The sequence below is a fragment of the Coregonus lavaretus genome, assembly GCF_964263955.1.
Source record: "Coregonus lavaretus genome assembly, chromosome: 11".
NCBI lineage: Eukaryota > Metazoa > Chordata > Actinopteri > Salmoniformes > Salmonidae > Coregonus > Coregonus lavaretus.
Window position 1 is genome coordinate 2,710,249 of NC_139998.1, and position 71,721 is coordinate 2,781,969.

The following is a 71,721-nucleotide window of genomic DNA, read 5'->3' on the forward strand; positions in this document are numbered from 1 at the left end:
AAGGATGGTGAAACAATGATCTTTACTGGTTGTCCAAAAGCCAGGATACAAAACAACGGACTATACACGAAAACAAATGAGGAGCACATACAGTGGGGAGAACAAGTATTTGATACACTGCTGATTTTGCAGGTTTTCCTACTTACAAAGCATGTAGAGGTCTGTAATTTTTATCATAGGTACACTTCAACTGTGAGAGACGGAATCTAAAACAAAAATCCAGAAAATCACATTGTATGATTTTTAAGTAATTCATTTTGCATTTTTTTGCATGACATAAGTATTTGATCACCTACCAACCAGTAAGAATTCTGGCTCTCACAGACCTGTTCGTTTTTCTTTAAAAAGCCCTCCTGTTCTCCACTCATTAACTGTATTAACTGCACCTGTTTGAACTCGTTACTTGTATAAAAGACACCTGTCCACACACTCAATCAAACAGACTCCAACCTCTCCACAATGGCCAAGAACAGAGAGCTGTGTAAGGACATCAGGGATACAATTGTAGACCTGCACAAGGCTGGGATGGGCTACAGGACAATAGGCAAGCAGCTTGGTGAGAAGGCAACAACTGTTGGCGCAATTATTAGAAAATGTAAGAAGTTCAAGATGACGGTCAATCACCCTCGGTCTGGGGCTCCATGCAAGATCTCACCTCATGGGGCATCAATGATCATGAGGAAGGTGAGGGATCAGCCCAGAACTACACGGCAGGACCTGGTCCATGACCTGAAGAGAGCTGGAACCACAGTCTCAAAGAAAACCATTTGTAACACACTACGCCGTCATGGATTAAAATCCTGCAGCACACACAAGGTCCCCCTGCTTAAGCCAGCGCATGTCCAGGCCTGTCTGAAGTTTGCCAATGACCATCTGGATGATCCAGAGGAGGAATGGGAGAAGGTCATGTGGTCTGATGAGACAAAAATAGAGCTTTTTGGTCTAAACTCCACTCGCCGTGTTTGGAGGAAGAAGAAGGATGAGTACAACCCCAAGAACATCATCCCAACCGTGAAGTATGGAGGTGGAAACATCATTCTTTGGGGATGCTTTTCTGCAAAGGGGACAGGACGACTGCACCGTATTGAGGGGAGGATGGATGGGGGCCATGTATCGCGATATCTTGGCCAACAACCTCCTTCCCTCAGTAAGAGCATTGAAGATGGGTCGTGGCTGGGTCTTCCAGCATGACAACGACCCAAAACACACAGCCAGGGCAACTAAGGAGTGGCTCCTGCAAAATCGGCAGTGTATCAAATACTTGTTCTCCCCACCGTAGGTCTCCAAAAAACAAGCTGACAGCAAACAATACGAAATACTAACTCTGACTGGAAAAAACACAATGACACAGGGAGAACACTTCTCGAGTACCTGTAACTCCGTCACGTGACACTGATACGTACTGCTTGACATCAAGGAACTTGCAGCGAAAACTGAGCAAGGGAACACAGGGCAGTGAGGGCATAAATACACAGGTGAATCAGATAGCCACAGGTGACACCAATAGGCAGATGATTAGTCCCGACTGTGAGTGAGGAGGTGCCTAAGGTTGTCGGAGGATGTCACCTAGTGGGTCGCTCCGGAACTGCGACCCACTCCTGTAACACCTGCCAAACACAAGTAAGTACAGAGGGACAACGCTACTTATTAAGATTAATCAGCAGTATTCCCAACTTGTACTAAACATTTAAAAACATGTATATTGGGAGTCTGGAGTATGATTTGTTTGACAAAGCATTAGTGTCTAAATGCAGTGCCATGTATCAAATTAGTTTATACTACCACTATGTTGAATGCACTTTAATTTCTTCCATTCCACAGAACTCAAACCACTGTTATTTGCATATATGAGATGTAGAATACCAATTATATTTCACCTTAAGAATAGGATTTGTTCCCTGTGGGTAAAGCATACAATAACCGTATAGATGACATTCGGTTACTCAAAGGCCCAGTGCAGTCAGAATTCTGTTTTTCCTGTGTTTTGTATCATATAGTAAAACTAACACTGTAAAAGTGTAAAAAAAAGATTAGTGTTATTTCTTGATAGTTGCTGGTTGAAAATACAATCTACACAGGACCTTCTAATGAGCAGGTTTGCATGGGCAGGAGTTTCGGCTTTCCATGGTGACATCACCATGCGGTAAATTGGTTAAAGGTGCAATATGCAGAAATCGTTCCGCCATTTCCTGGTTGCAAAAAATCTAATAGTTTGCCTAATATCAGTTTATGTGAAAAAACAAGCAATGCATAGTGTAGAGAATAATTATACCACCTAAACCACTGTGAATATATATTTTCAATAACTGTTTGAAGCTGGTGTACAAAACCGAAAGTAAAAGACGCAGAAACTAACAGGAAGCATAAAAATAGTGCACATAGAACAGATCTACTGCTTCGTAGACTTGCTTTCAATGAGAATGACAGATCTATAACTCACATTTCTATTGCAGCTTTAATATACCAATTACGCTAGTCTCCCGAGTGGCGCAGTGGTCTAAGGCACTGCATCGCAGTGCTAGCTGTGTCACTAGAGATCCTGGTTCGTATCCAGGCTCTGTCGTAGCCGGCCGCGACCGGGAGACCTGTGGGGTGGCGCACAATTGGCCCAGGGTAGGGGAGGGAATGGCCGGCAGGGATGTAGCTCAGTTGGTAGAGCATGGCGTTTGCAACGCCAGGGTTGTGGGTTTGATTCCCACGGGGGGTATAAAAAATAATGTATGCACTAACTGTAAGTCGCTCTGGATAAGAGCGTCTGCTAAATGACTAAAATGTAAATGTACAAAAAGAGTTTCAAACCTCTCTGCCAATAACAGCAGGTTTTCAGTTTTCCCCTCCCACCATTCCCAGACAGTCCTAGGAAAATTCTTGCTTGAGAAATAGTTTTTTTGCTATAAAGATATTTTTGCCCATTTTTATGGAAATCTATTACAGTAAGGTACTTAATTGTTACACAGAAATGGGTATAAAAGCAGCTGCATTGGGCCTTTAAGGTGTTCAAAACCGCAGGTCATATCTATACAACTTACTGTAGCTTTCCATTAAGAACCGATAAGATTGCCATCTCTTCACAGAACATTGTTACATTTTTTATCTTTATGTCAACAAATCTCTTTTTAATTACATCACAGAAAAGTAAAAGCCAATGAAGTGAACAAACTTGATAGTTTGATATAGGGGTTTTGTAATATCAGGTGAGACAGTTTGTATACCATTGATTTGCATTGTTAAAAGTGTAGTTGTGGACTTACAGTATGCGTATCATTCAGGATGAGGGACATATGGGAGGCAGCGCTTTTTCACACAAAACAGACAGACACATGAACAGCCGACAAACATTTAAAAAAATCTTAATTAATCAAGTAAAGCCAGGAGGAGCATTCAGATAGTTTGCTTCTTTCTCACCTGCCAGGCAATTTGACTTTCTACTAATCAGAAAGACAGTTGTAGCAGTTTTCATACATGCAGCAAACAGCTTGCTTGGAGTCGCACACAGGACTCGCTGCACAGCTCAAAAAACAACCAATCGGGGCACTTGCTCCATTCGAGCTCTCGCTCTACTCATAGGTCCTGTACTCTCAATGTCGCAATGTCAGTTAATTTTTCTTAACCCCCCCCCCCCCCCCCTCCGGAAAACAAAACACACAAATCCCACCTAACTTAAACTCTAACAATATAATAACCCTACAAAGCGATTAAAATGTGAATAGCTAAGCAATATGGGTTTAAAAAATAAAAGTTATACTGTGCAGGGCATTTATTTTTCTTGACTGTAAGCACCCGACGTGGTCAGGGGGCTTTAGTGAAATGATATGCTAAGGACACTCTGCCTGTCACAATAGGCCAGGCACACCCCTGAAGACATTACAGTACAAAAACTCTATCTAAATGGTGATCGAGAATTCACGTAAAAAAAAAAAAAAAAAATAATAATCCTGGTTCAGCACGGGGACAGATTGAGTTTATAATCGAAAGCTCTCTCGCCCCGACGTGCCCAAGTGACAAACCACATGATTAGGGCAAAGTAACTTTGACTAAGAGATGCTACATATACCAGCCTTCTGACCCACCCACCCACCCACGATTATAGTTAAAAGGCAAACTTGCTCTCCTTTCTCCCCCCCCCCCCCACACACTTACAAATGCACACGCATACACACTCACAGAGACAAGCATACACACACATAACAGCTCCACTTCAGTGCTTCTTAAGCGCTGGGTGTGTTGGTGCTGGGTTTTGAAGAAGAAGCTCAGTGAAGACCCTCTCCCTGTTGACAGACAGCTACAGCTGAGCCAATCCAGCTAGCCCCCTGCTCGCTCCTCCTCAGAGTCTTTGTGGGAAGGGTCACTGGGCGTAATTCAAGTCAACAGTCAGCTTTGTTTCATTGAATCCTAGTGGTAACGTCTCGGCTCTCACGATGTCCCTGGAGCACCAGTGGTGAGTGCAGGCGACAGGGGGCTCTGGGTCTGGTCTGGGTCACCATCGCACGTTTGGAGGTTTGTGGAGTGGGTGACCAGATGGTAAACAAATCCTGACCCAGGCCTCACCGCACGCCTCTTGGCACCAAACCCAGTCACTGTAGTGCAACAGGAGAGGAATGGCGGTGCTGCCTCTTAGCATGACACAAGCCTGTCTAGAGAGCTGTCTAACTCTTCCCCAAACAGGTGTGCAAGTTAGTTTCTTTGTTTCCCCTCCTCCCCCAATGCCGATTTGTCCATACTTCGCAAGACTTTTGTGCCGATGGCGTTCCCTTTTTTCGTCGGAAAACGATGCAGCATTATTGAAAACATGCAGTAGAACAATAGCACAGTATCAATACAGTCAGAAATGATCGATTAGACATTGTAACATTACATCCACCATTTTGTATACGTTCACTGTATCCTGCTTGAACTTGAAGCAATAGGGGGCTTAGTCTTGTAACTTCAAATCAGATGCTCTGTACACTTGGGGACTCATGGGTAATATGACCATGATCCTTTTGGGGGGACCTCTGACATAGTCAATCTATAATGAAAACGGGCAGCTGCAGATTCTCTCTTGAAAAGGCATGGCTTTAGTCATGCCACACGCATCATATCATGACTCATACAACGATAGCATTATTTTCCCGCCAAGCATTATCATCACATTACAAATACAAAAAAAGAGGCTTCAAAATATAGCAAACGCACACTATTTCATGTCAAATTCAATCACATGGCACCAGAACGCTGCACTGAAGAAACACCTTTTTTTTTGTTGTTCTTTACAATTACCCTTACATGGCACTTTGAATGGAGGAACCTTGTCTATCGGTCACGCCTATGCGAAGAGAAGGACTGAAAAAAACTCACAATTCAAGTAAAAGCCCTTTCTGACATGGAATGATCATACAGCTAAGGTCCATTTTAAGTGCAAATGTAAGTGCACACCAATACAGAGGGGGTCAAAATGCCACTGAAACTGATGGGGGGGGGGAGCTTATGTCCCTTCTGTTCAGGGCTGGAGACCACGCAGAGTCTGAGAAACCATTATTTGTGAGATAAGGCTTTGAGGAGAAGCGCACCTGCTAGACAGGGCCACACGGAGTCCCCTTAGGGTTCCTGATACACCGTCTCTCGGCCCAAAGCATCGTCACTAGCATCAGTCACCCACTGTCTGCTCTGGGGAATTCTCTCCCTCTCTTGGGCAATAATGGTCAAGCCTCACAGGACTCTACCTGCTGTAAGGGTCGCCTCGGTAACCATCTCTGCTGCTGCTGCTGCTATTGTTATCGTTGCCGTTTGTGCCACTGCTGGGAGGGTAGGAGCTGCGAGAGGAGGAGGAGGAAGAGGAGAAGAGCAGGGAGGAAGAGGGGCCTGGCTCAGAATTGTCCATTCGGCTGGCTACTTCAAACACATTGTCGATGTCCATGGCCACTGAGAGCCCAGCCCCCGTACCTGAGGCTAGGCTGGGGGGTTGTGGTTGGGAGAGAAAGGGCGGCCCCCACACCGGGCCTGGGCGAGGCTCTGTGGGAGCGGAGGGGTGCTCCAGGCTGAGACGCAGGGTCTGGGTCTGGGAGGGCTGTGGCTGGGTAATGGTGAGGGGGCAGGCGGTGGCGGTGGAAAGGGAGGCTGTAGAGGGGCTGGGGACGGCCAGGTTGGGGTCACTGCTGCTGGGCCGCCTGGCTGCGGCGCCGGCCCAGGTCTGGGAGCCGCGGTGGATGCGATGGCTGACGATAATGTTGTTGCCGAAGCCGCCCATGGAGGCCATGGTGGTGCTCTGCTCCCGCTGGACCACCGCCGTCATGCCGCCCTCTGCGATGAGCCGGCGGATCCGCGCCAGGGCGTCCTCTCCCGGGGCATACTCTGGGGCCTCGCCTGGATAGAGGAGGGAGGGAAGGAGAGAAGATATGAGCGATGATAATGAACTCTTTCAAGCTGCTGATTGTTTTTTTCAGTGGTGACTTGCAAAACAATGTAATGCCAGGGAGAAAGTTGGCCCCAGGGGGAAAGTTAATATGTCAGTCTGTTCCTGGAAACCCCAGTGTTCAGTACAGCTGGCTGCTAGAGGAGGATGGTTATGAGGAAACCATCGGGGACCATAGGAAATTACTCCCTGAGAGAGGGGAGAGATTTGATTCTGCCTGCTGCTGCAGGTCATAAATGACTGGTCCTTTTAGCGAAACGAAACCCAGTCCAGCCTTCTACTCATACAATGGAGGATATACCTTTCACTGATTCCCTCCTCTGCAAAACAGACAGTTGAACCACCCCTTTCTGACCATTTTACCATTTGCTGTCATAATGACTATATACAGTGCATATAATAAGTATTCACCCCCCTTGGTATTTTTTTCAAAGTGGGATTGAAATATATTTCATTATAATTTTTATTTTTTAAAATCATGATCTAGACATAATAATCAAAAGAAAATTCGACACATTTTTACAAATTAATAGAAAATTGATTAGGCAAGCCTAAATTAGTTCAGTAGTAAAATGTGGCTTAACAAATCACATAATAAGTTGCAGACTCACTGTGTGAAATAATAGGGGTTGACATGATTTTTTTATGACTACCCCTTCCTCTGTCCCCCATACATACAACATCTACAGTTGAAGTCGGAAGTTTACATACACCTTAGCCAAATACATTTAAACTCAGCTTTTTCACAATTACTGACATTTAATCCTAGTAAGAATTCTCTGTTTTAGGTCAGTTAGGATCACCACTTTATTTTAAGAATGTGAAATGTCAGAATAATAGTAGAGAGAATGATTTATTTCAGCTTTTATTTCTTTCATCACATTCCCAGTGGGTCAGAAGTTTACATACACTCAATTAGTATTTGGTAGCATTGCCTTTAAGAAGGACAACCATCTCTACAGCACTCCACCAATCAGGCCTTTATGGTAGAGTGGCCAGATGGAAGCCACTCCTCAGTAAAAGGCACATGACAGCCTGCTTGGAGTTTGCCAAAAGGCACCTAAAGTACAGACCATGAGAAACAAGATTCTCAGGTCTGATGAAACCGCAGGGTTCTCCAGAGGGTGGTGCGGTCTGCTGAATGCATTATCGGGGGCAAACTGCCCGCCCTCTAAGACACATACAGCACCCGATGTCACAGGAAGGCCAAAAAGATAATCAAGGACATCAACCACCCGAGCCACTGCCTGTTCACCCCGCTATCATCCAGAAGGCGAGGTCAGTACAGGTACATCAAAGCTGGGACCGAGAGAATGAAAAACAGCTTCTATCTCAAGGCCTTCAGACTGTTAAATAGCCATCACTAACACATTAGAGCAGGGTTCTTCAATTCCGGTCCTGGAGGGCCGAGACACCTCTGTTTTTCATCCTCTCCTTCTAATCAGGGGCTAATTCAGACCTGGGACACCAGGTGAGTGCAATTAACTACCAGGTAGAAATAAAAAACAGAAGTGTTTCGGCCCTCCAGGACCGGAATTGAAGAACCCTGCATTAGAGGCTGCTGCTGCCTATTGAAATCACTGGCCACTTTAAGAAATGGAACACTAGTCACTTTAATAATGTTTACAGTCACTTTAATAATGTTTACATATCTTGCACTACTCATCTCATATGTATATACTGCATTCTATTCTATAATATTCTACTATATCTTAGTCCATGCCACGCTGTCATTGCTTGTCCATATATGTATATTTTCTTAAATTCCATTCCTTACTAGTTTTGTGTGTATTAGGTATATGTTGTGAAATTGTTAAATATTACTTGTTAGATATTACTGCACTGTCGGAGCTAGAAGCACAAGCATTTCGCTACACCAGCTATAACATCTGCTAAACACGTGTATGTGACAAATACAATTTCATTTGTGCCGAGCAAATTTTGCAGTTTTAAAACACATTTTCTTCCAATTCTATACATTTTGCAATGTCTAATGTGTATTCATGTGATATTTGACCAACTCAAACATTAAACAATCTATGGGCTAAAAAAACCAATCTAAAAAACGTTAGCTGACATGGGCTAGTTTAAAAATGTATGCACTCACTAACTGTAAGTCGCTCTGGATAAGAGTGTCTGCTAAATGACACAAATGTAATGCAAATGTACATCTGGACATTTCTGACACGTTACAGTGCATTCAGAAAGTATTCAGACCCCTTGACCTTTTCCACATTTTGTTACGTTACAGTCTTATTCTAAAATGGATTAAATAAAACATTTTCCTCATCAATCTACACACAATACCCCATAATGACAAAGCAAAAACAGGTTTTTAGACATTTTTGCAAATGTATTAAAAACAAAAAAAGATACCTTATTTATATAAGTATTCAGACCCTTTGCTATGAGACTCGAAATAGAGTTCAGGTGCAGGCAGGTAAAAGGCACATGACAGCCCGCTTGGAGTTTGATAAAAGGCACCTGAAGGACTCTTAGACCATGAGAAACAAGATTCTCTGGTCTGATGAAACCAATAATGAACTCTTTGGCCTGAAAGCCAAACGTCATATCTGGAGGGAACCTGGCACCATCCCTATTGTGAAGCATGGTGGTGGCAGCATCATGCTATGGGGATGTTTCTCAGCGGCAGGGACTGGGAGACTAGTCAGGATCGAGGGAAAGATGAACGGAGCATAGTACAGAGAGATCCTTGATTAAAACCTGCTCCAGAGCGCTCAGGACCTCAGACTAGGGTGAAGGTTCACCTTCCAACAGGACAACAACCCTTGAGAGGATCTGCAGAGAAGAATGGGAGAAACTCCCCAAATATAGGTGTGCCAAGCTTGTAGCATCATACCCAAGAAGACTTGAGGCTGTAATCGCTGCCAAAGGGTCTGAATACTTATGTAAACGTGATATTTCCGTTTTTTATTTTTAATAGATTTGCAAAAATGTCTAAAAACTAGTTTTTGCTTTGTCATTATGAGGTATTGCGTGCAGATTGATGAGGGGAAAAAAACAATTCAATCAATTTTACAATAAGGCTGTGGAAAAAGTCAAGGGGTCTGAATACTTTCCGAATGTACTGTAAATCTTTAAAAGAAAATATACCTTTTCTTCCACCTTGACATTACAGAGTATTTTGTGTAGACTGATGACAAAAAATGACAAATCCATTTTAATCACACTTTGTAAATGTAACAGAAATTCAAGGGGGGTGAATCCTTATGATACCCACTGTAAAAGTGTTTCTCCTACCCTTCAATTGAATTTTGATAAAACGAAGGGAAAGACTGCTATAAAACCATGTAGAATGTACAATAACAGGGGTCTTTAGGGAGAGTAGTAGCTGGGACTGGGAGGATTACCGGTGTTGGCTGTGGAGGTGCCGGCTTCTGTTGAAGCGTCCCCCATGCCACTGTCCTCGGTCCGACTGGTTTGTGGCTGCTCCAGGCCTCCCTGGGTCTCACGGCTTGTGGACGGGACCTCTTGACGGGCTTCTACTGAGATTAGTAGTGAGAGAGAAATCATTGATACATTAACATTTCCTCAACAAAACTAAATTGCAACACTAAACTGCACAGTAAGTCAGAAATTTGTTGAAGGTTAACATCTGTGTAAAACACAAAAAAATACTTGTACTGCTGACTCTTAATTTAAAGGCAATGTGTCCTTGAGCATGGGTCTGATTGGATCTCAGTGTTTTATTTTCGCACAGGGAAACAATGAGAAGTCTCCTCCTACCATAAGCAGCAGCGTGGGAGGTGCTGGGCCCGGAGAGGTCCATCTCTGTCTGCGTCTCAGCGTTCTGCAGCTGCACGATGGCCGTCTGAGTGCCCTGTGAGGTCACCGAGGGGGCGGGCTGTCGGGGCTGGAGGCCAATGGCATTCATCAGACCCATGTCCCTGTCAAGTCTCCAGCTGGTGCGACTGGAGACCCTTGGAGTGGACAAACACCACAGAGAAGATTGATATGATATTATGGATGGATACTCATTACACAGTTTAGAGTTGCAAATTCCAGAAACGTCCCCAAAATCCCACGTTTTTAAAGTTGGAGGATTTCTGGAAAACCTGGGAAAGTTTCTGTAATTTTACACAGTTCAGTGCACACAGCGAGCAGGCCAGAGAGGACATGTAAGAGAAAGAGGTGTCAACTGCTCACCCTGGTCGATCTGTACCGCGGGTCCTGTTGGTTCCACCACCGCTGTTACTGACTGTGAATATGGGCTCGGCGCTCGCTTCGGCCGGGCTCTCTCCGTCACTCCGGTACAACCTGGAGAACAGACAGACAGCACGACATCATTTATCATTGGCACCGACGATGTCGTCATTATCAGATCTCTCCACTGAGGAGAGATTCCTTCATGTAATCATCACAGACAATGACCTCATTACAGACCAATAATTGACCCTCTCCAATCCAGACGCTTCCTGTTTATACTGGCTATTAGAATAATAAAATCAGAGGCCAAAATGAATCCAAATGACCGCCAGCATTGGAGGTGGTGGTAAGGACTGCACTGAACTCAAGATACCGGGAATACACATTCGCACACAAAGTGTATATTGATGACAACAAAGCAAACAAAAAGTCACCCATGCACTGTCCCGATAGGGCCCAGTCTATCAGGTATACGCATTGCAATGGACAAACAGGAGCACTACTCACACGGGCCTGCAGATGACCAAGTCCCCTTTGTTGGTGCCGTAGGCCAAGCCCATCCCCGGGTCTGGAAGCCATCTGGCTGAATTGATGCTGACGTGCCGCCGCTGGTCCGGAGCCATGGGGTACACCACATTGAACACCATCTAAGGAACAAATAGAGAACCCAAACAAACAAACATCAACAATTGCAAACATCAACAAGTGTACAAGTAATGGTAAATCAAGAACAGATGATGTCTTACTGGAAAGCACGGCGCCATTGGAGAAATGTGAAAAATAAGAAAATATAATATGTCTATCTACTGTCTATGTTCCAACTGATCTAACATTTTCATGTTGTTTTCGAAGAATTTAATGGCTTTATAATGTCTGTAATGGCCAGACAGACAGTAATTTAAAAGCCATTGAAGAACTTATCAGTAGTTTTATGGTGCTGCTACAGTGAATAGTAGGGCTGGGAATTGCCAAGGATCGACCTCATGATATGATATTATCACAATACTTAGGTGCTGATTTCATATTTTTGCGATTCTCACAATTCTATATGTATTGCGATTCAATACTGTGATTGTATTGCGATTCCATGGTCTAAACATATTTCTCACCATATGTCTGCTGCAGAGGGACAAGAGAGAGCCATGAAAAAACAAAAATGGCTCCATATTTAAAAAGAAGATGGAGAACAAGATATGAAGTAAAAATACTTTTGGTGCAGGTACAGCCAACTAGAGCAAAAATAATATTGCGATATTGTCAAAACGATACATATAAATAATATCCTGATATGCAACTTTACTGTATAGATGTTTTACGCCATCACTAGTGAATAGGTGGAATATGATTGTTATTGGTCGGATTCGGTTTGAGGCAGTTCTATGGGAAATAATGGGTACTTAAAGCTGCAATATGTAACTTTTTGGGCGACTGACCAAATTCACATAGAAATGTGAGTTATAGATCTGTCATTCTCATTGAAAGCAAGTCTAAGAAGTGGTAGATCTGTTCTATGTGTGCTATTCCTACTCTTCCTGATTTTAAGTTTCGTTTTGGCGTCTTTTACTTTCGATTTTGTACACCAGCTTCAAACAGCTGAAAATACAATATTTTTGGTAATGGAAAATATATTTCACAGCGGTTTAGATGGTACAATGATTCTCTACACCAGTGGTCCCCAAACTGTGGGGCGTGCCCAGTCAGCAGAGGGGGCGCCGCCCCACCCCCCCCCAAAAAAAACTAACTCAGTCCAGCTTTCAACTTACTGAACGTTGTAATAGTAGAATCCAAAAGGTGCAATTTCGAAATTGGGTAGTGCATCATCAGTTTCCCTCTTGTCATGTCAGTCATTGCATACCTTAGAGAGATATTTATTTATACAGTGCATTCGTAAAGTATTCATGCCCCTTGACTTTTTCCACATTTTGTTACATTACAGCCTTATTCTAAAATGGATTCAATAGACCTGCAAATGTATAAAAAAAAAGAAAACTGGAAATATCACAATTACATAAGTATTCAGACCCTTTACTCAGTACTTTGTTGAAGCACCTTTGACAGCAATTACAGCCTCAAGTCTTCTTGGGTATGACACTACAAGCTTGGCACACCTGTATTTGGGGAGTTTCTCCCATCCTCTGCTGATCCTCTCAAGCTCTGTCAGATTGGATGGGGAGCGCCGCTACACGGTCTCTCCAGAGATGTTAGATCGGGTTCAAGTCCGGGCTCTGGCTGGGCCACTCTGGCTGGGCCACTCAAGGACATTCAGAGACTTGTGCCGAAGCCACTCCTGCATTGGCTTGGCTGTGTGCTTAGGGTTGTTGTCCTGTTGGAAGGTGAACCTTGGTCCCAGTCTGAGGTCCTGAGCGCTCTGGAGTAGGTTTTCATCAAGGATCTCTCTGTACTATGCTTCGTTCATCTTTCCCTCGATCCTGACTAGTCTCCCAGTCCCTGCCGCTGAAAAACATCCCCATAGCATGATGCTGCCACCACCATGCTTCACCGTAGGGATAGTGCCAGGTTCCCTCCAGATATGACGTTTGGCTTTCAGGCCAAAGAGTTCATTATTGGTTTCATCAGACCAGAGATTCTTGTTTCTCATGGTCTAAGAGTCCTTTAGGTGCCTTTTATCAAACTCCAAGCGGGCTGTCATCTGCCTTTTACCTGCCTGCACCTGAGCTCTATTTCGAGTCTCATAGCAAAGGGTCTGAATACTTATATAAATAAGGCATCTGTTTTTTGTTTTTAATACATTTGCAAAAATGTCTAAAAACCTGTTTTTGCTTTGTCATTGTGGGGTATTGTGTGTAGATTGATGAGGAAAATGTTTTATTTAATCCATTTTAGAATAAGACTGTAACGTAACAAAATGTGGAAAAGGTCAAGGGGTCTGAATACTTTCTGAATGCACTGTAACGTGTCAGAAATGTCCAGATCAACTAGCCCATGTCAGCTAACGTTTTTTAGCTAGGTTTTTTATCCCATAGATTGTTTAATGTTTGAGTTGGTCAAATATCACATGAATACACATGAGACATGGCAAAATGTATAGAATTGGAAGAAAATGTGTTTTGAAACTGCAAAATTTGCTCTGCACAAATCAAATCAAATTGTATTTGTCACATACACGTGTTTAGCAGATGTTATAGCGGGTGTAGCGAAATGCTTGTGCTTCTAGCTTCAACAGTGCAGTAATACAGTGGGGAAAAAAAGTATTTAGTCAGCCACCAATTGTGCAAGTTCTCCCACTTAAAAAGATGAGAGAGGCCTGTAATTTTCATCATAGGTACACGTCAACTATGACAGACAAAATGAGAAGAAAAAAATCCAGAAAATCACATTGTAGGATTTTTAATGAATTTATTTGCAAATTATGTTGGAAAATAAGTATTTGGTCAATAACAAAAGTTTCTCAATACTTTGTTATATACCCTTTGTTGGCAATGACACAGGTCAAACGTTTTCTGTAAGTCTTCACAAGGTTATCACACACTGTTGCTGGTATTTTGGCCTGGTATTTTGGTTTCATCTGACCATATGACATTCTCCCAGTCCTCTTCTGGATCATCCAAATGCACTCTAGCAAACTTCAGACGGGCCTGGACATGTACTGGCTTAAGCAGGGGGACATGTCTGGCACTGCAGGATTTGAGTCCCTGGCGGCGTAGTGTGTTACTGATGGTAGGCTTTGTTACTTTGGTCCCAGCTCTCTGCAGGTCATTCACTAGGTCCCCCCGTGTGGTTCTGGGATTTTTGCTCACCGTTCTTGTGATCATTTTGACCCCACGGGGTGAGATCTTGCGTGGAGCCCCAGATCGAGGGAGATTATCAGTGGTCTTGTATGTCTTCCATTTCCTAATAATTGCTCCCACAGTTGATTTCTTCAAACCAAGCTGCTTACCTATTGCAGATTCAGTCTTCCCAGCCTGGTGCAGGTCTACAATTTTGTTTCTGGTGTCCTTTGACAGCTCTTTGGTCTTGGCCATAGTGGAGTTTGGAGTGTGACTGTTTGAGGTTGTGGACAGGTGTCTTTTATACTGATAACAAGTTCAAACAGGTGCCATTAATACAGGTAACGAGTGGAGGACAGAGGAGCCTCTTAAAGAAGAAGTTACAGGTCTGTGAGAGCCAGAAATCTTGCTTGTTTGTAGGTGACCAAATACTTATTTTCCACCATAATTTGCAAATAAATTCATTAAAAATCCTACAATGTGATTTTCTGGAAATGTTTTTCTCAATTTGTCTGTCATAGTTGATGTGTACCTATGATGAAAATTACAGGCCTCTCTCATCATTTTAAGTGGGAGAACTTGCACAATTGGTGGCTGACTAAATACTTTTTTCCCCCACTGTATCTAACAAGTAATATCTAACAATTTCACAACATATACCTAATATACCTAATACACACAAAACACCGTACCAGGTGGTGATACAGCCCGACAGGATGCTCTCAATTGTGCATCTGTAAAAGTTTGTGAGGGTTTTAGGTGCCAAGCCGAATTTCTTCAGCCTCCTGAGATTGAAGAGGCTCTGTTGAGCCTTCTTCACCACACTGTCTGCGTGGGTGGACCATTTCAGTTTGTCGGTGATGTGTACGCCAAGAAACTTGAAGCTTTCCACCTTCTCCACTGCGGTCCCGTCGATGTGGATAGGGGGTTGCACACTCTGCTATTTCCAAAAGTCCACGATCATCTCCTTTGTTTTGTTGACGTTGAGTGAGAGGTTTTTTTCCTGGCACCACACTCCCAAGCCCTCACCTCCTCCCTGTAGGCGGTCTCGTCATTGTTGGTAATCAAGCCTACTACTGTTGTGTCATCTGCAAACTTGATGATTGAGTTGGAGGTGTGCTTGGCCACGCAGTCATGGGTGAACAGGGAGTACAGGAGGGGGCTGAGCATGCACCCTTGTGGGGCCCCAGTGTTGAGGATTAGCGAAGTGGAGATGTTGTTTCCTACCTTCACCACCTGGGGGCGGCCCGTCAGGAAGTCCAGGACCCAGTTGCACAGGGCGGGGTTCAGACCCAGAGCCTCGAGCTTGATGATGAGCTTGGAGGGTACTATGATGTTGAATGCTGAGCTATAGTCAATGAACAGCATTCTTACATAGATATTCCTCTTATCCAGATGGGATAGGGCAGTGTGCAGTGTGATGGCGATTGCATCGTCTGTGGAACTATTGGGGCCGTAAGCAAATTGAAGTGGGTCTAGGGTGACAGGTAAGGTAGAGGTGATATGATCCTTGACTAGTCTCTCAAAGCACTTCATGATGACAGAGGTGAGTGCTACAGGGCGATAGTCATTTAGTTCAGTTACCTTTGCTTTCTTGGATACAAGAATGAGTAGATTTGCAGGAAATAAGCTTTAACCCTAAATTGCCATCCAAAACAGCAATTGTCCAAGAAATATGCTTCATATGTTGATTTTTTACATTGTGAAATTAATGACACACCATGACGATGGCCACACGTGTTTAGATAAGCATGAGATTCCCCTTTTCATCCTATTTATTGAATATCGGAGAAATTATCGGCCGATACAGATATAGCATTTGAAGGTCAATATCGGCCAATAATATCAGTGAACCGATATATCAGTCGGGATCTATATCAAACATAAAATGCACATTAAAGGGAACCCTTCAAGTATGGGTTAAAGCTATGTAGTTGTGCTTCAAGTCTCTACACAGGGGTTAAAGCAAAAAAAATCCCATGACTGAAACTTAAGTCGATCTCAGATTGATTGTCTGGGAACAAGTTAACCTCCCCTTTCATGTAAGAAAGTTATGGCCACCCATGCTTTTAGGGAAAGAGGATCCTTTTGTACATGTATTAAACTGCGAGTTTGACCAATGCCAGTCCCTTTGCTTAAGGGGTCTGGGATCCTTCCCGGGATTATTTTAAAGAAAATATTTACTAAATAAAATAAAGTTAAAAACAAAATTTTAATTAACACAATAAAATAACAAGGCTATATTCAGGGGGTACAGGTACCGAGTCAATGTGCGGGGCTACAGGCTAGTTGAGGTAATTTGTACATGTAGGTAGGGGTAAAGTGACTATCAGAGTTACCATCGGGTTCTTGGTCACCTCCCTGACCAAGGCCCTTCTCCCCCGATTGCTCAGTTTGGCCGGGCGGCCAGCTCTAGGAAGAGTATTGGTGGTTCCAAACTTCTTCCATTTAAGAATGATGGAGGCCAGCTGTGTTCTTGGGGACCTTCAATGCTGCAGACATTTGTTGGTGCCCTTCCCCAGATCTGTGCCTCAACACAATCCTGTCTCGGAGCTCTACGGACAATTCCTTCAACCTCATTGGTTTGGTTTTTGCTCTAACATGCACTATCAACTGTGGGACCTTATATATACTGGTGTGTGCCTTTCAAAATCATGTCCAATCAATTGAATTTACCACAGGTGGACTCCAATCAAGTTTTAGAAACATCTCAAGGATGATCAATGGAAACAGGATGCACCTGCACTCAATTTCGTGTCTCATAGCAAAGGGTCTGGATACTTATGTAGATAAGGTATTTATGTTTTTAATAAATTTGAAACAAATTCTACCAAACTGTTTTCCCTTTGTCATTATGGGGTATTGTGTGTAGATTCCTGCAGATTTTTTATTTTTTCAATCCATTTTAGAATAAGGCTGTAACGTAACAAAATGTGGAAAAAGTCAAGGGGTCTGAATACTTTCCGAATGCACTGTAGGTCCTGGATGGCAGGAAGCTTGGCCCCAGTGATGTACTGGGCCGTACGCACTACCCTCTGTAGCGCCTTATGGTCGGATGATGAGCAGTTGCCATACCAGGCGGTGATGCAACCGGTCAGGATGCTCTTGATGGTGCAGCTGTATAACTTTCTGAGGATCTGGGGACCCATGCCAAATCTTTTCAGTCTCCTGATGCGGGAAAAGGCTTTGTCGCGCCATCTTCACGACTGTCTTAGTGTTTGGACCAATTCCAAATTAGCAATAAGCATTATCACCTGAAGCACAACTGATGCAGCATAGTGGCTATAAAAAGTTACATAGGCTGAACAATGGGGTTTGTCTATCTGCATTTACCCCATTGGACACAACATCCTAATTGTAATTATTATTTTATTATAAATATGAATATATAAATAATTCTTAATTATATATTTTTGTTTCTATTAAAAAGTATGTCATTGCCCTTTTAAGACGACATTGACCCTTTAAGAGCTATTTTGCGCAGCTGTGCCTAAACCATGCTTGAAACTCCGGTTGTAAAACTGCATCTGTAAAACGATGCCACATGAAGGAGTAGAGAAATAAACATGGTGTCCCCCTCATGGCCAAAACTGCTTTCAAAATACAATTGCCAAAGCTGCTTTCAAAAGTGTTTTCCCGCGATTGCATTAAGAATTGTTGTGCATTGACTGCTTGTCAGAATACATGTTTCCCTCCTATGGCTCTCGCAACTTGAATGCGCCTCGAAAGGAATGTTTATCTTGCACAGAATACACAACAAGCCAACTAGGTAAATAAGTAAATGATTCTACACTGAACAAAAATATAAACGCAACATGTAAAGTGAAGATCCCAGAAAATGTCCATACGCACAAAAACTGCTTTACTTAGAATTGTATTAGGTATATGTGTATTAGGTATATGTTGTGAAATTGTTAGATATTACTTGTTAGATATTACTTCACTGTCAGAGCTAGAAACACAAGCATTTCGCTACCCCCGCAATAACATCTGCTAATACGTGTATGAAATACGTTTGATTTGAAAAGCTTATCTCAAAAAAGTTGTGCATAAATTTGTTTACATCCCTGTTAGTGAGCATTTCCCCTTTGCCAAGATAATCCATCCACCTGACAGCTGCAGCATATCAAAAAGCTGATTAAACAGCTGATCATTACACAGGTGCACCTTGTGCTGGCGACAATAAAAGGCCACTCTAAAATGTGCAGTTTTGTCACAACACAATGCCACAGATGTCTCAAGTTTTGAGGGAGCGTGCAATTGGCATGCTGACAGCAGGAATCTCCACCAGAGTTGTTTTAATATTAATTTCTCTACCATAAGCCAACGTAGTTTTAGTGAATTTGGCAGTATGTCCAACCGGCCTCATAACCGCAGACCACGTGTAACCGCAGACCACGTGTAACCACGCCAGCACAGTACCTCCACATCCGGCTTCTTCACCTGTGGGATCGTCTGAGCCTTCTTACATCTCCTAGATATAGGACACTTCCAAACCTTATTCTTTATGATGTATTTTTTTACTGTCTTTTTTGCCATTTATGAATGTGTTATTCAATGCGTTTCTATAGGCTATAGTAGTAAAGGCTAAAATCAATATTTTATCAAATTAGTTTTTTTAATATTTTTCTTGGATACCTAAAGGGGTCCTAAAATTCCAAATCAAATAGCCAAATTATCCATGGTATGCCTCTTAACCCCCCCCCCAACAGCTTAGACTTTTACAGGTTTTAACCCCAGTCTCTACAGAGCTGGTAGTATCAATTATCATACTATGTTCTCCCTCATTGTTGACCACCACAGCCACACACTACTGACATAGGTTAACAGCAACATGTAACCAGGGTCATGTTCACTATGGCATGCAAAAGAAACAAAAAGGAGAGTTTCTTATTGGACAAGTCCGGGTAGTCCATCCATGTTTCAGTCCTTTTTCTTCCGTTTGGTGCCTAATGAACACAACCCTGGTCTTTCCCTGCATCAAGAGGCTATGTCTGTCTTTCTCACCCTGATGGAGGTCTCTCCGCCGTGGGGCTGCTGCAGCCGGAACACTTGCGCCACCATGTGGTCAGTGGAGGGATGTAGCAGGATCCTGCGGGAGGCCAGGCCCACCATCACGTAGCAGCCCATGGGAGACAGGCTCACCGAGATGGCATTGGGACCTGTGGGAGAAGGAAGACAAAACTGACAAGGTTAGGCAAGATTCTTCTCGGTTAATATTGTAGTATAGTTTAGGTTCACTAACAATATGCTCTTTAGTGCACTAATTTACTAGATTCAATGTTTTATACTGAACAAAAATATAAACGTCCCATGTTTCATGAGCTGAAATAAAAGATCCCAGAAATGTTCCATATGCACAAAAAGCATATTTCTCTAACATTTTGTGCACAAATTTGTTTACGTCCCTGGTAGTGAGCATTTCTCCTTTGCCACGATAATCCATCCACCTTACAGGTGTGTCATATCAAGAAGCTGATTAAACAGCATGATCATTACACAGGTGCACCTTGTGCTGGGGACAATAAAAGGCCACTCTAAAATGTGCAGTTTTGTCACACAACACAATGCCACAGATGTCTCAAGTTTTGAGGGAGCTTGCAATTGGCATGCTGACTGCAGGAATGTCCACCATAAGCCGCCTCCAATGTCGTTTTAGAGAATTTGGCAGTATGTCGAACCGGCCTCACAACCGTTGACCACGTGTAACCACGCCAGCCCAGGACCTCCACAGCCGGCTTCTTCACCTGCGGGATTGTCTGAGACCAGCCACCCGGACAGCTGATGAAACTGAGGACTATTTCTGTCTTTAATTAAGCCCTTTAGTGGGGAAAAACTAATTCTGATTGGCTGGGCCTGGCTCCCAAGTGGGTGGGCCTGTGCTCCCAAGTTGGTGGGCCACCCATGGCTGTGCCCCTCCCAGTCATGTGAAATCCATAGATTAGGGCCTAATTTATTTATTTAAATTGACTTATTTCCTTATACGAACTGTAACTCAGTAAAATCATTGAAATTGTTGCACATTGCGTTTATATTTTTGTTCAGTATAGATTCTCTAGTTCAGTGTCGCAAACCTCTCCTCAAGCACCCCCAGCCGTTCCACGCATTTGATGTATTCCAGAACTAGCACACCTGATTCAACTAATGAGGTGATTAGTTGAACAATTGAATCAGGTCTGCCATCACTGGAATACCTAAAATAAGTGGATTGGCTGGGGGTATTTGAGGAGAGGTTTGGGAAACACTGCTATAGTTGTATCCTGGAGGTCAAGTCCATGACGGCAAGACTTACTAAATAATATATAGTAATAAAGTATGAAAATGTATGCACTAACTGTAAGTCGCTCTGGATAAGAGCGTCTGCTAAATGACTAAAATGTAATAATATGCATTTTAGCAAACTCTTTTATCCAAAGCGACTTTTATCCATGCGTGCATACATTCTTTACGTACAGGTGAATTGATCCCACTGGGAACCAACCGGGATTCGAAACCCACTATCCTGGCGTTGCAAGCGCCATGCTCTACCAATTGAGCTACAGAGGACCACGTGACATGACTTACCAAATCTCTTGGTGTAGAGCATCTCCCCCAGGTTGTGCGGGGCCAGGGAGTACACGGCCAGGATGCCCTCGTCAGGGAAGCCCCGCTGGCTGCTGGGTATGAACACGGCCAGGAGCTGCCCGTCCGCTGAGATGTCACAGCTGGCGTCGTTGTATATCTTACAGTTTGGCACCAGCACATTCACAGAGGCTGGAGGGGTGGGGAATACACACAAGCACACACAATAATTCAGTACTACAGTTTAATTCTGAACAAACACTTTGTTATTCTATCCTTGTGGGGACCTAAAATGTATTTCCATTCAACATTTTCCTCACCCTAACCTTAACCCAAACCCTAACCCCTTACCCTAATTGTAACCCTAACATTAAACCTAACCCCCTAAGCTTAAAATAGACTTTGTCCTCATGGGGACGTGGGAAATGTCCCCACGAGGGAGAATTTTCATTGTTTTACTATCCTTGTGGGGACTTTTGGGCATTTTAGGTCCCTACAAGAATAGAAGAACTCACCCACCCCCCCCCACACACACCCCCCCACACACACGATGTCAATACTACAGTATAATTCTACCAAGGTAAACGCAATCAGGGTAAGCAAAAATGGCTGTTCAGACAATATGAGAGCTGGGGCTCGTTTAGGAGAATGTAACGTTACAGAATGGTCAGAGAAATGCATTATGTAGAACAGATACGACTGTCTGTCAGATAGAATATGGAATCATGGCAGCTCGATTCATTCTATTTCTACCTGCAACGTTCTGAACATTTCACATACCGTTGCTGATCTCAGGCAGGTCGAACTTGGTGAAGTCCCACCACTGCAGCCGGTAGGTTGTGTTGGCTATGTTGCTGGCCACCGCCGACTGTCCGTCCCCGATGGAGGCACCTGAGAGACAGGAGGAAAGGCATTTTGGTCAGTGGATAGAGCATTGGAAGTGAAGTAGGAAGAGGACTGTCTACCATTATTGCAGACAGCGGAAATGAACACAATCAAATGGATAACATTGAGATGTATGACAGAAGTCAACTAGTCACTTGTTGCGCACTTCAACTGTACTGTGCTGGCTTGGACATCCTCTTTTTCACCTTTGCAGAATGGTTCCACCAACTATAATTGATGGGTAATCAGGCCAGCTCAAATACAGCTCAGCTTGGCACAGTAGTAGGTAAAGGGTATTACAGTACTCTCCTCTTATAGACCACTATAATAGTGATGACATCCGTACAGGACAATTTGATCACTACCAACCAGACGCTCTATAAGCAGAGTGCACTTTAGTGAGACAATCTTGGTTATTACCTGCTAAGACCCTGTTGACAGAGGAGTGAGTGGCCAGGCCAGGCTGTCCCCTCTCGTGGAAGATCCCAGCGTATGGCAGATACTCAGGCAACAGGAACCGCCGGGGAACGAAACGCCCCAGCGAAGGAGCGGACATCCTGGCGTTGCGCGGTGTTCTGTGCCTCATCCGGTCTCCGTTATCACTGTTAAACACACACACACAGCAGTTATTGGGAGAAACAGAGGCTATTGGGAGACGTGTGGTGAAGCTAAGGGTTCAAAGTAGGATCACTGTACTCAGATCGCAAAATATATGGTTCTTATCTTTTCCAAAAAGATGGCCTGAGACATCTACTTAACCCCTTTTATCTCCTCCTTTACTTATTTGAACAGAATACCATTTTGAGGTCTGAAAACAACTGGCAAACTTTGATTGAAGAGCGTAATATCCCTTTAAAAGGTGGAATCCTTAGTTGCTACATCCATTTTTGGACTTATAAATTAATTATATATACACATTGATTATTGAAGAATATAACTTATAAATGCCTCATGAGCTTAGTTCGATTGTCATACCTCATCAGAACCTCAAATATAAGCTTGTTTTACTCCAATGTTTGTAAACATGAACTTGTACAGTGATTTTTTTGTCGACATTTAGAAAGTTCACATAGAAAACAGACACGACAATTGCCTGCTACGGTGCAGTCTTGTGTCGATAAAAACAGCTGGATGTAATGACATTATACCTAAACAATAAAACTTCCGTAAAAACCTAGAGTGAAATAAAATTAAGTGGTTGAACTGTTTCCTTTATCCATTTAGGCAAATTGTGCATTAATAAAATTGGCGACAGCCCTACCACCGATCTGTTTCAGGTCTCAGGTAGCCCAAAAAGCATGGATAGAATGAAAGAATACCTTCAATTATTCGTTTCAAATCATCATTTTATTCGAAAAACAGTTTCCATCATCATTTGTCGCAATAAAGAAAAATCCACCCCTGTCGAACAGGTAAAATGTTTGTTGATCATTAGAACATTTGTCCTATAGCTGCCGTTTTCATTGCACATGTCGCAATGACGTTGCTTTTGTCGAATACACCTGGGTCAATGGAAACCTGCGTACTGTAAATATAAACTTTGTATATCCTCAAAACATGGTTAAAAGTATAATCTTGATATCATGGATGGTCAGTCCTTACTTCGATATCTCTGTCTATGAATTTGAAAGTGGTAACATTTCTCCAGGTCCATCCCTCAGCTTTTTACCAAAACAGAGGTGGGGTGACCGCTTTGTTATCGTTTCAATTAAGGATTCTATCTTTAAGGGGTCAGGGCCCGGTTTCCCATCATTAGAACCTTCATAGGAGCATCGTTAAATCTCTGAGCTGTTTCCCAAAACCAGCGTTATTAACATTGCACTTGAAAACGCTCGTAATCTAACGCCTGCCTCAGACCACTCGTAGAACAGCTAAGTGCGTCGTTAGATGCTTTTTTTGCCCTTCCGTGTTACTTTATACACAGAAGATCTCCGCTAAACATAGAAACACACGGTTTATCCGTCTCTCTGAGACCGCCGATAACTTCAGAACAAAGTTGACTACAAATACAAAGTTGCGAATGTCTTTGCAATTTGTACAAACAAGCGACGTATAAAAATATATATTTCATGATGTGTAGCCTAACACGTGCGCAATGATGTGCCAAATCTGTGATTTAGTGCATTTTATTAGGTAAGCTTTAGAATAAGCCGCCTCAATATCTGCAGCCGTAGCTGGTAATATCTCTCTAGGAGCTGATCCATAGTCAGTATCGTGAAATAATTATAATTTTTAAGGTAAGATTTGAATGGAGAAAGCTGATCCGAGAGCAGCACTCCCTTTACATTTACATTTACATTTTAGTCATTTAGCAGACGCTCTTATCCAGAGCGACTTACATGAGCAATTAGGGTTACGTGCCTTGCTTAAGGGCACATCGACAGATTTTTCACCTAGTCGGATTGGGGATTAGAACCAGCGACCTTTTGGTTACTGGCACAACGCTCTTACCCACTAAGCATTTGATCCTATCAGTATCGACACATGCCTCAAACGACACACTTAGCGAACATTCTCTCTGCGTGGTGTTTGCCGCCAACTCACTCTAGCTCCTCAAAGTCCACGTCGCTGTTCTCCATGGCGGCCGAGGGGTTGCCAGCAGGGCTGTCCGATGAGGAGGAGAGGGTCCTCAGCCGGTTCTGCTGGTAGCGCAGCGAGCGCTGGCGGATACTGTCCCGCCTCGACAGGTACTGGATCATCCTCTGGGCGTAGTACGCAGCTGGGGACAACCTGCAGGAGAGATAACGGCAGAGAGAAGGGGTCAATGGGGGTTTACAGCTGTAGGATTCATACTAGGCTTGCAAAATTCCAGAAACTCCCCCCCAAGTTTTCAGGTTGTTAACACACCTGGACACTTAGGGAAAGTTTGTGGATATTTTCAACCTTACTCAATGGGTTTTTATCCTATCAAAGATGATACCATTTTAATTGGGGTTAAGGTTGGTACCTGGCGGGGTCTGGGTAGATAGGGTGGTCTCGGGATCCTCCCATGTCGTAGCGGGAGAGAGAGAGGAGGGAGGATTCCAACAGCCTCCTGTGAACAAACCCACCAAACAATGGATCAGCAATTAAATCTCCTCTGCAAAGGGAGTCTATTTGTTTTATACAAATACAACTATTTGGACAATATAAGTCTATCATGGAAATACTGAGTAAAGCAGACCAGTAGTCACTTGCTGTAATGTTATCGTGCCAGTGGATCACTAGATAAAGTGAGCCGAGTTGTGTTCAGTAGATACCAAACTGAAGAAAACGGTCCGAAACAGAGTGGTACTATCTGAGCTCATTCAATAAGAAATGCTCATTTTCATTTTCAGTTTCAAAATGTTTTGCTGCGGTGTGTCTTACTAAACAGGACCCTGGTCTGAGAGAAAAACACCACCGCAGAGACTACCAAGGCCTTTCTCATAACTCTACCTTCTCAGAGAGTCCTCGTCCGGGTTATCCACAGGCATTTCCTGGCTTAAGGCCTCTGGCGGTGCGTCGGCGGAGCGGCTGGAGGCGGCCTGGCGGTAGACACGCTCCCACTGGCCCGTCTCCTGGTTGTACACCAGGCCCACAGTCTGCTCCCCGGGCTGGGCAGAGGACGACGCAATGGTGGGGAAGGGCATGGCTGCAACGTGAGGGCCTGGGGAGGGCTGCAGCTCGCTGGGCTCAGGGGGCTGGGCTACCCTCCTCTCCCTCTCTTGGGGATGGGGGTGTGGATCCCGGCTCTGTGGGGATGCATGGGGATCCTCATAGGCAGGGCTGAAGGGCTGCCGCCAGGGAGAGCTGGAGCCCTCCTGGGTGGAGACAGCGGAGGTGGAGGAGGCCGGGCTGGTGCGCTCCCAGCGTTGGGAGTCGTGGTTGAAGGTGAGCAGGTTGTGGCAGGCCCGGCAGCGGTTCAGGTGGCCCCGGGAGGAGTGGGCCGCGCTAGAGGAGGGAGGGGGGTTGTTCTCGGTTAGGGCAGGTGGGGGTGGCTGGGGCTGGTAGTGGGAGGACGAGGAAGGCCCGGGTCTCACCGGGTCCATGTTGTTGTTGAGCAGCTCCTGCGTCTGCTCCTGGCCACCCTCCCCTCCCCCGACATCCCCGCTGGCGCCACCCAGCGGCGACTCCAGGTCCTGCATGCGGTCGCACTCCATGAAGTAGCGGCTAAGGTTGCACTGGAGCACGTTGCGGAACAAGGCCGGGTTGCTGCGCGTGCCATCCCAGAATGGGTGGTGCCCGCTGCTGGTGCCCACCCCTCCTCCACCACTACTTCCTCCTCTCTGATTGGCCACGGGGCTGGAGCCAGGTTCGGCGCCCGGCTGCGGGGGGAAGCCTCGTCCCTCGGTCGCGGAGGTGTAGACGGGGGACTGGGAAGAGCCGTCCTGCTGCCGCAGCACTGACAGCAGGCTGACAGAGGACGAGCTGGTCCGGGGGGGCAGCATCCCACCCCCTACACCACTCATAACCCCTCCGCTGCTCCCCCCACTTCCGGCCCCGCTCTCTGAGCTTCTCATGTTCAGCAGGCTGCGTGTCCAGTCAGGTCCGGGCAGCGGGTGGGATGGGGGTTGGTGTTGGTGGCTGGCGGGCGGGGGCAGCTGCTGGCTCAGGGGCTGGCTGGCCACGTGGGTGGTAGGCACGGCGCGGTGCAGGGAGCTGCCGGCGCTGTAGTAGACCGTGGTGAAGGCCGAGGGCCGCTGCTGGGCCCCAGTGGGCTCCGAAGGCTGCCGGGGCTCCGTACGGGCCGAGGAGAAAGTAGAGGTGTGGGGGACTGGCTGAGAGGCCACCTGGGGAGGCTCGGGGGGGACCACAGGCCTGGAGGTGGAGGGACCCTCGCCCAGAGAGGGGCTGCGGTTGGCCGTGCAGCGGCTGCAGAGGCACACCATGCCCAGGTGCTGGGTGCAGCCTGGGTAGGGCGGTCCACGGTTCTGCGATGCTGGGTACTGGCCCAAAGGCATGCTGGGGGGCTCGCCGCTGCCCTCCCCACCAGGGCGGGACGAATCCCCCCCAGCCTGCGCCCCCGACGAGCGTGATGACAAGATGTGCAGGAAGTTGTGGAGGATTGGTGTGCGGCGTACAGGCTGGGAGGGCATGAAGGAGCGCTGGCGGAAGTGGGGCATCTCCACGCTGTCCATGGGGATCTCTGAGTCATCATCATTCTACAGAACATATTAGGGTATAGTCATGTTGAATGTTTTAGGGTATTAGGATACAGCCATGTTTTAAAGGTTTTGAGAAGATTCTTTTATTTCTAGATGGCCTCACCTGCTGGTTGGTGGGGTTCACAATAGCCGTCAGAAGATTGTGCCCCAAAGGATCAAACCTCACCAACCTGAAAGAGATAGAGCTGAGCTTTTCATAAACTCAAAGATATCCTAATCATAGCATTACCATACTATTATGATACAACATTTTCACTACACTAGGGGTTGTTACATGTGAAAGGAACATAAATGTTAAGACATTTTGCATTTTCCTGACACAAATTATACATATTTAAAATCCGAAATATGTGTCACACAGAATGAAATAGAACACAATATAAATGTGTCTAAATGGTGTCCCACCTGACTCTTTCAGTCTCGCTGCCGGTTTTGACCACGGCGAAGGGCTCGGGCCGGCTCCAGTCCCAGAAGTGGAGCTCGTTGTTGGTGGCGATGAGGAGGAGCTGGGCGGTGGGGTGGAAGGTAAGCGAGGCAATGGCCACGTTGCTCTCTGTGAACCAGCTCTCACTGCCACCCTGCAGAAACAAACACAAGAAGGGGGTTTAATAGAGAAAGAAACAAGAACGGTACGGCAACACTGGATAGAAAACGTTTGCATGATGTTTACGGGACGCAAACTACTGTGATCAAGGTTTATCAACTAGACTACCAATAGCAACACGTTGAAGATGGAAAAGCTTCCTTATGACGCCTGGAGCCGCCACAAACCACTCAGACCGAGGCGAGTTCCCTGGGGGACTCCTCAACATGTATTTCTGGCGAGACTGTGCTGTGTATGAGAGTCTTACACCCTAACAGAACAATAAAATATACCTATGCAACTTAGCAAGCGGGGACCTGAAACTTGTCCTATTCATCTTAATAGGGGTCTGTGTTTTATAGAAGGCACCACTTACATGCAGGTCCCAGATGCGGACCTCTCCGTCAAGGCACCCTGAGGCCACCAGGCCAGGGATGGTGGGGTGAAAGGTCACGCACCAGGGCGTGCGGCGGTGGCCCACCAGCGAATGGAGGCACTTTCCAGTCTTCACCTCCGTGATGTAGATGTTGTGATTGACGTGAGTGGAAGCCATGAGGGTCCTATCAGAGTTGATAGAAGAGGGGGAGAGAGAAAACAGGGGCATGGAGTGAATGGTACAGCTGCTGTTGAAATGTTCAAGGAAGCCCTGCCTCTCAAATGCTCTCATGAATCCATTCATGCGGCCGGGTCAGTTGAGTTCCTTACCGGTCTGGGCTGAACGCCAACAGGAACGTCGAGCGAGGGCTGTCTGGCAGCTCCACTTTCTGTGTGAGGCAACAAACATCACTTAACGCCAGAGCCTTACATGGAGGTAGCACATTGATTATTAAAAGCAGACAGGATTTTTTAACTTATGACTTGATTCAAGTCAAATTGTGATGCATCAACTGCATATTATTCTGGATTTTGAAGAACAACTCCCAAATAGACTAAAGATGATGAAGATAAGCACAGGGCATTGTTTCCATGGTGACGAGTTACATACTGCCCCAGATCAAAACGCCTACTGCAGCAAGTGGGCAGCGAGAGCAGTGAGAGACGGATCGCCTACTACTATTCCATATCTGTCGAAAACCAAAGCAGTTTGGGCAAATCCCTTGACTGGGATAGTGGGTCTTCTTTGGCTGTTACCTGACTCTGCCATTTCATCCAGCGGACCTTCTCCTCCACCATCTGCTGCAGGAGGTGCTGCGAGCCAAAGGCCTGCGAGCCGCGCTCCCGGCTGGACAGGATCCGCACAGAGTTCCTCTGATGACGAGAGGCCATGGTTCTCCTCCCGTACAGGCCGGGGCCACGCCACTGCTCTACCACTGGCCTCAGCCTGCTCTAGGGAGAGTCACTTCTGCTGCTGCTAGCTCGCCATGCAGAGTCTAGGCTGGGGTGGCGAGGGGAGGGAAGAGAGGGCCAAGAAGGAGATTGTAGTTTAGTTGTTATGGTGGGGTAGGCATAGGTTTTGCAAAGGGAAAGAGAAAGAGAAGGAAAAAAAGAAAGGTTGCCTAGTAGTTGACTTTATTGAAAAGTAACAGAAAATAAGATGAAAAAAAAATGAAAAAAAAAAACATTGTAAAGTGGTTATCCCACTGGCTATAAGGTGAATGCACCTATTTGTAAGTCGCTCTGGATAAGAGCGTCTGCTAAATGACGTAAATGTAAATGTAAGAGTTTGACAGAGGACCACATTGAAGATCATGAGGGTGTGTGCTGTGTGATGAGGGGGCAGTTTAAGGCCTGAACTTTATTAGTAGCACAATTGGCCTAGATAGCCTATTATGTAAACTGACAGCTAGAGGAAGCATTCCCCAATGAGTGCTATGGAACTATGTAGGAGATCAGCACTAAAATAAGAACATGCAAGTTTGCAGCTCTCTGGCTAGCCTACACATGCAGCCAAAGTCAAAACCTCACATCTGGAAGGTTGCCTAAACGTTGCACTCTTTTACAATTTTGTCATATTCTGGTCACAAATTGGCAAAACACCACAGCCAATGCAAAACAGTACTGCTTTAGCACTCCCTTAACCCATAAGAGTCTAAGCCCGGGGATGGGTGGGTGGGGGGGGTGGTACTACTAAGCTATATGGAATTGTTTTAGGAAGGTCATACCAAGGATAATTTTGCTATTTGATTTTGAATTTTAAGACCCCTTGAAGTATAAAAAAAAAAACGTACTGCTGTTACAAACACATTGAATAACATATTCACTACATGGAACAGATAGTCCCAAAAGATAAATCTAAAGGAAGTTTGTTCTGAAGTGACTATCCTATATCTGAGAGATATAAGAAAGATCAGGAAATATATATTTTACATGTATTTAACCCCTTATTTTGGGCACTAAACAATCTCCATATACACTTCCATTCATTTTTTCAACTGGTACCGGGGGACCTTCAGACGAGTCTTGTAAGGCCCGTGGGCGTTCTAGAACAAAACATGTACGTGTTCGTGAGAGTCTCACCTTTACGCAGAGGGGTCATAGTTTGTAGCCCAAACTGTTCGGATACTACAGACAGAAGTTGGCAGATCGGCTAAACCTACTTCAGACGGGTCCCAAGATGCTTGTGGGGGTCGTAGAGCAAAACGGAGAACACTATTGTGTTCGTGAGAGTCATCTTTCCATAGAGGGGTCATAGTTTGTAGACCAAACCGTTCGGACGCTACAGACGGTTTTGTGAGAAGACCGATTTTTGGGATGTCTCATGGTCTGACAAACACCGCTCTAGTGCTGTCACCGCAAATGCCGAAGTGTTACATAGGCAGATGCAGTGGATTGAGACGCATCCAATGCAAAAAAAACATATCTCTAGCTTAAACTGAAGGATTTTTAAGGTAATGTTTTTATTATGCTAATCATATTTCCAGGTGGGCGAGGACATCGACCTTAGGGTTAACAAGCATTGTTTACCTTGGGCTTGGAAACCCAAAGGCATTTTAAACAAGGGGAACATATTTCCAACACTGGGGCGGGAGATTTTCATATAAACAAAGATGACAAACACAAGAGTCAGATTGGGAATACACAATCCTTGGCAGGCGGCGCAACATTATTTTAAAACCATGACGGGTGGGCCTAATTGGAATTCCAAGTAAGACAGACATCCAAATCGGGTCCAAACACAGATCATCATTGTGCTCTGGAATTTTCATCAAGTTGCTTTCCAGGACTCCAAAGAGTGGCGTTTCATAAACTCTCTCTGAAGCTTGACTTTGATGTAAATTACAACAAGATGAAACAACTGGGGTTGCTTTTGAGGCCTGTGATGTATGTATTTGTGCTGAGTATAAGTATATGGTGCTGAGTCACAAAAGCAGACTTTGAAGAGTCTGGTTATTTCTCAAAGTACGCAATGTATGTGGTTTAAAAAGCAACCCGAATACACGACACCACTTGCACTGCAAACATATTATTATATTATTACAACTCCAATACCGTTAGTCTGAGAATGCCAAGTGATAACCATGTCATGAAATTTACAGTGAACTATCTATTATGGCTAAACAATGGTGTTGTGGTTTTTATCAAGATGATGCAAACCTTTACAAGCTGATACTAAACACTTAGTCCGTATTCAAGGAATGCTGACATTTCAGCTCTACTGGCACTGACTAAACACAGGCATGGTGCCTAGGTACATGTCTTTATCAAATAGGCAACTGCAGGTTTTCGAGGTAAATGTCTGCTCTCAAATGGTCAAATAGTTTGTTAATGGTTGGCGAGAAAACAGATTAGCAACAGCAACATTTGTGACAGCTTGGAGAAATACTACATTTCAATCACATAAGAATGATCATTCTGATTGCTGAAATGCTCAACTAACAAACAAAATATTAAACCACTAAAAGTCTAAACAAGGACCTACAGTATCTTTTCAAAATAGACAGTCATAAGTGGCTGACTACCTTGGAGGTCAGCTTTAGCTTACATTGTTAACCATGTAGCTAGGCTAACTTCAAATAAGAAGTCTTGGTAAAATGATTAATATATCTAGCTAACTAAAACCAGTTTGCTTATTAACAACAAACAAGTAATTAGCTAGCTAGCTACAGTGGCTTGCGAAAGTATTCACCCCCCTTGGCATTTTTCCTATTTTGTTTCCTTACAACCTGGAATTAAAATAGATTTTTGGGGGGTTTGTATCATTTGATTTACACAACATGCCTACCACTTTGAAGATGCAAAATATTTTTTCTTGTGAAATAAACTAAAAAAACTGAACGCTTGAGCGTGCATAACTATTCATCCCCCCAAAGTCAATACTTTATAGAGCCACCTTTTGCAGCAATTACAGCTAAAAGTCTCTTGGGGTATGTCTCCATAAGCTTGGCACATCTAGCCACTGGGATTTCTGCCCATTCTTCAAGGCAAAACTGCTCAAGCTCCTTCAAGTTGGTGGGTTCCGCTGGTGTACAGCAATCTTTAAGTCATACCACAGATTCTCAATTGGATTGAGGTCTGGGCTTTGACTAGGCCATTCCAAGACATTTAAATGTTTCCCCTTAAACCAGTCGAGTGTTGCTTTAGCAGTATGCTTAGGGTCATTGTCCTGCTGGAAGGTGAACCTCCGTCCCAGTCTCAAATCTCTGGAAGACTGAAACAGGTTTCCCTCAAGAATTTCCCTGTATTTAGCGCCATCCATCATTCCTTCAATTCTGACCAGTTTCCCAGTCCCTGCCAATGAAAAACATCCCCACAGCATGATGCTGCCACCACCATGCTTCACTGTGGAGATGGTGTTCTCAGGGTGATGAGAGGTGTTGGGTTTGCGGCAGACATAGCGTTTCCTTGATGGCCAAAAAGCTCAATTTTAGTCTCATCTGACCAGAGTACCTTCTTCCATATGTTTGGGGAGTCACCAAACGTGTTTGCTTATTTTCTTCTTTAAGCAATGGCTTTTTTCTGGCCACTCTTCCATAAAGCCCAGCTCTGTGGAGTGTTCGGCTTAAAGTGGTCCTATGGCCTCTCTGATTAATGGCCTCCTTGCCTGGTCCGTGAGTTTTGGTGGGCGGCCCTCTCTTGGCAGGTTTGTTGTGGTGCCATATTCTTTCCATTTCCTAATAATGGATTTAATGGTGCTCCGTGGGATGTTCAAAGTTTCTGGATTTTTTGTATAACCCAACCCTGATCTGTACTTCTCCACAACTTTGTCCCTGACCTGTTTGGAGAGCTCCTTGGTCTTCGTTGTGCCACTTGCTTGGTGGTGCCCCTTGCTTAGTGGTGTTGCAGACTCTGGGGCCTTTCAGAACAGGTGTATATATACTGAGATCATGTGACAGATCATGTGACACTTAAATAAAGTCCACCTGTGTGCAATCTAACTAATTATGTGACTTCTGAAGGTAATTGGTTGCACCAGATCTTATTTAGGGGCATCATAGCAAATACATATGCACACACCACTTTTCCATTATTTATTTGTTAGAATTTTTTAACAAGTTATTTCTTTCATTTCACTTCACCAATTTGGACTATTTTGTGTATGTCCATTACATGAAATCCAAATATAAATCAATTTAAATTGCAGGTTGTAATGCAACAAAATAAGAAAAACGCCAAGGGGGATGAATACTTTTGCAAGGCATTGTACCAATTATTTAAGAAAACGGCTTGGTACCGCCTTAAATTTGTTTTCAATTTGGATATTGGTTTGATATTCAGAGTTTGCTCATCAATACCTCTTTGATAGAATATCCTAGCTAGGATGAATAGAGTGATACATTTATAATCAGATGACAGAGAGCAACGCAGCTACAGCGTTTGTTTTCACCATTCCATTCAGTTTTTAAAAAGTGACTTTCCATTGGTTTCGATGGGGGAATATTATGCACTCACGGCTAAGGGACCGTCTTAAAAGTGCAATCAGTTAACCTGGCATTTACTGAAAACCTACATTTTGTCTCAATTAAATGATCTAGAGATCTTAAACCAACGTTATATTTTTTTCTCACAATTACATTTTGAAATTTGATCTAGTTTATTTTTTTATGAATTTTATGCAAAATACAAGGTCAAAAAACAAATAGACCTGTGATCTTTCTCACTCATACGTAACCTACTATGTACGCTACTTGCATGTACTTGAGAGCTAAATTCACTTGTAGCAAAGTCACTGTTGATTTTTTGGTCAATTAATCATATATTTGTGGATTTTTATGTGTGCTTGGGGTTATTGTCTTGCTGGAAGATCCACTTGTGGCCAAGTTTCAGCCTATTGGCAGAGGATTCCAGGTTTTTGGCTAAAATCTCCCATACTTGGTAAAGTTCATGATGCCCATGACCAGTGGAAGCAAAATAGCCCCCATAACATCAAAGATCCACCACTATATTTTACAGTAGGTACGAGGTACTTTTCTGCATATGGTCTAAGCTCCCTCCCAATGTGTTCTCCAATCTCATAAAACATTTTAGATAAAGGCTGTGTCGATGTCCTCGCAAGTTTACTTTGACATCTATCTTTGAGATGTTTTTTTTTTAGATATTGTGTTTAACAAGTAATACAAAAAAAAACATCTCAAAAGATAGATGTCAAAGTAAATGGAACCTGTTTTCAAAACTCCAGCACCCTCCCCTTGCAAGGACAATGACACAGCCTTTATCTAAAATATTTTATGAGATTGGAGAACACATTGGGAGGGATCTTAGACCATGGACGCATATGCAGAAAAGTACCTCGTACCTACTGTAAAATATAGTGGTGGATCTTACACAGGTGCACCTTGTGCTGGGGAAAATAAAAGGCTAAATGTAACCACGCCAATCCAGGACCTCCACATCCGGCTTCTTCACCTGTGGGATCATCAGAGGGGGGAGGGAGGGGTGCTGATGAGTATTTCTGTCTGAAATAAAGCCCATTTGTGGGGAAAAACTCATTCTGATTGGCTGGGCCTGGCTCCCAAGTGGGTGGGCCTATGCCCTCCCAGGCCCATCCATGGCTGCACTCCTGCCCAGTCATGTGAAATCCATAGATTAGGGCCTAATGTATTGATTTCAATTGACTGATTTCCTTACATGAACTGTAACTCAGCAAAATCTTTGAAATTGTTGTGTTTATATTTTTGTTCAGTATAATTTCCCCAATTTTTGGAACATACAATATAGTTCAGTATTTTAATTATTAATGTAATAGTATTTTTTGCTCATTTTTATCAAGGTGCCAATAATTTGAGGTGACTGTACATATTAAATATGTGTTGAATTTCAAAAACATCTGGATATAACCTACAGAAAATAAGATCTGCATGTACATTAGTAACCAAAACAGTAACATTACAAATATTTCTAGAGAACAAACAAAACAAAACATGTACCTTTGATAAGAGGTCAAGGAGCCCACTGCACTTGATATTTAGCTTATATGGATTGTGAGCTATTGATAATTAGATCCATCACAGGAAATATTCATGCAAAATAAAAATAAAAATTTCTAATGGGCGTACCTATGGGCGAGGAAGGTCAGTGACCCAACATCAAGTGGTTGTAGATGTATATGTCATTTGAACTGGAAGCTATTGAAAATTAGATCTGTACGTGAATTAACCCTTTACACTTGTACCCGTAAAGGGGTTGAAAATGGCACTGATAACAACTTATATTACAACGCAGTGGCTATACAGTAACATTATCGTCAGAGCTCAGGCTCTGCGCTTGACAGCCCTTTCCTAACTTGAGCACCGCACGCGACAAGAAGTTGCCCCCATCCATCCCGCAAAATTGGGCACATTTTACAAATGTTTTGTTGTCTGAGTGAGGGAAATGCTGTAAAAGAAGTGGACTCTATGTATTTTGAAAGATGAGATGTTGAGGATTATAATAAATGCTACTTTGATGTAATACAAGCAAGCCAAACACCTGTGAGTCCAAATGTGCACATGGCGTCATACCCTGGATTGTTCTGAACAGAATGAGCCTGTTTGTCTATTGTAAAGAACATTTGCCGCAGAACACGCACCTGAATGCACTCATGACTCCTTTCTATGACTCCTTTCTATGCGCGTTATGATCTGTTACTCTGAATTGCCTCGTGAAAGCAATCATATTCTATAACTTAGCTAGTCATGTTGGCAATAGAACAAGCTTTCAAATGATGCCCACCTGACCCAGATTGTGATTTATAATGGGCCGTTTTTGGATTAGGTAAACACCTACAGTAATTGTGTGATTGCGGGGATGCAGGGTTTTGTTCCAAACAAAACTACAAGTGTGCTTGCTCTAGTTCCTCAGTGGCACAGCTAGGAGAGCTTAAAAAAAAAAAAAAGTTGAAGACTCTTCTTTGAGTCATAAAAGTGCATTGGAAATACTTAGGAACTGGGCACACTTGAGGTGTGTGGCCACTTGGAGACACCAGTTAGTCCTCTCACTCAAACCCTTGTCACTTTTTTGTCTTATGTTGCACCTACTCCACATTTTCAAGGAATATTCTTGAATGATCAGAGGCCGTCTGCGCTCTTTTAAGGTCCTTACTACTGAAAAGTGTCTGTTCCAGGTGCGTAGGAGTCAAAATAAGAATACTGGAAGAAAAAGACCGCACACTGTCGAAAAAAAACTGAGGCTTGAATGCAAAATAAGGATGTTTATTGAAACATAATGGTGCATAAAGAACTTATCATAGTGCAAGAAAGTGCATAAATAAAGGTGAAAACAAAACAAACGTTTCGGCCTCAGGCCATCATCAGTGTAAATTGTCAGCACACACACCTGGTTTCCATTTCAATGATAATTGCATATGACTGGGCAAGAAAATACATCAGAAAATCTATAAATCAGTACCTAGTACAATAGAATGCATGATCTAGATTATATACTAAATATACAAAAGCGGACACAGAAACATCATCAATTATTGCTTATACATAGACCATGTGAACATTTCCTCAGAATAAATCAAACCAGATTGTAAGAGTAGGGAAATAAAAATAGAAACCAGATGTGTGTGCCAACAATTTACACGGATGATGGCCTGAGGCTTAAACGTTTGTGTTTTTTGTTTTCACCTTTCATTTATGCACTCTCTTGCACTATGATATATATTCTTTGGGCACCAAGATTTGTCAATAAACATCTTTATTTTGCATTCAAGCCTCAATTTTGGATCTATTCCTTTTTCCGACAGTGTGTGGGTCTCTATTTCTTCCAGGGATATTCTTATCATGTTACTGAATGTTACTTCACATTGTGGTTTTACATCTCTATTTAACCTTGATAGGAAGCTTTTGAAAAGTATCCTTGTAAATGGTTCAAATATATCACCCTTGGTAGTTAAGAGGTAATAAAAATGTTGGGCCCTTCAGCGACTGGGGGCCATACACAGTGTGTATAATCTTCATATAGGGCTAAGGCTCATGAATGGGAATGCAGGGAAAATAGCGAACTCGGAAAGAAGCACGGCCGATGGAAAAGTTAGGAACATGTCCGAAACCGATAGCACGTCGGGAGAAGATGAGAGCACAGACGAGGAAGAAGGAAGGAAGGAGGATGTGGAACATGAATCAGATGGCGGTGGGAAAGAGGACGCCTAGTGTTGAGAATACCTCATCATATCTGTTGGGAGTATGTTTTCTGGGAGTACTGGCGCCCGAATTGACAAATTTGTTGGACGTATCCAAGATGGTGGAGAGAGGTGTGAGTAAAGGAGGTCAGGAAGATTGGCCTTGATTTTTTGTGTTTCTGCTGAACAGAAGAAGCTTGTGTTGGATCTCGGGAGAATGGATGCCTGTGCTGTGTCATGCTTTGCGCTAAGGAAAAGAGCACCTGTCAAGGGATTAATTTCTGGAGTCTCTGAGGAAGTAGGCATCAAAGTGCTGAAGAGTATTCCTGGAGCGGTTGATGCACGTAGGATGAATCGTTGAGTCGATGGCAAGAAAGAGAAGAGTTTGTCTATTCTTGTGTTTTTTTGTGGAGTCCCTCCCAACCCGAGTGAACCTGGGGTATGTGCACTTTCCTGTAAGAGCTTATATTTCCCGGCCTTTGCAGTGTAAACGGTGTAGAATGTTTGGACATGTAGAAAATGTCTGCAAGTGGAAGAATCTGAGATGTGGAAGGTGTGGAAAATAAGGTAATGGTGAATGTAATGAAGAAACTGTAAAGTGTTGCAACTGTGGTGGAAATCTTCGGAGTGCCCGTCGAGGGCTAAAGAGAATGAAGTTGACAAAGTCAGGGCCGTCCAGAGCATTTCATATGCAGAGGCAATCAAAAGGGTTGAGGGAACTAATGGTTCTTCTAAGGACTCCATTGTGTTGGATAGGCATTCACTGCAGGCTGCAGAGTTGGCCTCCCACCAGCAGGAGCCAGAGATATTACGTGTAAAGAAGGTAGACTTTGTGATTTTTATGGCAATGGTGATCAATGGCATGGCTAAAGTGGAAGGAAGATTTACATTATTGTGGATGCAGCAGAGCGGTTCCTGGGACTAAAGGATTTCTCAGGAAAGGAGTTACCATGAGGCACTGTCGCGAGCAGTGCTACCCTCTCAGGCCCAAGAGCCTGGGGAGGGAGCTATTGAAGATTTGAAGGAGTGGGAGATAGTTTTGTAAAAAAATATATATATATAAAAAATAGTGTATGTGGATTACTCAATCCCAACCTCCATTAAACCCCACCGAAGAAAAATAATGGGATTGCAACAAAAACATTTGCTTACACGCAATCACCAGTATTGCACTTTTACGATGGTCCCTAAACTACGGGAGCGCCAGAAAGCAGCATATTGCCTCAGTTAAGGAAAGAGTGCTACCGTCATCTGATCCTAGGACCTTCCGTCGGAGAGCTATTGACGATCGTACTCCGAATTGAAAGTATAAACTACTGCGGTCAGCTTGCTAATGTTAGCTAACTCAAGAAATGGTTATGAAACAACTAGAGCTAACCAGCTAGCTATCAAATGGTCAGCTAATCAAATAAACAAATGTAGCAAGCAAATATTAACTAGCTAGAAAATGCCAGAAAGCTCGTTAACTACGTGTCATATTCGGTGGACAACACACAACCAATGTGCTTTCAAAATTATAGCTAACAACCAGAAACCCAGCTAATGACTTGCAAATATTTTCTCATAGCTAACGTTAGCTAATTTGTCAGTGTGTGTATGTGGCTACCCAGGGGAAACGGCTAACTAGCTACATCAACCCGCTAAACTTGGTAAATAGCCAATACAAAAAAGCTGGTTGGTAAGTACCTAGCTAACGATAGCTAGCAATCCTAGTTGCCAGTCCCGGATATTAGCATAACTAGCTACCTAGTTATACAGAAATGTTAGAACATAGATATGAGACCTAACAAACAATCTGCTAAAAGTCTGCAGAGGCCATGGCCTACCTTTATTTCTTGTATTTTTGTTGAAATGTGTCATCGTAGGCGGACCCAACTAAAGATAGCTGAGACTAGTTAGCTAACAGTTAGCGTAGTTAGCTGACTCGCTAGCAAGCAAAAATGTACCGGGAGTACTGGCTACACTTAGCTTTGACACATTAGTGAATTTACCAATATGATTGACAAATAACAACCTATTATACTTGCGATTGATTACATTAATATCCTCTGGAAAAGCTATTTCAACATAATTTCTTGCATGGCGCTAATTCGTTGTGCTAGCTATCCGTATACTGTTTCCCAGATCAGGAAACTGTAGAAACAGGCAGTCACATGAGCAGAGCCCAGATCGTAAAGAACACAATGACTAGATGCGCTAAGACATTAATGAGAATATTATTTGCCGGTGCCTCTATTTAATAATTTTTACTCAAATGACTTGATTTGCAGTCAATAATCTGACTTCCTAATGAAAAGAAACCAACTTTATTTATTTTTTGTACTCTTATATAAATTACATTAAATAAATTGCTTTTGCTGGGAGATGTGGAGGAGTGCCCCTTTCTGTCCAATTAGGTCATTTCTGGCCACTGTAAGAACCCCTTTTGGCTCAAGAAAACTCCCAGAGGCAAAACTTCTGTATAGGCACACAAGCCATTTTCATTATCAAAAGATAAGAGGCAATGTAAAAGCCAGCTCAAACAGACACATGACTGAAATACATTTAATGTATTTTCTGCCCTGCATTTAATTTATTGCAGATTTGATCCCTGCGCGCTAGCGGTGAATATTTTGCAGAAACATAATGCTATGTTGCATATCTCACTGCTTTCTTCCATGCGCTGTGCTCTCCTGACACCATATAATCAACACTTCAACACTACAATCCCAGTAAACCCAGGGAATATGGTGTCAATAATATATATTTTTTAATCTATTAGCAAATACAAATTACAAGTGCATAACTATATCGTACTTTTCCATGAAGAACATTTTAAAAAGTATTAATCATTTTGTTGCAATGTTTTCATAAACCATGTCCAATATTTTATTAGCAATTAAATAAAAGCCTCACGTTGATGCTCGCACTGTGCAGTTCCAAATAATCCAAATTGTGGCAGCCTAAATCACAAATGAATGTTTTGCATGAAAAAATAATCTAGTTACGCGCAATATAGCAGGATTGGGATTTTAGGCTGCCATCCTTTGGTTTATATTGGAACTGCATAAACTCATTTCAGCAGTAGGCTTGTATTATAACTGTAGAGTGGGGGGGGGGATAATATGTACAAACGCAGGCACCAAACACGCTTAAAAATCATGATATAATATTTGTGGTAATAAATCAGATTCCAAGGTCAATTAGCTACCGGACAATATTACACAAAAACAAATACACCCCCTGTAGTAACAACACTTCACAATTTTACACACATGTACATACCAGCATACAATCCTTTCTCCAACTAAATATTCACAATGTTTGCGAGTTATATTACACATTACTAGGATGTTAGTCCATCCATAAAGATTAGAAATTAAACAAAATGAAACTGTAGGTGCAAACCCGTCTATGACTTCACTCTTTCCCAAGCGTGTTCTTATGTATATCTTTATCAATTGTCATGATGCATTCTATCTTGGGTCATTGGGCTCCCAAGCCAGGTATGTAGACGTCTTAATACACTGAAAGATCTCTCACAGCTGCTAACTGGGATGGTCAGCGCGGCCTGTATGATTGCCTTCAGTGATGGAAACATCAGGGTCTAACAATTTATACACACAGGACATGTCAGAAGTGGCATCTTTCTTTTTTTGAGAGGTAATGTTTAGCAAGGACTACTTCCTCTGGCTTGAGAGGAATATACCATGTTTGTCTTGCGTGGGCCTCCTTTCGCTCTGTTCTCGCTCTGTCCTGTCTGCTCCCCTCTCTTCCTTGCTATCTGAAGTTCTGGGTCTCCTATATTATTACAGAGAACGCATAGTATCAGTGCCGTAGCAATATGGAGTATTCTGAACAGACAAACACACACAATATGAACAACAGGCAAATAATGTGATCATTTGTTCCTTAATGAAATTAGCAGTTCACTCAATCTTAAACCTGATTTACATTCAACAGTTTTACCGTTCACTAACCACAACACATTTACATTTTAGTCATTTAGCAGATGCTCTTATCCAGAGCAACTTACAGTTAGTGCATACATTTTCATACTGGCCCCCCGTGGGAAACGAACCCACAATCCTGGCGTTGCAAGCGCCATGATTTACCAACTGAGCTACAGGGGACTACAATACCTGTGTCCTCTCTCTGTTGCTTTAGCAACAACATCGAAACGCGTGCAACCATGGGGCAAAACAGATGAGGTTGGCTTGGATTGTTAACATGTAAGCTATATTAAGTCTTCAATGTTTATTGAAATCAAATAACATTTGCATAATAACCATTTGTTGTTTTAAATATTTGTATCGACATGAAATCAGTCAAAACACCTCAAAACAAGACATGGTATCAATAACATGATGAAGCATACTGAAAGCCACTTATGATTCCCCACATGGCAGTGTCATTCTTGCTAGCAATCTGGCCATCCAAAATCACAACAGGCTGATTTATGCCTCATGGAAGCGCGCACATCGTTTTCGTGACGTTGTCAGCCAACCCATCGATGTAGCTAGATGCTAAATAATTGTATTGTAAACACACACAATCTATTCACTTACTCCTGCAAATACAACAACCTTCTGTGTTTCCTGAGCTGCATCTTCAATTCCGTATGTCCATCTTCTATAAATTGGGAGAAAAAAAAGGTTAACTCAGCTATCCAGCTTTGTTTTTTCAACAGATAACGTTAGCTAGCTAATTGAGCTGACGTTACCAAAATTAGCTAACGCGTCATGTTAGCCTTAAGTTAGCTAGCGATCTTTATTAGTATTGTTTTTGCATATTTGGACAGTACTTGATTATACAGTAATTGGTTAGTTAGTGATACTTTGTCGGGTGGTGAACAGAGCTCCAGCAGATGGATTCAGTGTCCAGATAGCTAATCAATAACTGTACTGTCAAAACCCTGCTCATAAAATTTGCTTGGTTGCTAATGAAGCAGCACTGCTAGCTAGTAGACTGGGTAGCCCCTCATGTTAGTTAGCTTAACGTTATCTGTCATTGCAGCTTTTGAGTCAACATGTTGAAATGTAAGTTACTCGAATCTGGCTTACTGTGAGGTCAATAACTCCGAATAACATCATAATGGTGCTAACAAAATGCGCTATAGTAATAGCAAGCTAACAAAGTTTACCTCCGGTTCTCCTTCTCATCTTTGCGCTCTCCATCTCAGAGAGTGAACAGTCGCCCGTGCGCGCCGAAATATAACTTGTTTGGACGAATCAAAAATGACTATGGAAAAGGACTGTGACTTCGCCTCCTTAAGTGCCACCTACACAGAAATTGTGGTTTTAGGCAGCCCTAAAAAGGCAGGGCAGGGCTCATGTCTGGAGTATTCATTGCAGTGTAGCCTAGCTTGTTTTACACCATCCCAGTTGAGCAAAATACTCGGTACTGAGACAAAATCATTCGGGGCTCAAGCCCGGGTTTCGTGACGTCTATGATCCATACAGTCCACCATTCTGGCCTCTCTGGCAGTGTTTGAGTGCGAAGGCCAGTGATGGAATCCTTCTTGGCCAGCAGGTCTAGAGCCATCTGCAGGCCGATGGCCTTCATGTCGTTCTTGCTGAGGGCAGAGGTCATGTACAGTACATTTCATTTTATTTATTTTTATTTTTTATTTTTTTACGTGTATGGAAAAATTCTGGGTGTTTTATTTCGGCTCATGAAAAATGGGACCAACACTTTACATGTTGCGTTTATATTTTTGTTCAGTATATTTTATAATTTCATGAGGGGAAAACATTATTTTAAAGGTAATATGTGTAATTATGCTCCACCTTGAGGAAGTTAGGCAAATTGCAACAACACTTATGATGACTATAAACAACTCTTCCCCGCATCCCATTTCCCCACAACATAGTTTTTATTTTATTTTTAGTTAAACAGTAACATGTAAAACACAAAAAAATATAAAAAGAACAGCCAGGGGGATTACAGAAATACATAAGGAAGTGCGAAAAAATTAATAATAATTATACAAATCCACATTATATAAAATCAAATACAGACATGTAACAAATACATTTTTTTGACATTTTGTTTTGTATACGTTTTAATGATGCTAAATAGTTTTCTAAATCTGATAAAACAAATTAAAAAAGGGCCTTTTCTTTCATAAATTTAGATTTATGTATGAAACATTTTCCTAATAAAATAAAGAGTACACGGGAAACTGTTGATCGTGAAAAACCCAGGAGCGTACTACTACCATACCCCGTTCAAATTCACTTAAATATTTTGTCTTGCCCATTCACCCTCTGAATGGCACACATACACAATCCATGTCTCAATTGTTTCAAGGCTTTAACATCCTTCTTTAACCTGTCTCCTCCCCTTCATTTACACTGAAGTGATTTAACAAGTGATGTCAATAAGGGATCATAGCTTTCACCTGGTCAGTCTGTTAGGGAAAGAGAATGTTTTGTACACTCAGTGTGTTTTTGCTGTTTTAAGAACATTCTGAATTTCTATTCGACGGTGGGATCAAGTTCTATTGTGTGATATTCCATTTTAGACTTAATACTCAATATTTGGGTCTGCCCTGTAATTGAATTTACTGTAGAATCAAAGCTGAGGTTTTTGGCTTGTCACACCATAGATTGTGTAGATATATATTTGCTGTCACCTACTTACAGCCCTATGTGCAATTTAATAGATGAATTATATAATATTCCTAATTTAATCCTTTTCCCGTTTTGATTGTGTTTTCAAAAAAGCAATACTTGATTGAGAAATTAACATCCTCCTAGCTGACTTAGAAGACCCTGAGTGTGCAAATCCTGCTGTGCCTGGTGCATCAACTACTTCTCAGATAGAGTTCAGTGTGTCAAATCGGAGGGCCTGTTGTCTGGACCTATGGCAGTCTCTATGGGGGTGCCACAGGGTTCAATTCTTGGGCCGACACTTTTCTCCGTGTATATCAATGATGTCGCTCTTGCTGCTGGTGACTCTCAGATCCACCTCTACGCAGACGACACCATTTTGTATACATCTGGCCCTTCATTGGACACTGTGTTAACAAACCTCCAAACGAGCTTCAATGCCATACAACAATCCTTCAGTAGCCTCCAACTGCTCTTAAACACTAGTAAAACTAAATGCATGCTTTTCAATCGAACGCTGCTGGCACCCGCCCACCCGACTAGAATCACCACTCTCGACGGGTCTGACCTAGAGTATGTGGACAACTACAAATACCTAGGTGTCTGGTTAGACTGTAAACTCAACTTCCAGACTCACATAAAGAATCTCCAATCCAAAGTTAAATCTAGAATCGGCTTCCTATTTCGCAATAAAGCCTCCTTCACTCATGCTGCCAAACATGCCCTCGTAAAACTGACTATCCTACCGATCCTTGACTTCGGCGATGTAATTTACAAAATAGCCTCCAACACTCTACTCAGCAAATTGGATGTAGTCTATCACAGTGCCATCCGTTTTGTCTCCAAAGCCCCATACACTACCCACCACTGTGACCTGTACGCTCTTGTTGGCTGGTCCTCACTACATGTTCGTCGTCAAACCCACTGGCTCCAGGCCATCTATAAATCACTGCTAGGCAAATCCCCGCCTTATCTTAGCTCATTGGTCACCATAGCAGCACCCACCCGTAGTCTGCGCTCCAGCAGGTATATCTCACTGGTCATTCCCAAAGCCAACACCTCCTTTGGCCGCCATTCCTTCCAGTTCTCTGCTGCCAATGACTGGAACGAATTGCAAAAATCTCTGAAGCTGGAGACTCTTATCTCCCTCAATAACTTTAAGCATCAGTTGTCAGAGCACCTTACCGATCACTGCACCTGTACACAGCCCATCTGAAATTAGCCCACCCAACTACCTCATCCCTATATTGTTATTTATTTTGCTCTTTTGCACCCCAGTATCTCTATTTGCACATAATCTCTTGCACATCTAGCATTCCAGTGTTAATACTATTGTAATTATTCTGCACTATAGCCTATTTATTGCCTTACCTCCATAACTTGCTACATTTAAACACACTGTATATATATTTTCTGTTGTATTTCTGACTTTATGTTTTTTACCCCATATGTAACTCTGTGTTGTTTTTATTGCACTACTTTGCTTTATCTTGGCCAGGTCGCAGTTGTAAATGAGAACCTGCTCTCAACTGGCTTACCTGGTTAAATAAAGGTGAAATAAATAAAAGTCACACAGTTGGAGTGTTAGGAAGGAACTCTCACAGGATAGGTGGAGGGAGTCCAGGCCTGAGATTGTAAATTCTCTGCTGGCTGCAGAGCATGCTTCTCAGAAGATCTGTCAGTCATGTATCAAGAATGGTCCACCACCCAAAGGACATCCAGCCAACTTGACACAAATGTGGGAAGCATTTGAGTCAACATGGGCCAGCATCCATGTGGAATGCATTCAACACCTTGTAGTCCATGCCCTGACGAATTGAGGCTGTTCTGAGGGCAAAAGGGAGTGCAACTCAATATTAGGAATGTTTTGTACACTCAGTGTATTTTGACTACAGAGTAAACTCTCCTCAAAGGCAAATGTTTCCAGCTTCCACAATTACAGACAGTGGTTGCAAAAGGAAAGACACTGTGTAAACATTCCAATAGTGGATTTGACTGAATTCAACTAAGACTAATTCCATAATGTGGAATGGCAGATTGCTTCATATTAAAGGAAATGTGCAGGAAAAAGCTCTGCCAGGATTTTGTTATTGCACTCCCCTACAGAAGTATCTAGACAGTGATGCTAAAATGTTGAATTTGATTCTATACTCCAGCATTTTGAATTGCATTGTCTAGAAGGAACCTGCAAGTAAGCATTTCGTTGGATGGTGTTAACATCAGTATACTGTACATAGGACTAATACAACTTGCAACTAGTCCCACCACTTGACGATGTCATAAGTATTTAGACTCATGTATGTATTAAAGTTGTCAAAAGTTTAGTATTTGGGCCTATATTACTAGAACACAATGACTACATCAAGCTTGTGAATCTACAAAGTTGTTGGATACATTTACAGCTTGTTTTGGTTGTGTTTCAGATTACATTGTGCCCAATAGGAACTGAATGGTGAATAATTTGTCACTTTGTAGTCACTTTTATTGTAAGTAAGAATAGAAGATGTTTGTGAACACTTTTACATTAATGTGGATGCTCCCATGATTATGGATAATCATGAATGAATGGTGAATGATGAGGAGTGAGAAAGTTAGAGGAACAAAAATCATACTCCCACCCCAAAAAAAACAGAAGCATCTTATTTCCTCAATTAGAAAGAAAATGACTCTCGTCGTCATTCACCATGCAGTTCCTATTGCGCAAAACATAACCTGAAACAACCAAAACAAGCTATAAATGCATCCAACAAGTTTGTGGAGTCACACGCTTGATGTGGTCATTGTGTGCAAGGAATATGGGACCAAATACTAAACTTTTGACAACTTTAACCCACTAAGTGATATGTGTCCAAATACTTGACATCTTAAAATGGGGGTTTGGGGGTGGGGGGGGGGTATGATTTTATAAAATAAAAGGTGACATTCTGTACTGTAACCTCATCAATCCACTGGTCCTTATCTCTAAAATAAGATATGCAAAAAAGGATCAGACTTAAACGTGTCACATCTGCTCCTGCAACGCCCTCTACTGCTCATCCTGTGTCTCCTTGACCTGCCGCCACTCCCCCAGTACTCTCCCTCTCTCTCTCTCTGTGTGTGTGTGTGATTGTGTGGGCGGAGACAGGTGTGCTGGAGTCAGAGCAGATCCCCACCAGCTGCAACCTGTTCCATAATCAAGACCTCTACAAATACTCAGTCCTGCCACTTCCACACTGCCAGATCGTAATCTCTGCTCAGTCAGTATACGGTTCTAGGCGTCTGTCTCCAGTCCCACGTCCCGTCATCCTGCTACTCTGTCCTGGATTCCCCACTTTACTACTCCCTTGGATTCCCCTCCGGACCTGCTCACCCTGTCTCAACCTCCCTCGTTCCAGCCTCTGCCTCCGCACCTGGTTTCCAGCAGTTTCCCCTGACCTGCACTCCATCTCCCCCCTGTGTTTCGATAAATACCTTGGTTACTTAATCCCAGTCTCCTCGTCTGAGTCTGCTCTTGGGTTCCCCTGTTCCACTCTGCGTAACAAAAGGGGCATTCAGAAGTTGATACAGCCATTTTTTGACTTATACTAATGATATGTACCCATTGATTCTTGAAGATTATAACATATTAATGCCTCATGAGTTTAGTTCAACTGTCATACTCCATCAGAACCCAAAATATAAGCTTGTTTTAGTCAAATGTTTGCAAACAAAGTAAATGTAAAAAACACTGTATAGCCTTAAACATGGTTAAAACTATTATTTAAATATCATTGATGGTAAGTTATTGCATCCATAGCTCTGTCTATAAATTGAAAGTGGTTTTTACCTAAACAGGGGAGATTTTTACCAAAACGGGAGGGGAATGTGCTTTATTGTTTCAACTACCGATTACGGCTTTAATAAATAAAATGCTATAAATTAATTACAAAGCCACTGAATAACAAGGAATTGAAAATGTATGCACTCACTAACTGTAAGTCACTCTGGATAAGAGCGTCTGCTAAATGACTAAAATGTAAAAGTAATTGTATAGATTAATCTATCCAATCGCTCATCAATACCTGATTGTTCCTCCTCAGTGACTGGCCCAAAGGTTTGCACTGTCTGGCTCTTGATGCACTGGCCCTTGGAGCTGAAATAATTATGAATAAAAAGGTTTTTAATTCAGAAGATTTGCTGGAGTTCTGACTCTCCTTTCGTTAAATATTTATTTTCCTTAGAGACAGACAAGAACAGTTAGAGACAGGGAAAGGTGGGATCACACTTGCATGTAATGTATTATGTGCTGTGGGTAGATGGCACTAGATCCGCCTATGGCACGGCAACAAACGTCATATCAGGGACGAATCAAATTAAACACCTAGATAGGATGAAAGTTACCAAGAGAAGTGGATGTAGTTGTCTTCCTGGTTTGAGGAACAATCTGTCCTCTCTCATCCCCAAAGCCAACACCTCCTTTGGCCGCCATTCCTGACTGGAACGAACTGCAAAAATCTCTGAAGCTGGAGACTCTTATCTCCCTCACTAACTTTAAGCTTCAGTTGTCAGAGCACCTTACCGATCACTGCACCTGTACACAGCCCATCTGAAATTAGCCCACCCAACTACCTCATCCCCATATTGTTCTTTATTTTGCTCATTTGCACCCCAGTATCTCTATTTGCACATCATCTCTTGCACATCTATCATTCCAGTGTTAATACTAAATTGTAATTATTTTGCACTATGGCCTATTTATTGCCTTACCTCCATAACTTGCTACATTTGCACACACTGTATATATATATTTTCTGTTGTATTTTTGACTTTATGTTTTGTTTACCCCATATGTAACTCTGTGTTGTTGTTTTTTATCGCACTGCTTTGCTTTATCTTGGCCAGGTCGCAGTTGTAAATGAGAACTTGTTCTCAACTGGTTTACCTGGTTAAATCAAGGTGAAATAAATAAAAATAAATAAATCCCTTTCTCTCCATCTGAACCTTGATTGTCTTTTTCTTCTTATTTTCATGTGTAGATGTTCACAAGGATGCTAACAAGTGCACCCTTGTGCCTCATGCTCAATGTGCAATATCATTGATGCCCGTGATCAGGTCATATCACTAAGTCTCCGTTTAAATGTACATTTGTGCCATGTGGGCTCTACTTTGACAAACAAAATGCAATGATAAATCATAACGCTGTGGTGTTGGGGGTGTGTTGGGAATATTTGTGCACGTATGGGAGTTATAGGGGTTACATTACTGGTAATGTACGACTTCTTACATTACCGGTTCTGGGTTGAGCTCCTCAGCCAGCCTTTTTGCCTCGTTAATGGCCTCTTCCAGTTGGGCTTGTGGGTCCTTCTCTTGGTTGAGCTCCTCAGCAAGCCGTTCTGCCTTTTTAATAGCCTCATCCAGTTGGGCTTGTGGGTCCTTCTCTTGGTTGAGCTCCTCAGCAAGCCGTTCTGCCTTTTTAATAGCCTCATCCAGTTGGGCTTGTGGGTCCTTCTCTTGGTTGAGCTCCTCAGCCAGCCGTTCTGCCTTTTTAATAGCCTCATCCAGTTGGTCTTGGGGGTCATCAGAGGCCATACCATCTCAAAAGAAACATAAAAGAGACAACTTCCAATCCTAACACATTCCTTTAGATAGTAACCTCCCCTGTCTATGAGAGGAAAAGCTGCATGTCATTGACAGCATGTGTGTGTTTTACTATGTTCTGCACATACAGTGGGGAGAACAAGTATTTGATACACTGCCGATTTTGCAGGTTTTCCTACTTACAAAGCATGTAGAGGTCTGTAATTTGTATCATAGCTACACTTCAACTGTGAGAAATCACATTGTATGATTTTTAAGTAATTAATTTGCAAAATTGTCAGTGTATCAAATACTTGTTCTCCCCACTATAACTAAAGGTCTTCATCCTCCTCCACACAGACCGACTGATCTACAAATCACTTTGCATAGCAAACACATACTTATTATTACCTGCAGATCAGTCAGTCTGTCACCATTTACCAACAATGCATTATTAGTCTTTCACTTTCTTTTTCATGTTGTTCCATGACTTGTGCAACTCCTTAAAGGCTACAGTGTCTGCAGGTTTCGGCTCCTCCCTTGTACATGAACAATCAATTTAGGTTATTGACTAGTTAGGACCTCCTCTCACCTGATTGTCTATGTCTTAACAGGATTTCATCAACTCCTTTAATCCCTCTCTCCTTCTTCCAAGGAGAAGTCACAAGATTAATACAGATTGAGTACCTGTTCTTCTGTGGGTTTTGTGGCGGACTACATCCAAAAGTTGTATTGCTGCCACCAACTGGACGGTTTGAAACCACAAAATATAAAACATAAAAAATATATCCATCCTTTTTTTTTTTTTGGGGGGGGGGTAGATCAGCTTTAATATTGCAGATAGATTGTAACTTCCATCAATGTAATTGTCTGCATCACTTCCAATCCCCCATATGTTTTTTTTCTCGCATATATATATATACATATACAGTGCTATGAAAAAGTATTTGCCCCCTTTCTAATTTTCTCTACTTTTGCATATTTGTGATACTGAATGTTATCAGATCTTTAACCAAAACCTAATATTAGATAAAGGGAACATAAGTGAACAAATAACACAACAATTACATATTTATTTCATTTATTTCATAAACAAAGTTATGCAACACCCAATTCCCCTGTGTGAAAAAGTAATTGCCCCCTTACACTCAATAACTGGTTGTGCCACATTTAGCTGCAATGACTCCAACCAAATGATTCCTGTAGTTGTTGATCAGTCCCTCACGTCGCTGTGGAGGAATTTTGGCCCACTCTTCCATGCAGAACTGCTTTAACTCAGTGACGTGTGGGTTTTCAAGCATGAACTGCTCGTTTCAAGTCCTGCCACAACATCTCAATTGGGATTAGGTCTGGACTTTGACTAGGCCATTCCAAAACTTCCAATCTGTTGCTTTTTAGCAATTTTCATGTAGACTTTATTGAGTGTTTTGGATCATTGTCTTGCTGCATGACCCAGCTGCGCTTCAGCTTCAGCTCACAGATGGATGGTCTGACATTCTCCTGTAGAATTCTCTGATACAGAGCAGAATTCATGGTTCCTTCTATTAAGGCAAGTCGTCCAGGTCCTGAGGCAGCAAAGCATCCCCAAACCATCACACCACCACCACCATGCTTGACCTTTGGTATGATGTTCTTACTGTGGAATGCAGTGTTTGGTTTTCACCAGGCATAATGGGACCCATCTCGTCCAAAAAGTTGATTCTAGTTTGCCAAAAAGCACCTGGATGATCATCAAGACTCTTGGAAGAACGTTCTATGGACATATGATTCAAAAGTATCACTTTTTGGACGACATGGTTCCAGTAATGCCTGGCGAAAACCAAACTCTGCATTGGGTTGGAGTCATTGCAGCTAAAGGTGGCACAACCAGTTATTGAGTGTAAGGGGGCAATTACTTTTTCACACAGGGGAATTGGGTGTTGCATAACTTTGTTTATGAAATAAATGAAATAAATATGTAATTGTTGTGTTATTTGTTCACTTATGTTCCCTTTATCTAATATTATGTTTTGGTTGAAGATCTGATAACATTCAGTATCACAAATATGCAAAAGTAGAGAAAATTAGAAAGGGGGCAAATACTTTTTCATAGCACTGTACATACATACACACACATACATATACACATACATACATACATATAAATACATATACATATCCTTTAAAAAATATATTTCCCTTTATTACTAGTGAACAACAATGCTTAGGCCTCTACTTCCAGCTTATATATACTATATACATTTTATGGACACAGTCAATTTTGTTTGTTTTTACTCATGAACTTCCTCTACCCTCAACCTCTCCGATCATTTTCATGATGTCCATCCGGTTTGCTTCTATTTGCCATATCTTTCTAACTGTGCACTTTCACAAAAGCGCTCAACCTATAACCTACAGTGAGGGAAACAAGTATTTGATCCCCTGCTGATTTTGTACGTTTGCCCACTGACAAAGAAATGATCCGTCTATAATTTTAATGGTAGGTTTATTTGAACAGTGAGAGACAGAATAACAACAAAAAAATTCAGAAAAACGCATGTCAAAAATGTTATAAATTGATTTTACATTTTAATGAGGGAAATAAGTATTTGACCCCCTCTCAATCAGAAAGATTTCTGGCTCCCAGGTGTATTTTATACAGGTAACGAGCTGAGATTAGGAGCACATTCTGTCCCCAGAAGCAATCAATCAATCAGATTCCAAACTCTCCACCATGGCCAAGACCAAAGAGCTCTCCAAGGATGTCAGGGACAAGATTGTAGACCTACACAAGGCTGGAATGGGCTACAAGACCATCGCCAAGCAGCTTGGTGAGAAGGTGACAACAGTTGGTGCGATTATTCACAAATGGAAGAAACACAAAAGAACTGTCAATCTCCCTCGGCCTGGGGCTCCATGCAAGATCTCACCTTGTGGAGTTGCAATGATCATGAGAACAGTGAGGAATCAGCCCAGAACTACACGGGAGGATCTTGTCAATGATCTCAAGGCAGCTGGGACCATAGTCACCAAGAAAACTATTGGTAACACACTACGCCGTGAAGGACTGAAATCCTGCAGCGCCCGCAAGGTCCCCCTGCTCAAGAAAGCACATATACAGGCCCGTCTGAAGTTTGCCAATGAACATCTGAATGATTCAGAGGAGAACTGGGTATCAACTCAACTCGCCGTATTTGGAGGAGGAGGAATGCTGCCTATGACCCCAAGAACACCATCCCCACCGTCAAACATGGAGGTGGAAACATTACGCTTTGGGGGTGTTTTTCTGCTAAGGGGACAGGACAACTTCACCGCATCAAAGGGATAATGGACGGGGCCATGTACCGTAGAATCTTGGGTGAGAACCTCCTTCCCTCAGCCAGGGCATTGAAAATGGGTCGTGGATGGGTATTCCAGCATGACATTGACCCAAAACACAAGGCCAAGGCAACAAAGGAGTGGCTCAAGAAGAAGCACATTAAGGTCCACATCAAGATTAATGTCTCCAGACCTTAATCCCATGGAAAATCTGTGGAGGGAGCTGAAGGTTCGAGTGGCCAAACGTCAGCCTCGAAACCTTAATGACTTGGAGAAGATCTGCAAAGAGTAGTGGGACAAAATCCCTCCTGAGATGTGTGCAAACCTGGTGGCCAACTACAAGAAACGTCTGACCTCTGTGATTGCCAACAAGGGTTTTGCCACCAAGTACTAAGTCATGTTTTGCAGAGGGGTCAAATACTTATTTCCCTAATTAAAATGCAAATCAATTTATAACATTTTTGACATGCGTTTCTCTGGATTTTTTTTGTGTTATTCTGTCTCTCACTGTTCAAACCTACCATTAAAATTATAGACTGATCATGTCTTTGTCAGTGGGCAAACGTACAAAATCAGCAGGGGATCAAATACTTTTTTCCTTCACTGTATATACAGTGGGGGGGAAAAGTATTTAGTCAGCCACCAATTGTGCAAGTTTTCCCACTTAAAAAGATGATAGAGGCCTGTAATTTTCATCATAGGTACACATCAACTATGACAGACAAAATGAGAAAAAAAATTCCAGAAAATCACATTGTAGGATTTTTAATGAATTTATTTGCAAATTATGGTGGAAAATAAGTATTTGGTCAATAACAAAAATTTCTCAATACTTTGTTATATACCCTTTGTTGGCAATGACACAGGTCAAACGTTTTCTGTAAGTCTTCACAAGGTTTTCACACACTGTTGCTGGTATTTTGGCCCATTCCTCCATGCAGATCTCCTCTAGAGCAATGATGTTTTGGGGCTGTCGCTGGGCAACACGGACTTTCAACTCCCTCCAAAGATTTTCTATGGGGTTGAGATCTGGAGACTGGCTAGGCCACTCCACGACCTTGAAATGCTTCTTACGAAGCCACTCCTTCGTTGCCCGGGCAGTGTGTTTGGGATCATTGTCATGCTGAAAGACCCAGCCACGTTTCATCTTCAATGCCCTTGCTGATGGAAGGAGGTTTTCACTCAAAATCTCACGATACATGGCCCCATTCATTCTTTCCTTTACACGGATCAGTCGTCCTGGTCCCTTTGCAGAAAAACAGCCCCAAAGCATGATGTTTCCACCGCCATGCTTCACAGTAGGTATGGTGTTCTTTGGATGCAACTCCGCATTCTTTGTCCTCCAAACACGACGAGTTGAGTTTTTACCAAAAAGTTCTATTTTGGTTTCATCTGACCATATGACAGTCTCCCAATCCTCTTCTGGATCATCCAAATGCACTCTAGCAAACTTCAGACGAGCCTGGACATGTACTGGTTTAAGCAGGGGGACACGTCTGGCACTGCAGGATTTGAGTCCCTGGCGGCATAGTGTGTTACTGATGGTAGGCTTTGTTACTTTGGTCCCAGCTCTCTGCAGGTCATTCACTAGGTCCCCCCGTGTGGTTCTGGGATTTTTGCTCACCGTTCTTGTGATCATTTTGACCCCACGGGGTGAGATCTTGCATGGAGCCCCAGATCGAGGGAGATTATCAGTGGTCTTGTATGTCTTCCATTTCCTAATAATTGCTCCCACAGTTGATTTCTTCAAACCAAGCTGCTTACCTATTGCAGATTCAGTCTTCCCAGCCTGGTGCAGGTCTACAATTTTGTTTCTGGTGTCCTTTGACAGCTCTTTGGTCTTGTCCATAGTGGAGTTTGGAGTGTGACTGTTTGAGGCTGTGGACAGGTGTCTTTTATACTGATAACAAGTTCAAACAGGTGCCATTAATACAGGTAACGAGTGGAGGACAGAGGAGCCTCTTAAAGAAGAAGTTACAGGTCTGTGAGAGCCAGAAATCTTGCTTGTTTGTAGGTGACCAAATACTTATTTTCCACCATAATTTGCAAATAAATTCATAAAGAATCCTACAATGTGATTTTCTGGAGAAAAAAAATCTCAATTTGTCTGTCATAGTTGACGTGTACCTATGATGAAAATTACAGGCCTCTCTCATCTTTTTAAGTGGGAGAACTTGCACAATTGGTGGCTGACTAAATACTTTTTTTCCCCACTGTACCTGAAGAAATAGAAATTGAATGCAAGTAGAAAATGAAAAGTTAAGAAATATAAATATCAAGGCAAACATTTCACTTTTGATAGCCTACATAGTGATATAAAGTGTGCTAGTCCCACAGCAGAAATAGTTGTACTCGGACTTGGATGGCATTCTTTGGTTAAATAAACTTGAATCAAACTGGAATCTGATGAAATCAATTGTATTAACTTTGAAGGGGATTTGACAAATCTCAAGAGGCCAATGAGATATTGGGAAACAGAGCTTTAATATGACACCAACTTTGTATCTGCAGCAAGTTCACAATGGCAATATCTTTAATGTCTTCAACGCATGAGTATTTCTGACAGACAAAGTTAAACTGATGAAGAAACACTGAGTTAAACTGTCTTTGGGTTCATTTGCATCTATCAGTCCACTACTCAACCCAAATACAAAATATTAAAAGAGAAATACCTGATATACAGTACCAGTCAAAAGTTTGGACACCTACTCATTTAAGGGTTTTTCTTTATTTTTACTATTTTCTACATTTTGGAATAATAGTAAAGACATCAAAACTATGAAATAACATATGGAATCATGTAGTACCCCAATTTTTTTTTTTTTTAACAAATCTAAATATATTTTAGATTCTTCAAAGTAGCCACCCTTTGCCTTGATGACAGCTTTGCACACTCTTGGCATTCTCTCAACCAGCCTCATGAGGAATGCTTTTCCAACAGTCTTGAAGGAGTTCCCACATATGCTGAGCACATGTTGGCTGCTTTTCCTTCACTCTGTGGTCCAACTCATCCCAAACCATCTCAATTGGGTTGAGGTCGGGTGATTGTGGAGGCCAGGTCATCTGATGCAGCATTCCATCACTCTCCTTCTTGGTCAAATAGCCATTAAACACCCTGGAGGTGTGTTTTGGCTCATTGTCCTGTTGAAAAACAAATGATAGTCCCACTAAGTGCAAACCAGATGGGATGGTGTATCGCTGCAGAATGCAGTGGTAGCCATGCTGGTTAAGTGTGCCTTGAATTGTAAATAAATCACTGACAGTGTCACCAGCAAAGCATCACACCTCGTCCTCTATGCGTCAAAGTGGGAACCACACATGCGGAGATCATCCGTTCACCTACTCTGCGTCTCACAAAGACACGGCGGTTGGAACCAAAAATCTCACATTAGACCAAAGGACAGATTTCCACCTGTCTAATGTCCATTGCTCGTGTTTCTTGGCCCAAGCAAGTCTTCTTATTATTATATTTTTCTTTTACCTTTATTTAACTAGGCAAGTCAATTAAGAACAAATTATTATTACAATGACGGCCTACACCGGCCAAACCGGGACGAAATTCCACAAATTAACTTGTAAGAATGCACACCTGTTAATTGAAATGCATTTCAGGTGACTACCTCATGAAGCTGGTTGAGACAATGCCAAGAGTGTGCAAAGCTGTTAAGGCAAACGGTGGCTACTTTGAAGAATCTCAAATATATTTTGATTTCTTTAACACTTTTTTGGTTACTACATGATTCCATATGTGTTATTTCATAGTTTTGATGGCTTCACTATTATTCTACAATGTAGAAGATAGTCAAAATAAAGAAAAACCCTTGAATGAGTAGGTGTCCAAACCTTTGACTGGTACTGTACATACAATCTCCACTCAAGCCCCCCAAAATAAAAACATACGGTCATACAGTTAAGTATGTCAAATCAATAGAGCATTTTAAGTTGTATGACACCACACACACACTCTCTTAAAGTAGAAAGCACACTGAATGACATGCTATGATTTACTTGGATGAAAATCTTAAATAAAATTGGCAGAAATCACCTTTCATTCTCAGCTTTAATCTCTGATCATCCGATTCGAAAACACAAAACGACAGACGACAGGTTGCAAACATGAAGGGAAAAGGCTATAGGCCTACATTCAACACCGCCACAAACACTCCAGTCCCTCCCTCTTTCGCTTAGCATTCGTACCCACACACACAAACAAAAGACAGAGAATGGAAGACATGCTCAAACATCAATACCAGCAGAATCCATTTAAAAAGGCCATTATGTGGCGATGCTCAGCCAAAGCAATGGAGTCTCCACACACAGCAGCCAAGCTCACTCCCTTAAACTGTAGCAAAGCAAGTCAGGATGGCCAACAACCCACGTGTTGGTGACTTGGTTACAAGGGATACCTAGGCCTACTTATTCCGAATGATAAAAATAAGGCATATCTTTACCAGTCAGTGTTCATGTAAAAGAAAGCTCATTATACATATATTTTTAAGAACAAAACATCTGCAGAAATGTATATTCACACACACCCCTCTTAAATAACCATTTTTTATATTGGTTATGGAAAAAAAGAACTCATAAGTACAGTGCTATCCAGCAGTTCTCCCTCTCCTCTTTTCCTTCAGTGTGGGTTGGCTTGCTTTTCTTCTACAGAGAAACCCTGAAACAATCTTATTATAATTCAACACTATCACCAGTTGAGAGTTTCGGAGCCAAACATAGGCAGACAATCCAACTAGAAATTAGAATCACAATGCAAAATAGTAAAAACTTAGACATCCGTGGAAACATGCCATGAGGAGCAATGGGTGTCTGGAAAAAACGGCTCACAGGATCTCCATGTCACTGTCTAACACACAAGTGTGACTGGCTGCTTTTCCAAGCTGTGCCTTTCTAGCTTATTCTCTATCGGCTTCAACTACTACCTTCTCATCTCCCCTTCTCTCACTGACACACATTCACCTGCTCAAACACACGCAAACAACAGGTCTCCATAATCACCGCATACCTGCATACAACATCACTGCAACAGGCAACTTGCAAAATGAATCAATAGAGTAGTGTTACTTTTCATGGTTGCGAACCCAGCTGGGGGTCTGGGACAATTGGGTCCATGCAGTACAAGCAGCCAAAATGTCCTGTTGTTGTCACCATTGTGTGGATGCTTGGCTTTGCCAGGTATTCTCTTTGGAACAGTCTGGGTAAGTGAAAGCACAAAGCAGGCTGACAATTTCCTCATTCTGCTAGTGACACCCACTCACAATGACAGCCATAGACAGTAACACTTCAGTAGGAGAGATACAGTGGCTTGCGAAAGTATTCACCCCACTTGGCATTTTTCCTATTTTGTTGCCTTATAACCTGGAATTAAAATTGATTTTTGGGGGGTTTGTACCATTTGATTTACACAACATGCCTACCACGTCAACAGTGAAGAGGCGACTCCGGGATGCTGACCTAGGCAGAGTTGCAAAGAAAAAGCCATATCTCAGACTGGCCAATAAAAAGAAAAGATTAAGATGGGCAGTCTGAGATACGGCTTTTTCTTTGCAACTCTGCCTAGAAGGTCAGCATCCCGGAGTCGCCTCTTCACTGTTGACGTTGAGACTGCTGTTTTGCGGGTACTATTTAATGAATCTGCCAGTTGAGGACCTGTGAGGCGCCTGTTTCTCAAACTAGACACTAATGTATTTGTCCTCTTGCTCAGTTGTGCACCGGGGCCTCCCACTCCTCTTTCTATTCTGGTTAGAGCCAGAATTTGCGCTGTTCTGTGAAGGGAGTAATACATAGCCTTGTACGAGATCTTCAGTTTCTTGGCAATTTCTCGCATGGAATAGCCTTCATTTCTCAGAACAAGAATAGACTGACGAGTTTCAGAAGAAAGTTATTTGTTTCTGGCCCTTTTGAGCCTGTAATCGAACCCACAATTGCTGATGCTCCAGATACTCAACTAGTCTCAAGAAGGCCAGTTGTATTGCTTCTTTAATCAGCACAACAGCTAACATAATTGCAAAAGGGTTTTCTAATGATGTTATTTTAATGGACAAAAAAATGATTTTCTTTGAAAACAAGGACACAAACTTTTGAATGGTAGTGTATACTGAGATCATGTGACACTTAGATTGCACACAGATGGACTTCATTTAACTAATTATGTGACTTCTGAAGGTAATTGGTTGCACCAGATCTTATTTAGGGGTTTCATAGCAAGGGGGGTGAATACACGCACCACTTTTCCATGATTTATTTTTTTGAATTTTTTGAAACAAGTTATTTTTTTCATTTCACTTCACCAATTTGGACTATTTTGTGTATGTCCATTACATGAAATCCAAATAAAAATCCATTTAAATTACAGGTTGTAATGCAACAAAATAGGAAAAACGCCAAAGGGGATGAATACTTTTGCAAGGCACTGTATGGGAGAATGAGAATATGGCTGCTGTTGCTGGTACTCGTGATTTATACTTAAAACAGAAAAAAGGAACCATTGTTTTAAAAAACAAAATGCATCTGACTGTTCCTAATCATCATCAGCAGCACCATTTTGATTTGTTAGAAAATTATAACAATTAAAAAAAATTCACAAGAACACAAGTTTTCTAATGGTTTAAAAAGCCTCCCTGGCCAGGTGGATCAGTGGAACTCCACAAACTCCTCCAGGGTCTTAGGGATCTGGTTGCGGTAGGTGATTTGGTGCTGGTGCACGGCACGTGCCGCCAGACACTTGAGGCTCATCTTCATCTGGGTCTTGAGCAGGATCTCCGACACACCCGTGGTGCTCTTATCCAGTGGCGTCTTCTTCTGCTTGTTGGTCATGTCGGTGTGGGCGCCCGCCTCCACCAGGCTGATGATGATGGCGTGCAGCGTCAGGAAGTCGCTGATGGGCCGGTTGTACTGGACGATGATGTGCAGAGGACTGTTGCCCTCGTGGTCCACCGCATTCACTTGCGCACCGCAGTCCAGCAGCAGCTTGGTGACCTGCGCGTTGGGGAAGCTGCACACGTCGTTGGTGTGGAAGTCGTCCACTGGGGTGCTGGAGCTGATGGCCAGGTGCAGCAGGGACAAGCCCTCCCGCGAGCGCGGGTCCAGCTGGATCAGGTTGTAGATCTGCTTGTTGACATGGGCGCGCTCCTCCTCGCCGCACACAGTCTTGGTGCTGATGCACACCAGGTAGAGGAAGGTGAACATATTGGACTCGCAGTTGTCCATTGCCGTGTGCAGCTCTGCCTCGGGCGCCGCCTCCACCCTGGCCATACTCCTCTGGATCTCCAGCACGCTGCAGCGCAGCACCTGCTCCACCGGCTCTGCCCCCACCGGCTCCTTCAGGTGCACCATCTGGGAGAAGACCTGGGCGAAGCGCAGCAGGTCCTTGTGGGTGTTGCGGTTGCCCTTTTGACGCAGGCGCAGAGCATGCAGCCATAGCTTGATGCACTGGTTAAACTCCATATTGTCGGCGTACACGGCTCCCCGGTATATAATGGGGTGCGACACGTCAATGTTATCCGAGCCCAGGATACGCTCGCGCACCATCAGGCCCTCCATGTGCAGTGCGTTGCGGTCTGTCCGGATGGCCTCCAGCTCCTGCGGGGTGCGGCACTCGCCCCGACCGCTGTAGGCCTCGATGGGCGGAAGCAGCTCCTTGGCGATGAGCGCGACGGGATCACGGTGGCGCTCCAGCATGGCCAGGTACAGGTAGTGGTAGGTCTTAAAGATGTCATAGTTCTCCCGGTCGTTGGCGAACGAGGCACCCAGCAGCTCCAGGGCCTCGATGCGGATGTGCGGGTCACAGTCGGCATGAGACAGCAGCAGCTCCACCACGTCCACCTTGCAGTTCTCCGCCGCCACCTTGATCGGCGTCATGCCGTGGCCGTTCACCAACATGGCAGCCTGGCAGCGCACCAGCTCCTTAACGATGTCCAGGTGGCCTGCCTCAGCAGCAAAGTGCAGGGCGGTGGCCCCACAGTGGGCCTTGGAGTTGGGCTCAGCCCCATGCTCCAGCAGGAAGGCCACCACGTCCATGTGGCCCTTGTAGGCGGCAATCATCAGGCAGGTGTTGTCGTACTTGTTGGCGATGCCGATGTTTGCCTGGTGGTCCACCAGGTATTTCACAATGTCCAGACGCCCATCAAAGCAGGCTGCCCTCAGGGGGGTGGAGTTGGTGACAGTGGTGTGGTTGACGTTGGCCTGGTGGCACACCAACTGGCGGACTACCTCAAAGTGTCCTGCGCCAGCCGCACACCACAGGGCGGTGGCCCCATCAATGACATACCTGAAGGAGAGAGGAAATGGGTAGAATTCATTCATAATCAAATGCACATGGAAGTGAATTATACCAGCAGAAATAAAGTGCAATTCCACACAATTGAATGACAAATGATTACATTAATGAATACTAACCCGTCAAATCTGACTGTGCCAGTTTGTTCAGTATCCACCCTGTAGTGAACCAGCAGCAGCCTCACAACTTTGTCGTGTCCGTTTCGAGCTGCGATGATGAGAGGAGTTGACCGTTGGCCGGCGAGGTGGGTCACATAACCCAGTAAATATCGTGTCTCTGCCTCGGAATGGTTGAGCAACAAGGCGGCCAGCGTCAGGACTCGGCCATCAGCGGCCGCTTTGTAGACGTACCCAGCAAGCGACTCCATCCAAGCCCAGCAGGTCGCCGGCACCTCCACCTTCTTCGCAAGTGTCGCCCACTAGATGCTCTCCAACCCAGCCCGCCTCCCATTAAAATACCGAAACAAGCTCCAGTGCTCACATGAAAAACTCAATTGGTTGACAATTCGTTTATTAACTAAAACCCATTCTTTCACAGCACCTAGATATCATATTGTTTGTACTAACTTTTGGGTTCGATTTTCAACTTTGTCCCCTTTTTGGTGGCACCGAGCTAACGCATTAGCTGAGGTTAGCGATCGTTTAAAACCGTGTATGTAGCTAGCTAAGTATCATACCAAAGATTTGATCATACTTTGAAGAGAGAGCAGGAACGTCTTGCTGTTTCATCTTGCTTCTCTTGAATTCCTCCTCTTTAAACACTTTGAAGCAGGCGAGGTCAATGAAGAATTTGCCCGGAAATATCCCACCAATGTGAATATTTTGAAAACAGAGCAAGGCTACCTTTAACTTTTACCATCCAAATGACTTCCCGGAAGTGATTTTTCAACTCCCAAATGCCTCCGACTAGAAAACGATAGCTACAATGTGAAGGAGTCAGGAGGTGCACAGAATAATTTAACCAGAGATATTAGAGAAAGGAGGAGATAGGAATCACATTCGGAGGAAAAAACGTATAAGGCCCCACCCAGCAGACTGTCGACCAATCTCGTTGACGTTGTCGTGCTGCGTCACGCGGTTGTTAAGATAATCGTCACGCAATCTCTTTTCAAAGTCAGGCTATGAGTTGACAAACCTGCCTGTTTTCCTCTACAGTACATAATGTCACGATTCCAAAGCTATACGATATTAAAAACAACAAGTTCATTATCTTACGTCTCAGAAAATATTTGTAATGTACTTCTTATTCACGAAATTCATGCTAATGTTATGTTTTTGAGCTGGCGCCCAATTGACTTCCAGGCACTCCTTGAAGGAGGGCTCTCCTTGTCCCACAATCACCCAGAATGCACCGCGCTGCCCATTGACGACGCATGGGCGACGTCCACAATGGGTGGTAATGCGATTTCAATGGAGTTTCCCATTTTCCTCAAACGTATCCCTGCTTCATCACAGGGCTTGTTTGAGTGATAAGGCTGAAGCAACCGACAGCAGATGAAAGTGGAGGAGTTAAATCTGGGGAGGTGCATCTGCGACAGACCAAAATCGGATACTTATGTGACGTGGTTTTCCAGCAGGAAGGCTCAGCTCTATGGAGGACCAAACCTGCTGTAATTAGAATTAAATGAATGCATAAATAAATGCACGCTTAAATAGATAAATAAACAAATAAACCCACACAATTTAATAAATTAGCAAAGAAATACAAAAATATTGACTAAAATTAATTAATTGTATCTACTTATCTGTATGTATTTAATTATTTATCTATGTAATATCTAATTATTCAAAGTTTAATTATTTAATTCACAAGCATTTTGCTACACCCGCAATAACATCTCCTAAATATGTGTTGCTTTATCGGTTTTTTGAAACCAGGTTTGCTGTTCATTTGAGGAATTTGAGATGGAATGAAGTTCCATGCAATAATGGCTCTATATAATACTGTACGCTTTCTTGAATTTGTTCTGGATTTGGGGAATGTGAAAAGACCCCTGGTGGCATGTCTGGTGGGGTAAGTGTGTTTGTCAGAGCTGTGTGGTAAGTGTGTGTGTCAGAGCTGTGTGTAATTTGACAATTAACATTTCTTATAAAAAGAAGAAGTGATGCAGTCAGTCTCTCTTCAACTCTTAGCCAAGAGAGACTGGCATGCATAGTATTTATATTAGCCCTCTGATCACAATAAAGAGCAAGACATGCCGCTCTGTTCTAGGCCAGCTGCAGCTTAGCTAGGTCTTTCTTTGCAGCACTTGACCACATGACTGGACAATAATCAAGATAAGACAAAACTAGAGCCTGCAGGACTTGCTTTTTGGATCGTGGCGTCAAAAAAGCAGAGCATCTCTTTATTATGGACAGACCTCTCCACATCTTTATAACCATTGAATCTATATGTTTTAACCATGACCGTTTACAATCTAAGGTAACACCAATACATTTAGAGATGTTCAGGACCAGTTTATTACTGGCCACCCATTCCAAAACTGACTGCAACTCCTTGTTAAGGGTTTCAGTGACTTCATTAGCTATGGTTGCTGACACGTATATGGTTGAATCATCAGCATATGTTGTAGAAAATTATTACTATACTGATTAAAACAAACAAAGTACTTTCAGAGTTTTTGTAGAATCAAGATAGACTTTATTACACAAGCAATAGAGCCGAGCTGGTCTGCAGAGCAACTGCCGTCCCAGACTTGGAGCTCTCTTTTTATACAGCTTCATCTTTTCATATCATATCGGAACCCCCTCTTTATCCACACAGCCACCCTCCCTTGACCTTGAGCCACAATTGTTTCTTCTTGTGTCTATGTGTATCGGGTCATAGCGCACAAACAAGTGATAATGTTAGTTCTGCTACTACTCATATCTCCACACAGCTGCGCCCTTGGAAGATAGTAAAAGACAGGATGAACTGAAAAGCTGTGGTCACTGAGGCTCTTTGTCTTGATTGTGTGACCAGGTTACTCAGAAGCAACGAGAAACAATGAGCAATGGAAACAATACAGGTCTATCTGTTCCTGAAGTTGATCTCCATCCCATGTCCTTGACTACACGCTCAGACTAGCTACAGGGAGCTGGAGGGAACCATCCTTTCTCAGAACCACAGCATTTGCACAAAAGAAATGTCTCTACTATTGTTAAGCATATTATAATATATGTCATGGGAAAATACCTATGGAGCCATTTCATCATGGCTCTGTTTTAGTCCTTTAATTGGTTCTTAATCCATAGGCATATAGGGCATATAGGCGTTTCATTCTACAACATGCATAATTCATATAATTGGTTTGTTATGTTGTCTAAGTAGTTAACTAAAAATCTCCAATATATACATGGACACAGGCTCTGTTTAATGCCAGTGGCAGGTTATTGGTCAAAATAGAAAAGAGTAGAGGGCCTAGCGAGCTGCCCTGCGGTACACCACACCCTACATTTTTTTACATTTACATTTTAGTCATTTAGCAGACGCTCTTATCCAGAGCGACTTACAGTTACATGTGCATACATTTTTATTTATTTTTTCATACCCCCCGTGGGAATCGAACCCACAACCCTGGCATTGCAAACGCCATGCTCTACCAACTGAGCTACATCCCCGCCGGCCATTCCCTCCCCTACCCTGGACGACGCTGGGCCAATTGTGCGCCGCCCCATGGGTCTCCCGGTCGCGACCGGCTACGACAGAGCCTGGATGTTTGACATTATAAAGGCTTCCATTAAAGAAAACCCTCTCAGTTCAATTAGACAGATAGCTCTGAATCCATAACATGGCAGAAGTGGAAAAGCCATAACACATATGTTTTCTCAACAACATGTTATGGTCAATAATATCAAAGGCTTCACTGAAATCTAACAGTACAGCTCCCACAGTCTTCTTTTTATCAATTTCTTTCAACCAATCATCAGTTATTTGTGTCAGTGCAGTACATGTTGTCACTGAATAGGCTGATACCCCATTTCATTGATCCACAATCAATAGGTAAAGCTGTACAGTGAAATACAAGTACAGTGAGGGAAAAAAGTATTTGATCCCCTGCTGATTTTGTACGTTTGCCCACTGACAAAGAAATGATCAGTCTATAATTTTAATGGTAGGTTTATTTGAACAGTGAGAGACAGAATAACAACAAAAAAATCCAGAAAAACGCATGTCAAAAATGTTATAAATTGGTTTGCATTTTAATGAGGGAAATAAGTATTTGACCCCCTCTCAATCAGAAAGATTTCTGGCTCCCAGGTGTCTTTTATACAGGTAACGAGCTGAGATTAGGAGCACACTCTTAAAGGGAGTGCTCCTAATCTCAGTTTGTTACCTGTATAAAAGACACCTGTCCACAGAAGCAATCAATCAATCAGATTCCAAACTCTCCACCATGGCCAAGACCAAAGAGCTCTCCAAGGATGTCAGGGACAAGATTGTAGACCTACACAAGGCTGGAATGGGCTATAAAACCATCGCCAAGCAGCTTGGTGAGAAGGAGACAACAGTTGGTGCGATTATTCGCAAATGGAAGAAACACAAAATAACTGTCAGTCTCCCTCGGCCTGGGGCTCCATGCAAGATCTCACCTTGTGGAGTTGCAATTATCATGAGAACGGTGAGGAATCAGTCCAGAACTACACGGGAGGATCTTGTCAATGATCTCAAGGCAGCTGGGACCATAGTCACCAAGAAAACAATTGGTAACACACTACGCCGTGAAGGACTGAAATCCTGCAGCGCCCGCAAGGTCCCCCTGCTCAAGAAAGCACATATACAGGGCCGTCTGAAATTTGCCAAAGAACATCTGAATGATTCAGAGGAGAACTGATTGAAAGTGTTGTGGTCAGATTAGACTAAAATCAAGCTCTTTGCCATCAACTCAACTCGCCGTGTTTGGAGGAGGAATGCTGCCTATGACCCCAAGAACACCATCCCCACCGTCAAACATGGAGGTGGAAACATTATGCTTTGGGGGTGTTTTTCTGCTAAGGGGACAGGACAACTTCACCGCATCAAAGGGACGATGGACGGGGCCATGTACCATCAAATCTTGGGTGAGAACCTCCTTTCCTCAGCCAGGGCATTGAAAATGGGTCGTGGATGGGTATTCCAGCATGACAATGACCCAAAACACACGGCCAAGGCAACAAAGAGTGGCTCAAGAAGAAGCACATTAAGGTCCTGGAGTGGCCTAGCCAGTCTCCAGACCTTAATCCCATAGAAAATCTGTGGAGGGAGCTGAAGGTTTGAGTTGCCAAACGTCAGCCTCGAAACCTTAATGACTTGGAGAAGATCTGCAAAGAGGAGTAGAACAAAATCCCTCCTGAGATGTGTGCAAACCTGGTGGCCAACTACAAGAAACGTCTGACCTCTGTGATTGCCAACAAGGGTTTTGCCACCAAGTACCAAGTCATGTTTTGCAGAGGGGTCAAATACTTATTTCCCTCATTAAAATGCAAATCAATTTATAACATTTCTGACATGCATTTTTCTGGATTTTGTTGTTGTTATTCTGTCTCTCACTGTTCAAATAAACCTACCATAAAAATTATAGACTGATCATGTCTTTGTCAGTGAGCAAACGTACAAAATCAGCAGGGGATCAAATACTTTTTTCCCTCACTGTATGTGATAATAAGTGCATAGAGGAGTTTATTATAGGCCTATAATAGGTGTAGCTATAGATTAAAATACATATAGGCTTACGTGGATATCATCATAGTTTATATACTGTATAGCCTACCATGCAATTATGTTTATTACCGTATGTGCATTCTTTCTGTAGGCTAACACTGCATCATGTGGAATGTTTTGCGACAGGTGCGTTTATCTACTTGGGTTAACAGAGGGATGCTGTTATGGGAGGGGGTCGCAGTTCCGGAGCGACCCACTAGGTGTCATCCTCCGACAACCTTAGGCACCTCACTCACAGTCGGGACTAATCATCATCCTATTGGTGTCACCTGTGTCTATCGGTTCACATGTATATTTATGCCCTCACTTCCCTGTGTTCCCTTGCTCAGTTTTCTCTGCTAGTTTCTCTATGTCCAGCAGTACTACTCAGTGTCTGATTGGAGATCTATGTACAGGTACTTGAGAAGTGTTCTCCCTGTTTCGTTATTTGTTTCAGTCTTAGGTAGTATTTTGTATTTTGGCTGTAAGACGGTTTTTGGAGACTTATTTGCTCCGCCTTTCTTTTATCGTGATAAGTCCGTTATTTTGTATTTTGGCTTCGGGACCACCAGTAAAGATCCTTGTTTCACCATCTCTGCCTACTGCCTACTGTATATCCTGCAACGCACCTGGGTCACACTTCACCCCAACCCTTACAGAAAACTGAGCCAATATGGACCCAGCGGAGGCAGCACAGTATCAGAGCGCATTGGCAACACAGGGAGCTATGCTGAACCAACTTGACTGCAGCCTGCAGAAGAATCTCCGCCAGCTGAGAGGGCGCATGAGAGAGGGATGACGCAAGGCGCGCCTCCGCGTCCCCCTATCAACCCGGAGGATTTCAGCCGATTCAGGGACGAGACGCCTCAGGAGGAGGCTATGCAGCTGGGGGTGGCGCGCTTGTCCAGGATGGAGAGGCTGAGGCGTCTGCGCCAGGAACAGTGCCTGTACAGGGGCCAGGCAGGTCACCACAATAACTCATGCCTGGAGAAGCCGGGAAACGGGAGGGTTTGATAGTATCGGGAGGGGTGCAACGAGCCGGAATCGAAACCCCAACTCCAGAGAGTGTCCCCTCGTCCTCGGGCACCCCTAGCTGGTCGCCCACAAACCCCGGATAGACTGGTCCACGGGGCGGCTCATCCTGGAGGGAGGCTCCGCCCCCGTCCTGTTCCGGTCTCCACTGACCACTCATCAGCCCAAACCACCGTCCCAGACCACCTACCAGTCCTCACCTCTTCCCCAGATCCCGCACTCCAAACCGCCTACCGCCCTAGCGGCAGTTGCCACCGGGAGGACAGCGGCTACAGATTCCGTCACTGGCCCAGACCTGGCAGGCATTCCCCGGGAGTATTGGGATCTGGGGGAGGTGTTTAGTAAGAGGCGTGCCAAGGGCCTACCTCCTCACAGGCCTTACGACTGCGCTATCAATCTCCTACCGGGCGCCATGCCCACACGAGGGTGACTGTTTTCCTTGTCCCGGCCGGAGACGCTGGCCATGAGGGAGTATATCGACGAGGCACTCGTCGAGGGTCACATCCGTCCCTCTACCTCACCTGCGGGCGAGGGCTTCTTCTTCGTGGGGAAAAAGGACGTTGGGCAGCGGCCGTGCATTGATTACCGGGCGCTCAACGACATCACGGTTAAGAACCGCTACCCACTCCCCCTGATGACGACGGCATTCAAGTCGTTGCAGGGAGCCCGGGTCTTCACCAAGCTGGACTTAATGTAAGGCCTACAACCTGGTGATGATTCGGGAGGGGGACGAGTGGAAGACGGCTTTTAACACACCCAGTGGGCATTACGAGTACCAAGTCATGCTGTTCGGTCTAGCCAATGCGCCTGCGGTGTTCCAGGTGTTGGTCAATCATACCATTTGCTATGAGTCTAGAAATTGTGCTCAGGTGCATCCTGTTTCCATTGGTCATCCTTGAGATGTTTCTACAACTTGATTGGAGTCCACCTGTTGTAAATTCGATTGATTGGACATGATTTGGAAAGGCACACACCTGTCTATATAAGGTCCCACAGTTGACAGTGCATGTCAGAGCAAAAACCAAGCCATGAGGTCGAAGGAATTGTCTGTAGAGCTCCGAGACAGGATTATGTTGAGGCACAGATCTGGGGAAGAGTCCCAAAACATTGCTGCAGCATTGAAGGTCCCCAAGAACACAGTGGCCTCCATCATCCTTAAATGGAAGAAGTATGGAACCACCAAGACTCTTCCTAGAGCTGGCCGCCCATCCAAACTGAGCAATCGGGGGAGAAAGGCCTGGAAGGCGTTCGCCAACTGCCTCGGCGCCTCCGTCAGCTTGTTTTCTGGCTTCCATCCCCAGTCGAACGGGCAGACGGAGCATCAACCAGGATCTGGAGGGGGTGCTGTGTGCTACGTCTCCAGCAACCCAGCTATGTGGAGTCAGCGACTGGGACAAAGGGTGTGGCTCTCCACACGGGATATTCCCCTCCACGTGGAGTCCAGGAAGAGTGGTCCGGCGAGTCAACCCAGTGGCCTACCGCCTGCAACTTCCACGCTCCCTCAAAACTTGAGACATCTGTGGCAAATGTGACAAAACTGCACATTTTAGAGTGGCCTTTTATATTCCCCAGCACACCTGTGTAATTATCATGCTGTTTAATTAGCTTCTTGATATGCCACACCTGTCAGGTGGATGGATTATTTTGGCAAAGGAGGAATACTCACTAACGGGTGTAAACAAATTTGTGAACCAAATTTGAGAGAAATAAGCTTTTTGTGCGTATGGACAATTTCTTTGATCTTTTATTTCAGCTCATGAAACATGGGACCAACACTTTACATGTTGCGTTTATATTTTTGTTCAGTGTAGATTCACTGTTGCTATTGAAGTCATTCCAAAGGGTGGGTTTAACAGAGCAAATGAAATGTGACCATACTTTATCACTCATATATCATCATTGATGCTGCTATTTAGGCCTACAGTATATAGCATTTGAAAAGTCATCAAGAGTTATTGTTTCAATTCAACACAGTATTCAACTAAAAATAGACAATACAATAATAGGCATGGGGTTTCAAGCTCTGGTTGATTTAAAATGTAATGATATTTAGTGATATTGAATTGTGTTTGGTTGTCAACGCAACAAAATATCAACATTTGAAGGAGATGTACTTTATCTTCTGCTTGTTTCATCTGTGCCACTGACTTAGTTTAGCTTTAATTCCAGTTTGTCTACAAATTCACGTTTCCATTAGCCTCGTACGCTACATCTCCATCTCAACAAAAAAAATCAACTAAGTGCATTTAAAGTTTGATTTCGTCCTATTGTTTAACTTCGATTTTTGGTTGAGATGGAGACGTGAATCCAACATATGAATTATTAATTTGTAGACAAACTGGAATTAAAGCCAGACTAAGTCAGTGGCACAGATGGAACCATCCAAGCAGAAGATAAATCTCCTTCAAATGTTCATATTTGGTTGTGTTGACCATATCCCTTTTGAAATACAATTAACAAATTATATGTTGGATTCACGTCTACAACTCAACAAAAAATAAAAGTTAAAGAATGGGATTAAGCCATGGCTCAGATGGACCTATCCAAGCAGTAGATACACCTCCTTTAAATGTTGATATTTGGTTGTCAACCAATTCAATATTACTTTTGCAATACAGTAAGTAGCCTAAAGTTAAGCCTATCTTGCAAACTAATGTAACATTCAACCTTAAAATGAGTAACACATCCATGGTCACATTTTGAGATTACTGTAACTATAAATGTCTTCTTATGTAATCATATAAAGCATGCATGTTCAAGATAGCATGCATAGGTCATCGCAGGTCTGTGGAGATCTTCACAATTGCTGTAACAGTCTGCACAGAATCTAGAACGGCACTGATCACTTTGACCATATTATTTTAATGTAATCTTAACTGCAATCCAGGTAATTTGGTTCTGCTATTAGATGAAGCACAGTGATAACACAATCTTTTGTATAAATAAACAAAATATCTGACATTGTATTTCCATTTGAACTTTTGCTGTGCTTTTAAAAATGGTTAAAAGCGCAGCGATAGACATTAGGGTGACAACTAACTTTTGGTTGTCTTTTTGAATATAGGTTGTAATCTCATTGATCAACGTCTCAACCAAATATGACCACGTTGAAATGACGTGGTGTGCCCAGTGGGTTATGTTACAATCATTCAAGTATCAGATCACACGGATCAGAACATGTCCTGCATGTTGTTTTTCCATTCTTCCTGTAGCTACCCATACTGTTTATGTTCATAACTAATATAGCTTTTTTCCTTTTGAGAATGTAGCCAAAATGTAGTTTTCAACAATAATGCTTCAATCAAGTCATAAACTTCCATCAATTCAATTCAAGCTATTCGGTACGTCAGAGCCATATACAGTGCATTCGGAAAGTATTCAGACCCCTTGACCTTTTTCCACATTTTGTTACGTTACAGCCATTTTTAAATGGATTAAAAAAACAAAATCCTCATCAATCTACACACAATACCCCATAATGACAAAGCAAAAACAGGTTTTTAGAAATGTTAGCAAATGTATTTGATCCTTTACTCAGTACTTTGTTGAAGCACCTTTGGCAGCGATTACTGCCTCAAGTCTTCTTGGGTATGACGCTACAAGCTTGGCACACCTGTATTTGGGGAGTTTCTCCCATTGTTCTCTACAGATCCTCTCAAGCTCTGTCAGGTTGGATGGGGAGCATCGCTGCACAGCTATTTTCAGGTCTCTCCAATCGGGTTCAAGTCTGGGCTCTGGCTGGGCCACTCAAGGACATTCAGAGACTTGTTTGTAGCCACTCCTGCGTTGTCTTGGCTGTGTGCTTAGGGTCGTTGTCCTGTTGGAAGGTGAACCTTCGCCCCAGTCTGAGGTCTTGAGCGATCTGGAGCAGGTTTTAATCAAGGATCTCTCTGTACTTTGCTCTGTTCATCTTTCCCTCGATCCTGACTAGTCTCCCAGTCCCTGCCGCTGAAAAACATCCCCACAGCATGATGCTGCCACCACCATGCTTCACCGTGGGGATGGTGCCAGGTGTCCTCCAGACGTGACGCTTGGCATTCAGGCCAAATAGTTCAATCTTGGTTTCATCAGACCAGAGAATCTTATTTCTCATGGTCTGAGAGTCCTTTAGGTGCTTTTTGGCAAACTCCAAGCGGGCTGTCATGTGTCTTTTACTGGGGAGTGGCTTCCGTCTGGCCACTCTACCATACAGGCCTGAAAGGTGGAGTGCTGCAGAGATGGTTGTCCTTCTGGAAGGTTCTCCCATCTCCACAAAGGAACTCTGGAGCTCTGTCAGAGTGACCATCGGGTTCTTGGTCACCTCCCTGACCAAGGCCTTTCTCCCCCGATTGCTCAGTTTGGATGGGCGGCCAGCTCTAGGAAGAGTCTTGGTGGTTCCATACTTCTTCCATTTAAGG

At 43.3% G+C, this 71,721-nt stretch overlaps 2 protein-coding genes across 2 annotated transcripts; both read right to left on the minus strand.

Moving 5' to 3' along the window:
* Positions 1-4,137: 4,137 nt before the first annotated feature.
* Positions 4,138-39,035, minus strand: LOC311137050 (activating molecule in BECN1-regulated autophagy protein 1B-like). Its single transcript, XM_084171359.1, has 18 exons — positions 38,749-39,035; positions 28,573-28,816; positions 28,147-28,205; positions 27,818-28,001; positions 27,264-27,436; positions 26,962-27,028; positions 25,150-26,855; positions 24,680-24,766; positions 24,277-24,462; positions 22,153-22,334; positions 21,628-21,738; positions 20,851-21,039; positions 19,294-19,448; positions 11,066-11,205; positions 10,559-10,669; positions 10,139-10,332; positions 9,763-9,897; positions 4,138-6,342 (listed from the first exon to the last, which is right to left on the minus strand). The coding sequence occupies exons 2-18, from the start codon at positions 28,705-28,707 to the stop codon at positions 5,699-5,701; spliced, it is 4,458 nt and encodes a 1,485-aa protein (XP_084027485.1). The 5' UTR covers positions 28,708-28,816; positions 38,749-39,035; the 3' UTR covers positions 4,138-5,698.
* Positions 39,036-58,317: 19,282 nt separating this feature from the next.
* Positions 58,318-61,512, minus strand: LOC311137709 (protein fem-1 homolog B-like). The gene is made up of 2 exons (XM_084172262.1): positions 60,754-61,512; positions 58,318-60,625 (listed from the first exon to the last, which is right to left on the minus strand). Exons 1-2 carry the CDS (start codon positions 60,999-61,001, stop codon positions 58,990-58,992), a joined length of 1,884 nt encoding a protein of 627 aa, XP_084028388.1. The 5' UTR covers positions 61,002-61,512; the 3' UTR covers positions 58,318-58,989.
* Between the last annotated feature and the right edge of the window lie 10,209 nt (positions 61,513-71,721).

Excerpts from the sequence above, each read along its gene's own strand:
- LOC311137050 (XM_084171359.1), bottom strand. The coding sequence starts at position 28,707 with ATGGCCTCTCGTCATCAGAGGAACTCTGTGCGGATCCTGTCCAGCCGG. Across the intron at positions 10,670-11,065 it reads TTGGTCATCTGCAGGCCCGT|GTTGTACCGGAGTGACGGAG; the intron begins GTGAGTAGTGCT and ends TCTGTTCTCCAG. Across the intron at positions 6,343-9,762 it reads CACCTCCACAGCCAACACCG|GCGAGGCCCCAGAGTATGCC; the intron begins GTAATCCTCCCA and ends TCCTCTATCCAG.
- LOC311137709 (XM_084172262.1), bottom strand. The coding sequence starts at position 61,001 with ATGGAGTCGCTTGCTGGGTACGTCTACAAAGCGGCCGCTGATGGCCGA. Across the intron at positions 60,626-60,753 it reads GGCACAGTCAGATTTGACGG|GTATGTCATTGATGGGGCCA; the intron begins GTTAGTATTCAT and ends TCTCTCCTTCAG.